Source organism: Patella vulgata, chromosome 4 (genome assembly GCF_932274485.2).
Source record: "Patella vulgata chromosome 4, xgPatVulg1.2, whole genome shotgun sequence".
Lineage (NCBI taxonomy): Eukaryota > Metazoa > Mollusca > Gastropoda > Patellidae > Patella > Patella vulgata.
In genome coordinates this window covers 45431562-45487043 of record NC_065882.2, presented here as the reverse complement: position 1 = coordinate 45487043, position 55482 = coordinate 45431562, and the positions used below count along the sequence as shown (strand labels likewise).

Below are 55482 nucleotides of genomic sequence, written 5' to 3'. Positions count from 1 at the left end.
TTTTCTACCCACAAGATAGCTTTCTAAAAGATTTAATGCAGAGTCACAAATACCGAATTTAAAGTGAAGTCTACGTAAAGGAATAGTAGCCCCTTATCAAGTACATCACTTAAATTTGAATCAGCCTGGCGGATAAATGTAAACTCGTTGTAGAATCAAGCCAAGTTCCTACTGGCGGCTGTCTTGGTTAGAAAAACTGGGCATCTAAACACTAATCAACTAACTCCATGCAATTAGATAAGCAGCTTAGAAGTAATGCACAGTTTAACCCTATCAACCCATCTCTTCTTAAAATCGATCGCTGGCGAACGATAAATTCACCACGTCATATCCAAAAATTTATTAATAGTAAACGAATATAATTTATATCTTTCGAGAGCCACAAAAATTCCCTTTGAATTGAGACTAAGAACGGGAGACTATTCAACATAGAAGTCTACGTAAAGGAATAGTAGCCCCTTATCAATATAAAACGATGCCATAGTAGTAGTATACTGGTTGCTCCTGGTTTAATTCCGGTTTCCTCCCACTGCTAAAGACCCCTATGCGCAAGCGAATTATTGAAATAAAATTAAACCATATGTTAGTCCCGAAATGACCTAGTTTGTGTCGAGTGGACGTTAAACCCCATCTCTCTCTCTCTCTCTCTCTCTCTCTCTCTCTCTCTCTCTCTCTCCTGGTTTAACGTCTGCTTCCACGGTAGTGATATTACAGACATTTCCGATTACTTAACAATAACAATGAAAAAATAGGGAGTTGCTTACCAAATAAACAATATAAGGCCCGTTTTCCATGTGCGCGTTTTCGCGACGTTTCCGCACTCGTTTTCGCCGATGAAAAATTCGGTCTAATGGAAATGTAATGAGACCGTATCCATGTATCCCGCTTAAACGCGTATATGGAAAACGGGCTTAATAGAGACTCCCAAGAGTAGGAAGCATAATAGCATGGTTACTGCATATCTGGTTGACTGGGGCGAAGTTAGTATTATAATACACGACTAACTTCAAAGGAAATACAGAAAATAAGTCATGTCCAATAATGTTACTTATAGAAATGTGAAGTCCTATATCTCTATTTAACTCTAGTAAATGCTCCCTAATCTTGATAGCTTCAAGGATGTTGATTAATTGTAAGTATTGTATTCATTGTATATTTATAAAGATGTCTATTTACTTAACAACACTTAAATTTGAATAAGCCTGGTGGATATTTGTAAATTTAAAGTCGTTGTAGAATCAAGCCAATGGCTGGTGTCTTGGTTAGATAAACCGGGCATCTAAACACTATTCCACTAACTCCATGCAATTAGATAAGCAGATTAGAAGTAATGCTTAGCAACGACGCCAGAATAAGGATGCTTGCAATGCAATCTTAAATGCTTTCTCTAAGATCCACACTAATTGAGCCAACTCGATTAGTTGTGCCCATTATGTTTTTTTTATAAATAAAGGGAAAATTTGTACACAATAACCAACCCTTAGTGATAGGTTGCATATATGGAAAGATTGCGATATCATCTTCTAATTGTGGAAGCAGAGTGACGTTAAATCATAAAAAGACATGCAGTCAATATGCCGAAGGTCTGTGTGATCTTGATGCGGCTTAAATCATGCATACCTATTAGTGTGGTATGACATGTCATCAAAACAGCTCCCGTAGGATTTGTATGCTAAAATTTATTTTTTGGTTGTTTTTGGTTGATGGTGGACCAAGCTATCCAAAACTGTTGGGGTTCAAATTTTCTGCCCCCTTGACCCCTCTGGGAGGGTCATTTTAGTAAACGGGGCCCCTCTGAACGAGAACATGGCTATCTCCGCCAATAACGGTTGGATTTTCATGATCTGGAGTCCATTGTCGTGATTTTTCATCATGCCGATCCCATCTATGATACACTTAAAGCGATTGGGAATAGTTTTCATTGACTTCCGGTGGTGGGGAATACCAATTTCCGGTGTCAAACTCGGATTGATTTCAGCCAATAATCTTTGGATTTTCATGATCAGAAGTTCATTCTGGGTGTTTTTCTTCATCGTGCCAACCCCGTGTATGATACACTTCAAGCGAATGGACGTAATTTTTTTTATCGACTTCCGGTTGGAAATAGCAATTTCCAGTGTCAAACTCGGATTGAGTTCAGTTTAAAGAAATCTATCACGCAGTACGACTTTTTGTGGCTTCTGAATCGATTCGCATGGTGAATGCCACTTGTAGGCCAGGGAGTCTCTGCATGTTTGATGTTTTCTTCATACTCTGACGTACAGCCATAGCATAAATGATGATAAGTTTGGGTGGTGTGACCTGTGCTGTATCAACCAGACTATTATATGACACTGGCTGAGCCTTTGCTCCCTCAACAGCATATCCTAGCCTGTTTGATACAGCAAAAGCTACACTACACAGGGTTCTCATCATCGAGAAACTCTTAGATCTTGCATCTGTAACTGAGAGTTACTGGCGGGAAGCACGTGTTTGGTCACGTGACGCCGATGACCTCACAATGCTCATGGACCTTGTCTCCCGGGGTCGTCTCGGTATTCGCAGTCATCTCAGGTTTGTAACAGAGAAGGCCGCAAAACACAGATCTAGAGATAGATGTGATCGAACAAGTGCGTGTCATTGGAAGTCATAAGTCTCAAGGTCTGACTGGACTACGTAGCTTCTCTTGTGCTGACTGGAGAGGTAAACTTGTGGGCATCACAAAGAAAACAAGGGCTGGTGCATACATAAAGCTTGATGGTGATGACCCTGTTATCATCTGTTTCAAGAAGTTTTGAGAAGGGTGACTTGCCTTCGCAGGCCAAGGAATCGGAGAGATTTGCCTACCAAGTCTACTCTTCATCTGTTCCATTAAACCTACCGGCACTTAGATGGCAATTGTTCAGTTCAGAAAACTTGAAAGAGATAGAGATGCTTCCACTGACTCGTGCTGCATTGTCGCCCCATATCACAGGAACAAAGTACACCGTGATACGCGACATGTCGTACCTAACCCGATCCCTGAACCATCCTGCCATTTAACGACAGCGGCTGGGAGTTGGACAAGGGCATTTATGTTCCTGTGCCGAATCTTGATCTGCCGCCCATCGTGCTGTAATTGAACTCACAAAATGTGGTTGTATCATAGATGAGATCGGCATGAACTTCAGATTATGAATATTCAACTATTGTTGGCAGAGATTGCCATGGACTCGGTCAGAGGGGTCCGGGTTTCAAAAATGCCCCTCCCAGAGGGGTCAATGGTCGAAAAATTGGAACCCTAGAATAGCTTTCTCAGTCGCCTCTCCCAAACTCTGGAATAAACTCCCATACACTATGCGTAGTTATCAGTCCTTACCCCATTCTAAACGTCTGCTTAAGACCCATCTTTTCAAAAGTACAGTGGCTGATTTAGGACACGCAAAAAAAAAAAAAATATCTCGAGCGCTCGAGATATTAAGGCGAGCGCTCGGGATAGTTTAAGTCGAGCGCTCGAGATAGTTATGTCGAGCGCTCGAGATAGTTAAGTCGAGCGCTCGAGATAATTAAGTCGAGAGCTCGAGATACTAAGTCGACCGCTCGAGATAATACAATCGAACACGTCTCAACCGATCTTTTAAGCTGTATAATTTTGTGCATTATTTAATGATAAACTTGCAGAATAAAGATTGAATGTATAAGCCCGGCACTATCGCGCAACTTGCGCCAGGGTAAATTAGGCAATGATCAGTTCCTACATATGAAATAAATAAACTTTGATCAGACCCGAGCTTCTAGATAAGAGGAAATGTCAGTCTCTCCTAGCAAAACTCTGTAACCTAGATATATACAATTATTGATTCGTATAATAACATGCGATATACTCCCCACTTGGAAGGGGGGGGGGGTAAATATAACGGGAATTATTTAGTGGGGGTGATGAGCATGCAATGAAGTGTGTGTGTGTGTGGGGGGGGGGGGGCTCGGGCTGGTCGGGGCGGGTGGCCTCCGCTCCATCACTGCAGCTTTGGATGGCGCTGTAAAAACGAACAAATGAATATCTTTATTCTGCAAGTTTATCATTAAATAATGCACAAAATTATATAGCTTAAAACATAACTATATCTTAGTATCTCGAGCGCTTGACTTAGTATCTCAAGCGCTCGACTTAGTATCTCGAGCGCTCGTGATATTATTTTTTTTTTTGCGTGTCCTAAATCAGCCACCGTACAAAAGAGCATTTAATTAGCTAATTAGAAAACTTTGGAGAGCACCATTATCTCTGTCTGTAATATATATTATTACTGTAAAAAAATATATTCAAATGTTCATTTTTATTATTTTATTTGTCATTTTATTCGTTTGTTACTTTATATTTTATTTGTTTGTCACTTTATATTTTATTTGTTTGTCATTTTATATCAGTTTTGTTTGTCATTTTATATTTTATTTGCTTGTCATTTTATTTTTTATTTGACTTGTTGCAATTATTGTAAAGCGCTTCTGAACACCTCTATAATATGTATAATGATAATAGTAATAATAATGATTTAATTTGAAAATGGAGCAGCGAGTCTAAGCCTCGGATATAACCGTGGTTACGATAGTAAACAATCAATGGACACATTCTGTCAAAACTGCAAACAGTGATAACTTGGCTCAAAATAAAGTAATTTAATTGAAATTTTCAATGTAGTCATTTTGCATATCTATGATTGAACTATTCTAGCAAAAACGGGGGATCACGTGGCTAAGTGGGTAAGACGCTGGCTCGCTAGCCTGGAGGTCGTGTGTTCGATCCCTGCATTGGCCGAGAAAGTTCATCCAGATTTTCCGGCGTGGTTTCCCCCTTGTCAGTGATGCAGGACGGAGGGCCCGACAAGGACAGCTGTCTAGTCCTTCAGATGATACGAAAAAACGAGGTCCCATGTATATATTAGAATGCAGTTGGAATTCGATATAAGAGTAAGCGATAGTGCCGCTGCCCGGGCAAAATTTCCCTCATAGCACACTGTATGGCGTTTGCCCGTCTTCATTAGCCCATTATAGGAGCAGAACAGTAGGACGTTAAACCCCATTTCGTTTCATTTCATTTCTAGCAAAAACGACCAGCTCTTTATATCTAAATCTTACATAAGGTATCTTTAACTTTCCATTTTGATAGGAACCACTTCCTCCAAATACATTATTGCAAAAATCTATATTTACTAACATTTCAGCTTCTAAAATCACGTAGGATCGCAATCTTGGTGTCTAAACCTACATTTTCTGTATCAAGGAATGCAATTATCTAGAAAAGACATCATTTTCTCATTTCTGAAAACTTCCCACAACTTATTCCATTTATCGTCAGGTGCAATGTCGACATACTACGGCGAAATAGAATATGTTGACAATGCAATTTAAGCGAAACAGACAACATGACGCGTTGATTCAATTAACTCAGAAAATTACCCCAACGATCACAATAATATGTTGACATATTTCCTTATAAATATCTGCCATTGACCCCTATACACGCTTCCACAATCGTTTATTATGGTATCTTGTCAAGATACACTCCATTATCCCAATTATCATATGTTTCATGATAAATCAAATTATGGCGATAAAATGTATACTACGGAAGCTCAAATCCGAACTATTTTTTGTTTACTTTCGATTTCCCATTTCTATTTCTAAATTTTAATTTTGAAAAATAATTTCTAATTTCTATTTTTAATTTTGTAAATTAATTTTTAATTTTGCAAATTAATTTTTAATTTTGCAAATTAATATTTTTAATATTGTAAGATTAATTTTTATAATTTATAATTTTAAACTTTTGTTTCTAATTTTTAACTTATAATTCTATATTTTGTACATTTTAATTTCCATATTGTTATTTATCGCGATAATTCTAAAATCCGCTATATATTATTATATATCTCAATAAATTTAATTATCGCGATAGAAGAAAATAAAACATATAATTGAAATACTGTTATTTTTGCGATAATTCAAAAAATCGTTATCTCGATTACACATGATAAAGTAACTTGATATCGTTGCAACTATACAAGTAGGTTATAAATGCAATATTTAACTAGACTTATATAGAGAGCTACAATCTATATTGTTGTTATTTAATCTTCTTTCAACACTGTTAAATCGTTGTGTGCGCGTAAGCTTTTCGTTACTTATTAAATTACAACATTCACATTAACTTTAAATCAGAATGAAGGAGCAATTTGATCTGGAGGTAAGCTATAATCATTTCTGATTTCAAAGACAGCCAGGCCGGTTCGTTGAAAAGACTACAGCGAAGAATTCCCACTATATAATATGCTACATATGAAGATGTAGCTCATTTACGCATTCCGATTATATGTAAGAATTTTCGTAGGCTGGGGCGGAGATTTATGAGGTAGTGTGGGGGCTACAAATGAGTAGCTGATGATTTAAGGCTATGGCTACTAAGTCACTTGTTAACTTTCTGGCCACTTCTCAGTTAGATAACTTTAATTCACTTTTAGTTGGTTTACCTTTAAAGCTTATAGAAACTTTACAATAAGTACAGAATACTGCCGCAAGAAATGCGACCACATAACTCCTGTTTTATATAATTTACACTGGTTACCTGTTAAATATCGAACTGATTTTAAGATTTTATTACTTACTTTTAAATGTTTAAATAATTTAGCTCCTGTTTACCACTCAGATCTTTTAGAACTTTATACACCTGGCCGAACATTACGTACATCAGATAACCTACTAGTCTCTTATGGTCAGGACTCTTTTAGTTACCAAACACCTGTTTTATGGGATAATCTACAATTTCATTTAAGATGTTGTACATCTCTATATTCTTTTTAAAACAGCTATAAACACATTTATTTAATCAGACTTTTATCTTGTTGTTTATTTATGATTACATTGTCACTTTGTTAAGTGCCCATGAACATGTTATATTAAAGGGCGCACTATAAATATGCTATAATAATACTAATAATAATAATAATTTCGAATTCCATGTGTCAAGGGTTCTGCAGCCGGTAACCCCCACTAAGTTGACATGTGCTTAATAAGAGGATACTTATTCAGACGTCATGTTTAATAAACCAGTGATTGTTTCCCATTAATATATTGTTTCGTTAAGTAGTAGGCTATATAACTGTAGATCTACCCGATTACCTCATTAATACCCGGATCTGACTTTGCTCCTGATTATAATGACACATCTTTTAAAGATATATTTCCTATAAAAGTATGGCAAATTTGGTATATATATATATAGAAAGTATAGACGTCGAATCGTACTAGAAAAATACTGGATTGCCTAATAAAACACCCATGGGCAAGCACTGGGCAAAAATGTCAGGGTATCACTAACTGACGACCCGACGGCTTATTGTCAGCTTCTACGAAACGAAATAGTTTCAAACATCGGTCATTTCGTGGTGTTAATTCTGGTTACTACGAATCCAGAGATTGATGTTGTCACAGTGTTTTTTTCTAAGTGCCACCAATTTTGTTTTCAAAACTGGAAGAAACAGTAATAATTCTAATGTTATAATAAACATCCAAGATATAGTCGAACATTACAGCCTACTTTTTGATAGGCAATGGTATTTTTATGATGATCCAAACTCTATCAAGCTACAATTAAAACAAATTTGCCTTTCGCTTTTTGCTAGACATCGAAGAAGTGCTTTGTATTCACTAGGTTTTCGCGGATCCATATACTGATTTGAGTAGCCAACTATATATTATATTCCTGTGGGCATAGAAATGCGCGAATGAGACCGCCCTTCTCCGTGTGGATGGGGGACTCGACTTCATTACTCTAAAATAGACCGTAAAAAAATGAAATAGAAAAAAAATATCGTACTACGTTAGAATTAACAGTACAACTAAATTTGGGCTATTTAATATTGTTGGTAACCAAATAAATTGAATAACAGATTGTTGTTTGAGAAGAATCATCTGACTATATTTGTGTATTAATTTGGCAAGTATCGCTAACATCTCTCATTAATCAATCCGACTAAATGTTGTACAGATATGCATGGAATCATAAATTAATTAACACCTCGGGGTTAGGACATGGTGCTCTCGAGATTTAAGAACGCCGATTGGGTAATTTGGTATACCTGCTAGATCAAAGACATAGGTTTACGTAAAGCCTTGTACAGTGTAATATCCTTTAATTGAATTTGGAACGTGATAAATACAAATTAAGACTTACCAGGACTAACTGTGTATCAAATACAACAGATTTCTCTGTGTCCCAGCATGGTATAGGAGCCAAACTTAGCGTTGTGGTCAGGTGCATCTGCCCTACCGTCTCCTCCCACCGTTATACCTGTTTCATTTAATCTGACATCGGCAATGTAATTGGCTTGGAATTCTTTCCATTCTAAGTTGATAGTTGAGTGCAATATAGTTCGTTGGTGGTTCATGTTTGTTGCCCTGGTTGTATGGGGTATGTTCATGATCGAGAATGTCTTTACTTTTGACGGAATTATTTCAATTTTCTTTTTTGGAATTTCTCAACAACACAACATTGTTATAATTACCACCAGATCATTCGAGCACACAAGCCGGCATGGTGTTAGTTACATTTTCGTCGACCTGTATTCACCTCCGTTGTGTTTTTCAGGAAATCAATCGTTTTTCTAGGAAGATTGGATGTCACTCGTAATATACCAAATTTGCCATACCCTTTACTTTTATTGGAAAAGACTATTCTAAAAATAATTTCGTGGAAATGCATCTTTAAGGCTCGCAAAACGGTATTTCCTATTTTCTAACCTCGTGCTCTATCATTGATCATAACAGGCGAGAGATGGACTAAATAGATTGTTAAATTGGGTTGACTAGTTGTCCTAATTGCATTATTGATGGAGAAAGCTTCACACGGCTGAATTTGTTGTATTTTTACGAATTTTAGCTTTCGAATTAAATCATCGACTGTTGAACAAAGCTGATTATCCCAACACTGACTATCTTTCAAAACCAATAATTACTTCACATTTTATAAATCGACTATTATTTTGCTTCAAAGTTACGAAATAAGACGTACGGATATGTCGTAAGTCACCCCCCACACTTTGTCGCCCGCAAACCTTGAACTCTGAATCAGATAAACGATATCTCTTTGATAGACACTTTCGTTTTTTTTGTCTTTTCAGAACGAATCGCAGTTTAAGCACAGATTTTTTTCACGTGAGGTAAGTCTATGGCGTGTAAAAATTATGAGAAATTTTGACCAATATATTTGACTATTCTCTTATGGCCCTTATTGTTAATATTCAGATGCTTACTCATAAATTAGCTAAAGATTTTTATTAGAGACCTCTTGTAACAAAATCCTCAACTTATAACGTTAAAAGAGGCTCTAATGTACGACAATACATAATTTCATCTATTCAAAATGATGTGGTCATGAAGCCAAATAAAAGAATACCGGTGGTTAGGGTTACCCGACCGATGTTTTTTATACGCCCACATTTTCATGTGGACGTATATTGTCGTCGCCCCTGTTTGTCCGTCCGTCCGGACGTCCGTCCACAATTTGTTTGTGGACACTCTACAGGTCACAATTTTTATCCGATTTCAACGAAACTTAAATTATATCTTTATCTCCCTGAGATCTCGGTCCCTTTCAATATTGACATGTATCGAACCATAACTTCATGAATTATGGCCCCTGATTGTACGAAAAATCACGTTTTTACCTTGTGGACACTCTAGAGGTCACAATTTTGATCCGACATTGATGAAACTTGAAATGCATGTTTATAATTAACCCAAAGATCTTGGTTCCTTTCGATATTCGCGCACATCGGATTGTACCTTCCTGAATTATGGTCCCTGATTGTACGAAAAATCGCGTTTTTGGCTTGTGGTTCCTCCAGAGGTCACAATTTGTATCCAATTTCGTGAAAATCGGACCAAAACTGACGGACAAAATGGACGCCGCTTGTACGCGAATAGTGTAAAAATATGGTATATCAAGGTTGTGGACTCTGTAGAGGTCACAATTTTAATCCGATTTTGATGAAACTTGAAATGCATGTTTATAACCCAAAGATCTTGCTTCCTTTGATATTTGCGCCTATCGAATCTTAACTTCCTGAATTATGGCCCCTGATTGTACGAAAAATCACCCTTTTTAGCTTGTGCGTCCCTCTGGAGGTTACAATTATTATCCGATTTAAAAAAAAAACCGTTTGATTATATCACTGTTACATCGTTATAAAGGTTGAGTTCGAATGTCATGAAAATCGGACCAAAACTGCCGGATAAAATGGCCGCCGCTTGTACGCGAATAGTGTAAAAATATGGTGTATCAAGGTTGTGGACCCTGTTGAGGTAACAATTTGAATCCGATTTTGATGAAACTTGAAATGCATGTTTACAACCCAAAGATCTTGGTTCCTTTCAATATTTGCGCATATCGGATCGTAACTTTCTGAATTATGGCCCCTGATTGTACGAAAAGTCGCCTTTTTTCGCTTGTGGTCCCTCTGAAGGTCAAAATTATTATCCGATTTCAAAAAACGTTTGATTATATCACCGTTACACCGTATTGAAGGTTGAGTTCGAATTTCGTAAAAATCGGACCATAATGTAAGTTTCTGGTATATCAAGGTTGTGGACCCTTTGGAGGTCACAATTTTGTGCCGATTTTGATGAAACTTGAAATGCATGTTTATAACCAAAGATCTTGGTTGTTTTTGACATTCGCGCATGTTGGATCGCAACTTCATGAATTATGGCCCTTGATTGTACGAAAAATCACATTTTTAGCTTGTGGACACTCTAGAGGTTACAATTTTGATCCGATTTTGATCAAACTTGAAATGCATGTTTATAACCCAAAGATCTTGATTCCTTTCGATATTTGCGCATATCGGATCGTAACTTCCTGGATTATGGTCCTTGATTGGTCGAAAAATCACATTTTTAGCTTGTGGATTCTCTAGAGGTCACAATGAAGGTTGAATTGGAATTTTGGGAAAATCGAAATGAAACTGCCGACAAAATGGCCGCTCTTTGTATGCAAATTGTATATAAGTATGTAATTCAAAGGTTATGGACCCTCTAGAGGTCACAGTTTTTATCCAATTTTGATGGAACTTAAAACATATCTTTATATTCCAAAAATCTCAGTCCCTTTTGATATTTGCGCATTTCAGACCATAACTTTCTGGATTATGACCCCTGATTGTACAAAAACTCGTTTTTGTTTTTAGCTTGTTTTCTATCCATCTCTTGCAAAATGTGGGCGTATCCTGACTGGCAGCCGCTGGTCTTTTACTACACAGGATTCTTTTGGAGACAAATACCCGTAAACACAGGTATTATTTCGGTGGGGGTACCCATACCAATTTTTCCTTTGTCTAATTACAGGTTTTGTATGGAGACGGAGGATCTAAAACAGCTGTTCGTAAACGGAAATTAATCATAGTAATAGCGGTTAGTTTATTCAAAACAAACATTTCCTTTACACTTTATTAAGTATGATATTTATTGATATTAAATTCTAATTCGAGTTTATAATATCGAAGATTATGAATAATGTTGAGTTTGAGGTTTAGCTTCATTAATGAAGGATTGGCGATTATCGTTAAGTAGAAGAACTTAATTAAAAAATGATAATTATGAAATTAGTTCTTTGGTCAACGCGATAATGGCCCCATTTTTTAATGCATTAGATTTCATTTATAAACTGTTGATATTCTCAAATGTCAAATACATTACATCCACAAGTATAAATAGTTCTTTTGTAGTTTGTAATGTTTATTTTTTAATGAGTAGATGAACTTAATTTTAAATATGATAATTATCAAATTAGTTCCTTGGTGAACGTGATAATGCCCCCATTTTTAATGCATTAGATTGCATTTATAAACTATCGATATTCTCAATCGTCATATGGATTATATCCACAAGTATAAATAGTTCTTTTATATCTTGTAATGTTTATTTTAAAAGGAGTTTATATATGCCATATGTAAATCACCTTTCATCAGCTCACAGAGCTTTTTGTTATTATAATCCTAAATAAAAGGGTTAATACACACGTGAAAATATGCCCAGACACATGTGTTCCATTTCCAGGTAGGTTCTTATAGAAATGATCGATCGTATCATCCTTAAGGGGCATTTAGGGATTGAGCACATTAAAGGCACAACGAACAGCTCATCTAATTATGAGCGGACACTCAACAACCATTATTGAAAAGTATTTTGGAAATAATTCATTTACAAATTTCAGACGATATGTCTGCAAAACAAACTCAAAAATGTGAAGAATAGTCTGAAATCACCAAATAAAGAATAAAAAACCATTTCGAAAGTGTGTAGAAATATTGTCGTTGCGACATTGTTTTCAGATTTATAGACAAGGAATAGAGAAAAATGATGGCATTATATTTCATTAATTAATATCTTTGGCAAGTTATTAGATTCACATATATGTACTTAAATCAAGTTAGCGAATGAGTGACAGATGGTTACATAAAAAAGGGTCATAATGTGGTAAACATTTAATTCTAGGTTGATAACAGATATCTCATGGGAAGTTTCTCCAGTAAATTTCCATTAACCATATAAGGGTGGGTTTCGACGTCATTTGGCTCAATTAACCAATCTCTCTAATTATTTACTTCATGTTTGACCAATTAGATTAATCATAATTGAAGGTCCAAAACCCAAAGCCACAAAACTATCATACTTGTGAGAATTCGCTAGACAGCAGCTTGATTCTGGAAGGGAAAAGATGTAGAAATTTCTATCAGCAGACTCGCTTGGATGGGGTTTGAGAGAATGACTTTTCTGTTATTGTACTATACATGTACTTGTATCTACATGTACATGTATGTATCCGGCTATGATATATAAAATGTAAAAACAAACTGTTGCAATGTTATTCCTGGAAAGACAAACGCCTTAACTAACTGAGATGAATAGTAAGAAGTAAATACACAACGTGAAGGGTGTGGCGGCAGGATTTGGTTCCTCCGCTCTCCACGTCTGACAGAAGACCCATGGTACTCCAAGCGATCGCTACAATACCTTACAACTGTAACTTCGGTAAATAAAGATGGATAGCATGGATAGTTTGTAATTAGTTCAATAGAGTAAAGATTTCTTCCACACAGAATTAACCAGTTTTATTCACTAGATCATTCATTCTTGGAGAACTGCCGAAGCTATACATGTCCCCTATCGACACCAAATGCATGCATTTATAAGCGGCTGATCCTGTAGTATAGCAGCCTTCAATCAAAGACCTCAAAGTTTAATCCAATATAATTCCGAAGGGTCATAATTCGATGAAAAGTAGTTGTAAGGAATCACACGAAACGCGAACCTGATCTGTAACGGACGGACAAACGAAGACAAAACTAGTAATACTATATCGGAGACTACCCCTTTAAACATACATTATGCAAGAGCTAAATCTGCCTATTGCAGGTTTTTCTTTAGGGCTGAAATGTTATCTAAATTATTAATTAGACATTAATTAACTTATCCAGACCATAATCAACGTTCAATGGCATCGCTAGCCTGCGATGTTTATTGGATTAGGTTCCGATTTGCTGTTCGACTTCCATTCATAATTTAATCAGGAATTGGATAATCGAGACTATGTTTTTTATCCTACCGACTTTAGTAATGATGATCGAGGCTAGGCCGAAAATTCAATCGCTAAAATGTCGGTTCATAGTGGATCAGTTTGACTGAAATTTTCAGCAAATTCCCTTTACAGTATCTAGTTTTTAACTATTATAGTGAGAACTGTCAGCTCTTTATCTAATCTCCCATAATGTATCTTTAAGTAATTCTAGAATATAAGTATGTAAGAGTCATATTGCTATAGCATATTGATGAAACCAGTTTAATTATTACAAAATGAGATATATGTAAATATTTGCTAATTTTATTATCAAGATTATTGTTGAATATAAGTATGTAAGAGTCATATTGCTATAGCATATTGATGAAACCAGTTTAATTATTCCAAAATGAGATATATGTAAATATTTGCTAATTTTATTATCAAGATGATGGTTGAATACATTTAAATATTATACAGGTTGGTGTTGTCATCACACTAGCTCTTATCATAGGATTATCTGTTGGCCTTAGAAAGCCAGAGAAGGGCGGGACAAAAAACACTGGGCAAACAGATGAATCTAAAAGAACAATAACTACAACACCAATACCAATAAAAACAACCACCACATACATGTAAGTTGATTCAGGCTAAGGTTTTTCTCCCAAAAAATACCAGGATAAATTTAGGTCTGCAAAATAAATAATCGCTGTTGGATTTGTGTTCCCCTGATATATGAAGCCAGAAAGTAAACAAAAATTAGTAAACAAACTAACTTCCGCTTAATATTTTGAAACTAATATTTAGATTTTGTCTCATGACTAATCTCAAATAGCACGTCAGATCAACTCAATTCAACACTTTATTTTAACCCAAATCAAAGAGATTAAGCTTCTTTTAAAAGGATATTTTCCGCGAATGGGTGAAACCGGAAGTATATTTGTTGAGTGTAGGCTATTACCCGGTCATAAGAAAGCAAAACAAAGCTAATTCGTAGCTGTGTACAGTGCTGAAAAATATTATACATGAAACCTGAAACTTGCATTGTAAATTGAACCAGGGCTACCAGTAGCATGATCTCTTTGTAGCCGAACTTTTGAAATTGTGAATACATTGCAGGCTGGCTACGAGAACGTAGCTAAAACGTTGAGATATACTGATGTGTTTGTTTTTAGTTACGATTGGATGCCTTTGGTTTCACCTGGTAAACTTAATTTCTTTATTAATGGATGCAACATGTTATAAAATAAGTTAAATTAAATACTATTATGACAAAATAAACAGGTTCTATCTGCAAATATATTGTCAGTAAAGTTAATCAAGCGGTGTTTTATCAAAATTGATATGGCCATTCATAATTACGGTGCATTAGTCATGTCCGACTCGTAAAGTCATGTCCGACTTGTAAACTTCGCTCCTCCTCGCGTATTTACACGACATATATTTAGCCCCACTTTCAAGACATAAAATACGTCAAACCGATTCCATTTTAAAATGTTGGAGAAAACAAGATATTATCGCTTCAATTGCAAAGACATAATATGTACCTGTGTCAGGTAGGATTATATGCTAAAATGTTATTGAATGTGGCAGAAATGTAATAAATAACAATAACCAATCGTTGTTTTGAAGAACAAATTGACAGTTTTGCTTTTAAGTACGATGTGATCCACATCGTATACTTTGCCAGATGGAACTATAGTAGTATCATCGCTTATCTCGAGACACGCATTGTCGAGAGATGATGTTTCTGATCTTATTTCAGGCCAATAATAGTTGTTTCACTTGGAGCAGTAGATTTCAACTCCATTGACTCTCTTACAAATCTGAATAATTTGAAGAAAACTGGTGTGTATGCTAAATTTCTGAGACCAGTCTATCCCACGAAACAGTATCCAAATACACATTCTATAGTTACCGTAAGTAAGAGTTTTCAACAATGGCCAAAAATGATTGATGTCTTAAACATATTAAAAAAAGTAATTTTTTATTTAAGCAATAAACGACATTTCCACTCTGCAAGCTGAAGAATATTTTTTTTTTGTTTATTCGTATCAAGAAATAAAAGTAGATTCTGTGCCACATAATAGACCCATAAAAAGTTATTCCTTTTGTTTTATTTAAAAGGGCTTGTATCCAGAAAGTCATGGTATGATAGATGATCTCTTTTATGACTTGAAATTGGATTTGAAATTATACTCCGATCCTCGTAAGACGGCGGGATTCTGGACTGAAGCAGAACCGGTGGGTAATTATTTACGCCAAATTGATATGATTATACTGAACGCCACCCTCGTTCAAATTAGATGACAATTTCGATTCTTAAAATCTTTTTTTTTTTTACCTTTTTTTATCACCCTTGTGCTCTGCTTGTAAGGTTGCTATTTATATAAGTCAATCGTACGCACATGGTTTACAACTAAATCAATTTTGAGTTTTATTATTCTCATGATTTCTCGTAAAGCGCAATATAGACTACTTGATTGGTCTGCCACTACAATGACCGAAATACAGTCTTCAAAGACACCAGGTCAGATATCATTGGTGTAGTCCTCCATGAAAACAAAATAGGAGCCAATGTGACTCAGTGATTAAGGCACTGGCTCGTTGAGCTGGATTACCAGGGTATGGCCCTGTTGTATAGGTCAATAAGGTTTAGGGCAATAGATAACGGATTTTGTAATTGTCTGAAACACAATAAAAAATGTCATATGATCATAAAGACTCCATGGCTATTGAAAATCGCATATCGTTCAATAAATTTCCAAAGCAGCTTTCAGGCGTGTGAATTTTAAGTTTGTAATTGAAAAAAAAAGTTTTAAATTTCGTCCGATTTTCATGAATAAACAATTCATTCATTATTTCCAGATATGGAACACTGCCATGAAACAGGGAAAAAATACAGCAGCATATGCATGGCCAGGTTCGAACGTACTTATTCAAGGTACATATTTCATTTTTTAAGAAAAATACAATGCAAAAACACTGACGCTATGTTTCGTGTAAACTATTTAATTTTAAGAATTATTATAGTCTGGGTGTAACACGTAACAAGGATTCATAAGAAACAAGTTTAGTGATCCCAATCGATATTGTGTAGCACCATGAGTCTTTCTGTCTGACGTGGAGAGCGTCTATGGGAAACCGGTCGCCACATCCTACGTACGACCCATGCATCTTTTCTTACTACATATTTCTGTAGCCTTGTGATCGTCTAGGATTTGTCTCTAGCTGTCTTTACTTCTGCTTCACGTTGTGTATTTACTTCTTAATGGTTTTCTTAAGACGTTGTCTTACCAGGAATAACAATGCAACAGTTTGCTTCTACATTTTATATATATATAGCTGAATACAGGTATACAAGCATAATAGATAACAATACTAGTTAAAACCATTTCTCTACCCTAGCCAGCCTCGCGGCTGTCTAGGAACTCAGATGTACCTTCGATCTCTGGAATCTAATGCAAGTCTGACTTACAGGGTTCCCCGGTTTCTTTTAAAGGTAAATGAATATCATGCACCATAAAGCGTGATCATGGCCCTGAACTTGTGTAATTAACGATATGATTGGTTACTTTAAGCTAAATGATGCAATTAGAATAATTCCACTCACGTGTAATCCTGGTGGTAAATGAGTGACATATGTTTTCGATAAAGAGCTCTTTTTTATATGTCAACTGTCAATTACAGACTAAGTTGATTTAGTGCACACTATATATGGGAATATGTTTGAAATTACTAACTTGCCAAAGATATTAATTAATGAAATATAAAGGCATCTTATTTCAAGAGCAAAAATTCTAGCAATATTATTACAATTGACCCTCGTTATCCCCCGATACTAATCTGAAAGTATAAGAAAGTGGGGGTGGGGGTGGAGTGGCCTAGTGATCTAGAGTGTTTCGACCTCTAACCGGTCGGTCACTTCTGGCTTGCGGTTGTGGTTTCGATCCCTGGTGTGAGCGTATGTGGCTTGGAGATAGGGGCGCCTTCTCGACCTCGTGGGTTTACAAGACCCCTGGGCGTGCGCTGAGATTATAAAAATGAAAATAAAAGTGTAGGCAGACTGTATTCCCACCAATCGAGATCTTCAATACACGTATACGGATAATATAATAATAATAATAATCTTCTAGCACGATAATACTAAAACAGAAGTTTCTATTGCGCTTCTCAAGTTTTCTCTTTTGAACAATGGAAACGCTTCTGTAAATATGAGCGTCAACGTGGTTCTAATGTTATAAGGCAATGAATTCCATAAGAGAGGTGCAGAGAAGTAAAAAGATCTTTTTGCGATTTCAAGATTCATTGATGGTTAATGCAGAAATTGTCTGTCTGTGCATCTACATGTAAAAGTTCTTGTGGTTTTTATATAGAGTGATCAGATCTTGATATATTTTGGTGATTGGACATGTAAACGCCTTGAAAGTCAAAAGTGATATTTTGAACTTGATTCGCTGTTGAACTGGAAGCCAATACAGATTTTTCGGGGTCGGTGTGATGTGTTCTGATATTTTTGTACTTGTAAAAACTCTGGCGGCAGAATTTTGGATTCGTTGAATTTGGTAATTTGGAAGGCCAAATCAGTGATTGCGGTATTTGAGCCTATTGATACTTTTAAAGATTGGAACAAAATGGATGTTTTATAAACGTGCTCTGTTGGATATTAGATCTTTCCCGAAAGATATGAAATGAAATGGGTTTTAACGTCTTACTGTTCTGCTTCCACTGGGATAATGAGGACGGGTGCCCGGAAGACATTGCTAATGGTGGGTGTATACGACTACTTGACAAACTCCGTCAATGTTTCGTTATTTTTTTTTTTAGGTATGAAGCCGAATATGACGAGTACAGGTTCAAAGTAAGTGTGCATATCCTTCCCAGTTGAAATAGCTTTATTTAACGTTCGCTTCCACCAAAGTGTTGTTAAAGAAAGGTCCTCAGTAGTTCAGGACAAAGTAACGGCATCTAGTCATTCGGATGGTACGATAAATCGAAGTCCTGTGTACACGCTGGCGTGTACGTATAAGAAGAGCAAATTGCTCCGAAAGTTATGACTGGCTCTGATCATCGAATTTTGGATGCGCCCATGCACGTATAATATGTTAATATCAAGATTTGACATTTATTTGTCTTGTCCATGCACTCGGGAAAGTATGAATGAACAATGGGAAAACATAAAACGAATGTGAGTTGCCACTTCCGATTTATTCGCTCAGAATCGTTTTTGTTTTCTTTCTTCTTTTCAGCAAGAAAAATATCAATCTACCTATTAAAACCGTATCCGAATGGCTAAAGTTATCTGAAAAAGAAAGACCTGATCTTGTATTTGTTTATCTGGAATCACAAACAATTACACGGGTATGTATTAACAAGTTATGTATAAAAATATTTCCCTCATGTTTCCTTATTCTAACAAAAGATATATAGCATACACGGATCAACGTTATACAGTTATCACCGTTAAAGTGACAATTTATATTTTGTGTATCAAAATTAACTGCTTCTATCCTCTGCAATGAACTATTGCTAGTTCTAAATGCACAACGAATCCATGCATTTTAAGAATTTTTTTTATTGCACACATGTGTTACAGATAAAATTTATTCCTGAATTTTTATCAATACACGATTCGTCATAAGGATGAACTGTATCAAAATCAACGCATTATTTGATAATTTTTAGATTTATTGCATTTACTTATAACTATCACTATTTTCAAAACATGATTGTTTTAAATATATCCACTTAAGGATGGACACTGTGAACAATTAATGAGTTTCTGAAAAGAAGTTATTGCCCTTATCATGAATACTTTGGAACCGCTTTACAATAAGCTGTTATTTAAACTGGGTTCATTTGTGGCTACATAATTAATTTAATCATTGATTGATCCCCAGAAAACTTTTATCAGGCGACTGTCCCGATTTAATTTTGCGGACCTTTTGGCGTATACATGAAATGTCTTGCCAAGGAAGTGATTTCAGTTTTTTTCTGATGACATAATATTAAAAATCAGACATCGTTTCTGTTTGTACAGGAGTGTGTATTGTGAACACATCAAGATGAACTGGAATTTCAAGGGCGTTAGTAATAGCTTTTGTTGTTGGGTTAAAGTTGCTGGGTTCCGTTCTTGGGCGTGGTAGTCCATTTAGTCAACTCCTAGAACATGAAGAGTCCCCGGTATGTCTAGGCAAAGTGATATGAAACGTATTAGTTATGTTTACAGTGTTCTTTTTGCAGGATTCACATAAAATGATCAATTTCAGTTCCTTGCGAAATTTACTCCCTACAAAGCAATAGATAAATATATTGAGGCAACTATTTAGAACAACGAGCACATTAGCTACTGCCGAACCAATGACGTATGGTTTAGATAAGTCTGGGTTGGTTATCTCCCTTGTCTCATAAAGGCACTGTGAACTAGTCGTGGTGAATAATTTGTAAAGAGCTATGGAGCACATAGGAAAATTACAAACCATATAGACCAACACCACCAATATTACCAATACAGATAAATTTCGGTTTGGGTTGACAACATTTGGTATCCCAACTCTGATGCGGGATGATTTCCGCACCTGTCTCGTTAGCAGAATATTTACAATTGTCAAAACTATCCATGGGTGAACGTACCACACAAACGGTATGACGTAATGGTTGAATGCACACGGGTAGTTGTGATCTTTGCCAAATTTCGTCAAAACTGCGACAGCTACGGTCTGGTCTTGAAATTTAATGATCGTTATCCCATAACTAAGAAACATTGGAATGGTGAGGATAATGACAGTCACTATGCATGCTGCAATAAAAACACAGACAAGACCAGCACTGCACATCTTTTTGACGGCCAATGGATAACAGACAGCTAGATATCTCTCAAGAGACAATAGCAATGTAGACAAGCTGGAAGAACCAAGAGCTATCCAGAAAAGTGGCTCCACGTAAGCCTCTATATAGGCGTCTGTATGGAAAACAGAAGAAATATCCTCAGCATTCGACATAAACAATTTGTATGTCTTATAACGGAAAAACGATGTCACACACACGAGGGTGTCTGCCATGGCCATAACCCGTAGGGTAATCCCGGTTGTTGAAGAACGTAGCGCTTTTCGTGTCAAAACGAAAATGACTAGTAAATTACCAAATATTCCAATGATACATATAATGAAAAGTATATATCCATACATAATGTTATTCACATGTATCTGAAACGTAGCGAGTTCCATGGTATGATTGTTTGTGTTGCTATCCGTTATATTCAGAGTTTTAATAATGTGGATTTCTTGTTTGGATTGATTCACTAATTTCTCATGAATATCTTGTTCAATTTCTTCAGTTGCATAAGAAGGTACGAGTCCTATTTCCATATTACAAACACCATTGATTCAAACTGCAAACTTTTTGGGCCCAATGCAACTATAAAAATTAATATCTTTAATTCGCGTGTCTAATGAAATTATGATGCCAGTGATAAACTACTTTCGTTTTATACAATTTCCAGTTGACACAATCCTCGTTATGTATTTAATAACCGAGTTCTGATCAAGTAGTTGAGCTATAAATCTATCACACGAAATATAGATTGATTCTAGAATAGCTGTTATTAAATAAAGCCATCAGTATCCTGGAATTATAAATGCTAAGATAGATAAGATAGTTATCTTCTTGGTAACACCATCTGCTTGCTAATTGAGTTAAGCGAAGCAATGATAAATACATGAAATGCGTTTAAAGGCTCAATACCATGTATTGTCCCAATCTTTATTCTGGTCATCAAATTGTACTATCTTACAATATTCCAATTAATTGGTGATACAAAATTCATCTTAACACACCTAATTTTAAAAATTGAAAAAATTCAACTAAATGTGACTTGGATTTAAAAATATTTTCGAACCCTCTGGACAAGTAAAATAGGATGTAATGGATAATTTACACAACAGGTAGGACACTTAAACATCTAGTACTTAGAATAAGGCTATTATTTATTTTCTGGAGCTGTCAGGCCAGCAAGAGTGTTATTGTCCCTTTAAGAGACACGTAACTATTGATATAAATTTGAAAAAATTCGATGTGGGCAACTCGACTCTTTGAATCTTGAATAACATATTAATTATTAGAAATTATAACAGTATATTTTGTTCAATTTATCTCATGAGAATCGGCGGAAGGTGGGGGGATTGTTAGCACGTGCGCGTTCTATCATAAGGTCTGTCTTACAGTGTCTTTGAGTCAACTAACGTGGTTTCGATTCCCCGGTTGTCCGTGAAAAGGAGTAGGGTCGCCTGTCCCACCTTGTGGGTTTTCTCCGTGTCCTCCGGTTTCCTCCCACTGCTAAAGACCCCTACGCGCAAGCGAATTAAAAACATTAAATTGAACCGTGTGTTAGTCCCAAGTGGCCTGGTTTGTGTCGAGTGGACGTTACCCCCCCCCCCCCCTCTGTCTCTGTCTCTCTCTCTCTCGTGAGAATCATTATAATTGTCAATTAATATCTAATTATATATGTAATGTCCGATTGGCGTGGAGTTGGTGTTGATTTTATTGGGTTATGATATTACTTTGATATATTTATAGAATTTAGTAGAAGTTGATGATATGATAGGTCAGTTTATACAGATGTTGAAGGATGAAGGTGTATTTAACACTGCCAATATTATTTTTGTTAGTGATCATGGTAAGGTTTACAAGAAATATCATTTTTATACCCTAATAAATTATGTTGTGCTCATTTCTTTAGCAGGCATCAATATTTTCTTTTTAAACATGTTATGGAGTTGTTAAAGTCACTGAAAGTTTGTGCACCAGGAAATATACCAGACGACAAAGCTGTGGAAGGGTTGAATTTTCCTTAATATACAATACAAAATGTAACTCCCTATTTAAAGTCCTATCATGTGTTGATTAGCACAGCGAGGGTTCTTAGTCCCCACCCCCTCCAAAACACACACACACACACACCCACACCCACACACATTTTGTCCTAAACATTGTTAAACTGCATAATCAGGAAGCCGAATAAAGTAATGAAATAAAATATATTGAAATAATTGTACTGTCACAACCACGACCACAACACAAATACACTCCCGTCCACACTAACCCGGTGTCTTTTATTGTGTACTCTCTTTTTTGCAGGTTTGACACAAAAATCCTGTGAAAATATGGTTGTTCTAAATGGGTTTCTGTCATCTGATGAATTAAGAAAGGTTTATGTTTACGATGGTACATTTGGTAGAATAAGTAATAAATATAGATATTCTTCCTATACAAAAAACAGCCCATTAAACCCCACACAGAGTAAGTATAAATATACTCCCCTTCTTCTTTATGTGATTTGGATTCACTGCAGTGCGATATTCGTGTTTGGTGACTAAATACTTATTATTCATTTTACAACGTAGACCTACTTTTGGGACCCTCTTGCAATTGCTACTACCCATTATTTTCGTCTAAAAGTAATGCTAGTTTTTTCCAGAAACAATTGATTAATTGTAATAAACATTGGACTAAAATATTTGTTAGATAAAGGCACTTTGGGTTGTATTTGGTGTTCAATTCTATATATTACCTTTAGTGTGGTTTAACAGTTTCAAACTTTATCTTATATCAGTTTCACTTGAGGAGGTAATGAGTCGAGTTGAGTGTAGAAGCAAACACGTGAGAATTAGCAGAAAGACAAATTTACCTAAACGTCTTCACTATAGTAATAATCCGAGAATAGATGATATTATTGTAGATGTTGATGAGGGCTGGTGGTTCTCAAGGTAGGTCCTTCAATAGAAAAACTAATGTAAATTAGACCGGCCTTTTTACGTTCACGCTGCTATCTAGAATTGATAAAAGCAAAGAGAAATGCGAAAAAACCCAACCCATATAACTATTAAGCTTCTATTCGAACTCCCACATTTAGCAAATACAAGAATGTATCTAATAGATATCACTCTTATTTCAGAACTGGTTCTCAGAGGTCATGTTCTGGTAACGATTCTGGTTATGATAATATGCTTGATAGTATGTCTGTAAGTTTCAGAGTAAACATATTTTACAACTTATTGGCGAAACCCACACCGATCCCACAAAAAAACCCCACTGATATATAATTATTTGAAATGTTCAGTATACCATATTGAAAATTCCCTTTTACAATCAGGTGTTAAAATAATTTGTGTTTTCTTTTACAGGCATTTTTCGTTGCCCATGGGCCAACTTTTAAAGAAGGGGTTGAAGTTGAGGGGTTTGACAATATTGAACTTGTTAATCTGATCTCAGGTTAGTCTAAACACAGTTTATACAATACTTAATGTATTTCTTTTGTTTTAAAATCATGAATTTATTAAACATTTAAAACATATTTTTGGATAGTTGAGCTTATGTTATTGTTTATACAATTATTAAAGAAGTCAGATTTTCAGAGGTCTAGAAGAAAGAAATCGTCCCTGAAAAGTTCGTTTTGTTTAAAGTAAACGTTTTTTTTATCAGTTGCTACATGAGCAATTAATATTTTTGAGGATCGTCTTGTAGATATTATGAATATTACTGCTGCACCAAATAATGGAACACGCGGAAGATTGTTTGATCTGATGAAAACTCCTCCAATACAAGAATCAGATACACATACAACCACCAATCGGATTTGTATTATTGAACCTATCTGCAGTACTGATCACGTGAGAATTGAAAAAAAATATATAGATAGATTTCTTATTTTATTTTACAAAAACACATTGTCCCCTTTTCAATCAATCGGTGAAAAGACGTGGTGCATCGAAGCTACCAAAGGTCATGGGTAATCATGACATTGCAATTTAATATAAACAGATACACTAAAATGTGTCAGCAATGTGAACTTCCCAAATAATTATTGTCAAGTGATATCAGGTGTTTTAGAAAGTAACACGTTTATAGCTATATAACTACTTGGATGCAATGGCAACTACCCGAGTCACTGGTCAAGTTCTTTAAATATAAATACAACAAAAATTGGTGAGCTACGGGATCAATATTGAGAAGCTACGCACTGAACATTCGCACTAAAGGAAATGAATGATGTGAGGTTTTTTTACCCGCACTTTAAAATATTTCAGTGAAATTTCTAAAGGGTTAATCAATGATTTTTCTTTTTCTTAAATGCAGATTAATGACAGGCGACCTGCTTTACCGGCGTTTGATTCTGTCGCATGTGCTGTATGGTACAGCGATAGTCAAGTCCATGCATACAGTCAAACATCTAAGCGATTTTTATGGACATCATATGTACCAACTTTGGTAAATATTTTATTACGTCAAGACTATTTTACGACACTGTAATCTTATACATGTCGTAACTGAAGTATATCCTTCGGTTTTGGTTCGAATTACAAAATAATCGATCTAACCTGAACAATCGATCTTACTGACAAACTGGTTATGACGTTCAAAATTTACTGCTGACTAATAATAATTTTCGTAAAAGAAAAAAAAACCCCAAAAAACAGGTCTACTTTTATGAAATTTACCTTTTCAGAATGTTACATCAATTTACCAAGACCCAGGTACGCTTGTATTTTATTTGAAAGTGTTATAAATATATTTAATTTTATTTCTTATGGAGATCGAACTAGAAGTGTGTTCCTCTTTAACAATGTACAGTAGTATACAAATATGTGATATTGTTGTGTAAATGTTAATTATCACTCAGATACGTATACAAATCAAAATATTTCATTGAGCATCCAAATAAAAACATTATGTTTAGATATTCTAATTTGTGGTCAGAGATTTTGTTATTTCATCACTTTTAGTAAAATATTTTTTTCTTTTATAATTACATTAGATAATACATCATGTAATACTAATAGTCGAGGATATCTATCGCCACCAACTATAAGCAATAATGGTAAGATATATATTAGGTATTTTTGTAATAAAAAAGAACAAATAAGACAAAATTTATATGTTGCGAATCTACTCCACAGCACTATCTACTTTTGATATGCTCAAGGGGAAGGCTGGAATCAGAGAATCGATTAAAGGGTATCCTAGCAGACAATCATATGGACTGAAAAAAAGCCACGCTAGCTGCTAAAAAAACTATAAAAGGGATTGTTATTAATATTTCAGAAGTGTTTGATTATCTCAGTCAGATTATTGGTGAATATCAAGTAAAATATGGACAGATCACAGTGACAGCAGGACCTTTATATGATTATAATTCTAATGGTCTGTTGGATGATAACGAAAATTACGATATGTAAGAAACTGAATGTTCTTAGAGTTATATAAATATTCTTAACTACATGTAATTGTATCGTTGCATGTAAATATTATATATCATCTATACATAATAATAATCAATATCATACGCTACCTAACAGCTGGAAAATCATAATAAATTATAGCATAATAATTATTTTTTACAAACGTTTAGGTATGAAAATACAGACAATCTGGTTCCTACTCATCATTTTGTTATATTAAGTAAATGTAAAAACAACCAGATTAATAACTGCACAGAAGATCCAGATGTTCTTTCCTTTATATTACCTCATGAAAATAATGACAGCAACTGTTTGGTAGGTTTTAAAATTGTATATTTATAACAGGGTGTTTTCTCACATTTTTCTTATTCGAAAATAAAAACCCTGAAATTATTTTGTTTATTAAAGATATACAGTTTAGAGAAATTAACAATAATACAACTGTTTTAAATACGAAATAAATAAAACTGTAATTCACATATTCAAGATTTATTCCATGGAATTCTTGAACTCAATAATATATATTTATTTAATTAAATTTTAGCTGGAATTGGAATTTCTGAAAAGGAATGTAGCACGAATAAAAGATATTGAACTTTTAACAAACTTCAAATTCTATTCGAATTTAGAATTAAACAAACGAGCGTGGTTACAGACATATCTACCGGTAGTTTTATGGCCATCACTTTCAACAGAAATAAAGAGAAAACCTGGAACATGGATGGATGAACCATGTCCTTCTCATAATACGTGTCAATCAGAGTAAGTCTTGTTTTCCTTTTGTTATCCCTATCATATAGATTAATAAACCGGTGTTCCTGTCTGTGATATAGGAGTGTATGCAATGGCGGCAAATTGCTCAGCAACGCCAGCACTTATCCACCCATTGTCTTGGACATGTACAAGATTTGAAGATTGTAAAAGGGATGATGTTTGTGTGAAGACTTTCCCAAGATGTGTTTTCGACGTTCGGATTAAATTTCACATTTCATTTGCATTACTAAACATGTTCGTTACAGACGTGGTTGATAACAAGAATGATGTGTAACAAAATTTAACGTAGTTATAACTTATATCCCAACGTCAAGGAGTATGTCAATTATCATCATTTTGGAAATACAGTTGAAGATACCGACACAATTTATATTTCATTTATTTGTACGACAAAAGAATTATTCAGTCTAGTATTATAGCATATTGTCATTTATTTTTAAGTTGCTATTCAAAGACTAAAGTATTGAAAGATGTTTTAAAATTATGTTTTAGTTATAAACCCCTGATAGTAATTTCGGTGGATGGCTTTAGAGGCGATTATTTGTTGCGGAATATGACACCGGTATTTGAAAGATTAGCTGACTGTGGTGTTAAAGTACCATACATGAGATCAGCTTATCCCACTAAAACATTCCCCAATCATTATACTATAGTCACTGTAAGTATTCTGGCATTTTATTGTTGTCTTATATAATGCATTTTGATACTGTTGAAATAGAGTGTGGTTTCAGAGCTTTAGAAATATATCGCTCATATATTGGCACTATGAAAATGTAGCGTTGCAAACTTTACTTACTATTCAGAATGGGGGTGTTTTAATTAATTTATGGTTTTATTTCTTATTGTTATTTATTAGGGTGTTTGCTATTTGTTGAGAACTAGTATGATATTTTTTTAGTGCATGCATAATATTGTATATAAAATTTTGGGTTTTGTATCATTAACCCCACAATACAGAACTCTAGGCATGATTATGATATTTTAGGGTTTATATCCAGAATCTCATGGTATAGTAGATAATTCTATGTATGATTATAATATAAAAGAAAAGTTTAGTATTGGTAGTTCTAGTGGTAAAGATAGTAGATGGTGGGGCGGAGAACCTGTGAGTATACAGACTCAATACCACTTTTATTTCTGTCTAAATAGATTAAATGTATATTTATTGTTATTATAAAATATTTCTAGTACTTCCATGCGCATACATATAAATGTAAGAAAATATCTGAATGATAACATTATTTAAAACAAAATAAATCATTTTAAACAATAAATAATAATAATAGATTTACACACTAAAAAATTGTCGTATGGTTACTGTGTTGGTTATCACTGCACGGGCGTTATCTTCTATCATGTGACTTCATTTGGTTGGGGTCTTGCAAGAACCATTGTTTGCTTACTCTATCTAGAACATCTGATAACACCATTTTTAATATATATATTTGGGAACTTCACACAATTTTTGAAATACTTTTGTCAGTGAGGTAAAGATCCCTTGTCCCAAAACTAAGGTGATATAATTTTATGCATTATATTCATTTGATTCTTAAGTTTAATTCTTAAGGGTCTATTACGTATTGTAGCTTAAATCTGTCAATGGACGCAATATAATATACATTGTTTATAGATTTGGTTGACAGCTAAAAGGCAAGGTAAAAAATCGGCAACTTTCTTCTGGGTCGGGTCAGATGTTAAAATTCAAGGTAAATCCTTTAATATTTCTATATATTAACGTTATGCAAATTGGTCAGATAGCCTGAACAGAATAGCATTTATAAAAAAAGGAATGGGCCAATTGTAATTTAAATCCTATCAAAGATCGACTTCTGTAAGTGTAGTGGTTGTCGGCAAAATCACTCTCAGGACGGGCTTGGGAAAATAACGTTTTATATTACATTTTAACACAAACATCGAATTAGTTTAAACTAATTCACTGTCACATTTTGATATTTTTATTTTTAGGAGAATATCCAAACATATACAGAAACTTCAGTTCGTAAGTACACTGTGAAAAAACGTACAAAAATTCCGGAAACAAAAATTACTAGGAAAATTTCATCCGTATTTGTTTTTCCTGTAATTTACAGAAATTCCTTCAATTAACATAAATTCCATTTTCAAATACAGAAAAAAAAATCCTGGTAATTTTTGTTTCCTGAGCATGAAAGTGATAAAAATTTCATTGAATTAACCATTGACTTTTTAAGCTTTATTTAACATCCGCTTCCACCGAAGTGATATCGCAGACAATCTTTATACGCAACCTCTTTCCCCCAATATCAGAACACGGAATATCGTAATCGAGAGACGAGCGCGAGGTATCACAAACCGCTACTCGTGAGTGACCTGTTAGAAGCTTTCAGATGTAAACTTGTAGTACTGTCAATTTGCAGGTATGTAAACTCTGCCATAGATATAAACCGGCTTACACTGGCTGAACGGGTTTACTATCCGGGTTTATGCGTGCTTGATTTCCAGATAATCCAACCTATAGACACGTAGTGTTAAAACATAATTTTATACATTTATGAAAATACTTACAATATGATTAACGGATGATGAATAACAATACACTTTATAGATCTTATAGATAATGGAAATTAGATATACATGACATGTATTATACCAAAATTTACTAAATATGATTATTCATATTATGGTTAATATATTTAAATGAATACTATAACATGATAATTATTATATATGATTATATATGTATACGATTACTTATCGTTGCATTTGCAAACAGAAATAATCCGTAAATTCCTGGTCTTTCCACCGTTTATCCCGTAATATAACAGAATTCAGTCCATTATAGAATAGAATAAAACATTTTATCCCTAAATTTCACGGAAATTTCCGGTCATTCCATCATTTATTCAGTAAAATAACAGAATTAAGTCCATTATAGAAGGGAATAAAACATTTTATCCCTAAATTTCACGGAAATTTCCTGTTTTATACTGAATACCGGTATTACAAAGAAATACATAAAACACGAAATTTGAAGAAATAATTCACACTTTTAACACAATTTCTCCGAAAAAAGCCATCGATTAACAGGAAAAAAGTGTTAAACTACGGAATTCGGCCACATAAAAAATGGATATTTTTTACAGTGTAGCTTGTTTTGATTTGTCTTGGTATACGACAATCTTGGAATTTTGTTTAGTTTTAGTTTTAGAATTGTATATCTAAACCTGCTTTTGGTGTCACCAGAGATGATCAAGTTATTTGTCTGTCTTTCTTCGCACTACTTTTTAGGCCTGCTATATAATTGGTAAGGTCATCGTCACGAACTAACAATTTCTCATTCTCTGCATTATTATTGTTGTCAATAAGGCTGTAGGAAATTATAGATATTGTTCTGTATGTTTATAGGGGTACATCGTTTATAGATATTGTTCTGTATGTTTATAGGGGTACATCGTTTATAGATAGAGTAGAAACTGCTGTAAGATGGTTAAAAGATCCCACTAACAGACCAGACATATTGACATTATATTTTAATGAGCCGGATCATGCTGGTCATCAATATGGACCAGATTCAGAAAAGGTTAGTTATAATATAGGCTGTAGCCCAAAGTACCGGATGATTTTTATAATTATTATGCCGGTGAATTAACCAAGTTGGCAAAAGATTAGTAATTCAAATTGAGAGCTTGTCCTAGATCCCTCTCTTTTCGCTCCCAAGCTTTCTAGGACCGAAATACTTCGTGATTAACTTTTTCATTTGCTTGAATTGTGAAAATGGATTAAATCTTTGTTTGGGTTTTAGTAACAAAGCCCTAACCAGATCTCGTGGTACCGGTATTCCTACATAAATTTGATAAATTTAAAGTTACTGAAGGTTATTTTAAAGGTCTTTTTGAAAATGCATTTTAGTAAATACATGTCTTGTATTAGAATATAATGTAGGAATGTTGATTTCTTTATATAATTTCAGATAGATGAAGTATTGAGAAAGATGGATAATGTTATTGAAGTGTTGATGGATGAACTTTATCAGAATGATTTACATCATTGTGTTAATATCATGCTGTTGGCTGATCACGGTATATAGTTGTGTATTCTATTTGAGAATTGGTTGTAGATGGGTAAAATAACGTATCATAATAAGCTAACGCTGTCCGGTGGTGGGTATACTTATACACCTTACACCATTTCTCTCTTTTCTTGTTAAAAGTCTGCCTGAAAATCAATTTGTGTTTCTACTGTTGTATTTAATATTTTTGTCAATAAATAATGACGTTTCCATTGGACACTGAATAAATAACTATCCTGAATTTTTCAGACTTTCCCCGTCTTTTATTTACGTCCATATTACAAACACAAGTTACTTCTATGTTTATCTGAATATTAATAGTATGCATTTCTGGATGGTTTTAACTGTTCACAGATCTAAGAAAACGGGCAATATTTACATCGAACATGTTGCGTTTCTACAGAATAATATATGTTTATCATGTATCTGATTCCCAGGTTGTATATTATACAGGTATGGCACCTATAAGCTGTGATAAAGTAAACGACTTAAGCACAGTTTTTAACTCTACAGAATTAAAAGAGTTTTATGTTTATCAAGGAGGATTTGGTCGCATAGCAGCAAATTATATTAGAGGACCGAAGAGTACTATACAGGAACTTAGTAATCCAACTTGTAAGTTCGTTAATGAAAAGCAACGAAAGATTTTAATTTTTAATTTTACAAATAAATTGTAACTTTGCATTTTCGAATTTGGTAATATATAGAGAATCTCCTTTTGATATCAAAAAAGACGAGTAGGATATTTTATTTATCACCCAATCCCTTCTTACATGCACAAATAGATAAATATAATTCTTTGCTGTAGATTTCACTTTTACTGAACATTACGTCGTAGTGATACATTATTTTTTGACAGCAATTCAACCATTGCAAAGTCCTTTATATTGACCCAGTGTTTCCATCAAGGTCAATTATATAACAAAAGTTCATTTTGAAAAAAAAAAAAAAGATACTTTTAATAAGAAATGAACTGTTCTTTGAAAATAAAAAAAAGTAGTTCCTTTTCAACTGACCAATCAAATTCATGTAAAGCGATATCGATATCGCAGTAGATTATGAAATATTATATCACACAAGCGATATCTACTGTAGAATGTATTATTGGGTGATAAATACTATTACATGGTTACGTGTTTAAACCACAATAATAACTATATCTATGGGAGAAGGTAGGTTTGGGGTCACATAAACTGCAAAATATTTGCTGAAAGCGCGATAATTTTTTTTACTGTTTTTACTGTTGTGAAATTTATTTGATTTTTAAAGACTGTATACAGGCCACTAAAAAGACCCGGTGGTTTTGTAAATGATGCACAGGCTCAGTAACCAGGAGGTCCGAGGTTCGATCCCTGTGTTTTACGGAAAAGTTCCCCTATAGATTTTCCAACGGTTGTGCAGGACGGAGGACCTGGCAAGGAACAGTGTCTAGCCACTCGTTCGCAAGGGGACATAAAATTGGTCCCATGTACACTGCAAAATTTCCGTCATGGCACACTGCATGTCGTATGCCTATCTTCACAGGCGCCCGATTCGGGCAGAAAATTAGGACGTTAAACCCCATTTCATTCATTCATTCATTCATTCATTCATTCTAAAAAGACCTGTAACAATGCCTTTTTTTCGCTTCTAGTTACTGTTGATGAACTGAAATCTCGAATGAAGTGTCATTTTAATATGTCTGTTTACGAGAGGAGTGAGCTACCTAAAAGGTTTCATTACGCCAGAAATGATAGAATAGATTCTCTTATATTAGATAATCATCTGGAATACACATTAACTAGGTCTGTATTTTCATCTTAAGTATATTGTCTGAAATCAAAGGTAAGGTGAACCATATCAGAGATTCGTTGGTTGTATTCGTAGAGCATTTAGAGCTTAGGCATTATGAAGTTTTTGTTCGGCTTCATTGTGCAAAGACGCAATTATCAATACGGGCCAGACTTACAGAAATCCTAGAAGTTTTTAAGAAGTCATGTCTTGAGACGCTATCCAGTTGACCTTTTGGAAGCACCACTGTTCACCAAATTGGTACTATGTGGGTGTTTTTACTTCGTCATGGGACAACGTGATGAATTTTTGTTTTAAATCGGCCAGTCGTAAGAAATCCAGTAATTTCGCGAACACTGTTTTTGATAGTTAAAAAGTGATGAATCTTTCCCAAACCTATTAATTGCTATTTTGATGAGTTTTTGATACTTTTTTTTTTTTTTTTTTTTTTTTTTTTGAAATTTGATTTTGAACAATTTTTCATGGGCACGGGTTATACTGTGATATTTGTTACAGGAAATTTAACAGAGGATTTTGTTCTGGGGGAACACATGGTTATGATAATGCTTACAGAAGTATGGGGGTAAATAGCAACTTAATTTAATTCTGAATTACCACAAAGTTATGTATAGAAGTAATATCTATAAATACATTTGAATTTTAAATATTTTAGGTATTGTACTTAAAAACATGAAAAAGGTCTGTTCAAAGTTTTGTTGGTGCTATGATGGATTCAACCAATCCGACGGTTTTAGCTTCATTTTACACATTAGTTATAGGAGGTGTTGGTATAGCATAACTGTAACTCTCCTTTTGACCAGGGATTACAAATGGAAATTCGACTAGGACTCTAAAACGTTTTTTTAAAAAAATCCAAAAAACCCAGACATTACCAAATTTTGTATTAAACATCCCTTCCAACATTCACCAACATATCTTTCAAATACCTTACCGACATCAAGCGTTACCTTTTGGAAGCATTGGTCAAAATATCGAGCAAATATCCCTCTGAAATATAAACAAGTATCACAGTTTTAAAAAAGATTATATTATTTTGGATTGAAAGTCAATATAAATTCAATTTTTTTGGATAAGATTAGTAAGTGCAAAATGATATATGTGCTATTGAGTGGGCTAAATATAAGAATGGTGATATGTGGAAATAGGAACATACATTATAAAAGGTATTTTATATTACAGGCAGTGTTTATCGCACATGGACCATATTTTAAAGTGGGGCATGAGTCGGAAACGTTTGAAAATATAGAATTGTATAATCTTATGTGTGGTAGGTACTAACATTGCTTTTTTAACACCAGACGTGTTGCATTATATCCTCGATTATCTGTAGTATCCAATACACCATTGATGAAGATTTTTCGATTGACTGCCTATTTTACAGGTTTGAAACCTCTTCAACGTGTTAATTAAATGTGTTCGATTCGTGTCCGTTTTTTATAAACCAAGTTTTGTTTTAATTGGTTCATGTAGATATTATTGGTGTTAAGCCAGCACCAAATAATGGAACGGCTGGAAGTTTAAATGACCTCCTGACTACTCCTAAAAACCTCACCAAATCTCAACCAGCGTCAGTATATAAAGAAGCCAGAAGACTTGTGGGGTCCTCTCGTAGTGTAAATAGCATGTGTGGACAGTGTGATAAAAACACTTTCAATGTAAGAGATTTTCTTTGTATTTAAGGTATCACGATGATAGTCGCTGCTATAATTGAATTAAAAGGGAAATCTTGTTTAAACTTCAATAGTCTCATGTTCATAGGCGAAGGGAACACTTTATTTTACCCGAATGTATCCAAAAATTGAAATGAAATGAAATGGAGTCTAGTGTCTCACTGGATTGCACCAACCGGTATAATGAATACGGACATGTGCTATGCTGTGGTGTACGTGTTTCCAAATGAAAAGCCAAAGTCGAAGGCAAACCATCTGGAAACACGTTACATCTGTTACATCGGGAAACACGACATTCTAAAGTGAGTCTTCCAGACACCATATCAAATGGGGGAAATGCAGCGTTTCCAACTATTCTTCATCGAATTCTAACTATCAATTATTTTTTTTAAAAGTGCATGCCACGAATTTATCAGTGAATATTGCCCAAATATCTTACCTTTGCCTATAAAAATCACAGATTAATGCCTTAGAATAGCACGTGGTTCGACACTCGACACAAAACAAGACATTTGGGAGTATATCTTTATTTCAATTATTCGCTTGTGCGCAGGGTCATTGGAGGAAACCAAAAGGTTACGCAGGCGACCTTACTTTTTATTATTAATTTTGTTACCTTGTTTACGTGATCTGTGTCACGTGTGCATTGTTTATTTAAACAGATGACGGATATTTGGATTAAATTAGATGACAACTTGAATCAGAAAGATAGTTTAGATCAAATCCATTTACCATTTGGAGCAGCCATAGCAACGCAGTCCAATGTTAATGTAACTATTCTCTACCAAGATTCTCATATTACAGCTTACAATACTGATATACAGTCCATACACTGGATATCAGCGACTATTAATTCATCACAGGTAAAATAATTCAGGCTACTTATCTTAAAAGGATTCACTTTAATACCATAATTATGAGACATGCTTTGATGTACTGTTTGTTCAGTTTGGTATTCAAAAACTGCTAGAAGTTTAGTTTATGTTGTTTTATTTTATTTTATTTTTTTTTGGTGGGGGGGAGGCGATGTGCAGATATTAATTAATCGTCTGTGGTATCAGGATATATGTTTTCGGGGTCGCAGATTCTATTTCTGCCGTTTACAACTGTGTAAAATGATAGAATGATCGCATATTCACATATTTAGGGCCAAAATGGCCGCCATCTTGGAAATATGCAAAATAGGTGAACTTGCGATTATTTTACACAGTTGTAACTGGTAAAAATGGAATCTGTGCACCTGAAAACATAAATATTGAAACCAAAGACGCCATCTTAATCAATATCAGCACATTGTCCCATTTTCCCGCCAAAAATGGACGCCATCTTGGAAATATGCAAACTAAGTGAACATGTGAGCTCCTGAAATCCTATATTGACACCAAACACTACTACTTTTATAAAAATCAGCACATCGGCCGACTTTCCCGCCAAAAATGGTCGCCATCTTGGAAATATCTTCATGTAGTGATGGAAAAAAATCTGAAATATAGTCACGACCCCTTCCAATATTAATACATTGCTAAATCAAAGTTGATATGTCGATAACATTATAAATAAGGTGAAAATAAAAAAAAATAAGGTGGAATCTTATCGCAAAATGGCTGCCTCAAGTAATGGCCTTTCCATACTATGAAGACCTACTCAGAAAAAAAGTCAACATTGGTTTTTTGTCATTAAACATCAAAACCTTCAAAATAAAACTTGTTCCACGATTTCTACCAGAAAAACCGACGGATTCACATTGAAGATCGGACTAATACACGTCCTATAACTGCCTCAACTCGATCACACTAATGTTGTTTTGGGAGTATTTAAGTCCACAACTTGCCTTCGTTATCAATTATGTGCACTTATACCCACCCCTTTTGAAATCCTGCATAGGCCACTGACGTAAACTATATTCAAAAAGGTTTTTTTTTTAAAATGAAATCTCGACGTTTGTAAGAGACCAGATTTGCACAGTTTATTACCTATAATACGATTGGACAAATAGACAAGCTTGTTTATATTTATTATCAGTGGTCAACAGTTAATATATATATTGTTTATGTTTATTATCAGTGATCGTCAGTTAATACACCTTTGTTTATATTTACTTTCAGTTTTCGTCAGTTAATGTATCTATTGAAAATTGTATATATGCTGATGATCGGGTTGATTATCTATATGACATATGTTATAACATATCTTCTACTAAACAATCAAAACTCTTAGGTAAAATGGAAAATTTATAATGCTTATCAATATAATAGACATCCTAAATACATTTTAAAAAAAGGCCCACTTAAATGCTAAATGGGTTGGCTTGCAAAGGGTGCACTACTATGGTAGTGATCGTTAAAAATCTTTGATGAGAAATTAGAACGAGTGAATATGGAGATGTGCAAAATATTGCCACATTAAAATTTTGTCCACATAGATGGAAATGATATATTAGAATAAAAAAAATTATTGGCACGAAATAAATTTTTGATTGATTGGGGTTTTTTTTCTTTGTTACTGATAGATGTTGTGAATTCTGAAGAATTTGTTCCTGCCCTTTCAACTGATAGCCTGCCATTAATAGATAGCTTTAGATTGGGTAGGTATACAAGAATGATACAAGTCACTGTTCACCCAGTGATATCCGTACAAGTAAAAGGGAATTGTTATGTTGCTTCCCAAATAAATTAGAGGTGGTACGGGGTGTTGTAAGAGGGTAATCGTTCCATGTTTGGTATACAAAACCCACCACAAGTTATATACCGAATTGGAGCGGGGGTTAGAATTGTGCTTTTAGAAGTCGGCCCTACTCTGAAGCCTACTGCTTTAGGCTGATACAGTGGGCGGGGGGGGGGGGGGCGCACTTTCGGACTTGACATAGCGTATGAATGTGAATGATTGAATTTGTTGTTTGTCTGACCTTTCGGAGTTAACAAATTGTCTCTTTATGTCAGGTATTTGGAAGAATCTACAGCAGTTGGTATTGAATTGGACACAGATTTTTGGAGGTATCAATATTGTTAGTGGACCGATATATGATTTTAATTTAGATGGAATTGGTGATTCGCCAGGCGAACTTTACAGGTTTAGTATATATTTAAAAGATTTGCCGCGAAAAAGAATACTTTTCTCATAAAACGTAAATTCTTCCCGTTAAAACGGTCCACCCCTCTCATTTTTTAAAAAAAAATGACCTGAGGAGTGCGTCCCTAATTCGGCGTTGAGATTCAAAATGTCCTCTTTGAGGTACAAACCGAGAAGATAATGATATAATAATTCACCCATATCCAAAAAATATTTTAGCTCTCTTTATTTTCAATAAGGACAAAACTTCAAGATATGTTAAAAACCAGACTGGTATCACAAAAATACGCAATGGAATTTAAAACTCGTTTAGCGATTTGTATCTACTTTTACATAGTCTAAATAAATGCTTTGGAAATAACATTTTAATGTTTATTTTTCACAGTCGATTTAATGGAAGTGTACCGGTGGCATCTCATATATTTCTACTAGTAACAAGATGTAATATATCATCAAGTAACCTAGCAACGTGTCAACAATTACATACCATAGCATTTATGTTACCACAGACATCTACTTATAGTAATAACTGTCAGGTAGGCCACTCTACTTATTGTATAAGGATCTAGAGCACAGTTATTTCCCCTCAATCAATGTATTCCCAGCTATTTATTAGTTATTTCCCCTCAATCAATGTATTCCCAGCTATTTATTACCCCCCCCCCCCCGCTTTCTCCCACATTGCTAGTTCAGCTCTGACTGAACGTTGGTCTCATTACACTCGCCCTGTACCGTCCTATTGAATCCTTGTCGAAAAAGAATCGGCCAACAGTCAATTTTACTGGGCAACATTTACTGCTAAACGACCGTGGGTCTGTCTCTGTGAACGCCTGAACAATGTAAGGGAACATTTTAGTGAGAAAGAAAAATAATTGAAGTCATAAATGAGATCAGAATACTCATTACAGCAAAGTACAGCGAATTACTGGGTCTGTTTTCATTTAATACTCAATAACTCTCGTCATAAAATCATTGTATAAAGAGTGATTAATGTCGCCCAACCCCTTACCGTCTACAAACTGTAGTTCAGAAAATAATTCTATAGCGCTAAATTCTGCCTCTACAGAACGGAAATTTACTGTTACGTGCATAACCCGAACATGGCTCCCATACTTCAAGGTGCACTAAAATGTTTCGTGTTTCTAGTTGTCTGAGTAGCATTCTGATCTGGTGGTGTATATGGTAACCGTCCAAAAGAATTTCAAAAACAATCTCGACTGAGAACCCTGGGACCCCCTCAAACCAGGTGAGAGATAGAACCCCAAAGCCCCCAAACCCCCCACCTTTGCCCCGCCATCCGGACGTTCCGGCGCCCCTGTCAACGTAGAGTAGATATGGGAGAACGGAAAAATAATTTGCAGTCACCATTCCCATCCTGCTCTGTGGGAGCTGGAAAATTAAAAGACAATGCTTTTCTTAAGAAATTATACTTTCTGTTTCAATAGTGAGTATAGCCTATGTCTACTTGTTACGTTTAGAGCTTTATGTTTGCTACATAAACGTTAACTGCACTGTTGTATTTATATATAGAAATGGAGAGATTATCTAATAGAACACGAAGGAAGGACAAGAGATATAGAATGGTTAACACATCTACAGTTCTTCCCAGATATACAAGATAGTTATAAACTCAGAATGTATTTACCGCATGGTTTATGGACTAACTAATCCGCTTTTTATCAATAATTTCGTTTTAACTTGTTCAATAAATAATCAAGAAACTAAATTATTCCCTCAGTACAGAAGCTTTTGAGTCATACTTAGGTTTCTAATGAGCAATTTAACAGCTTATCAAATATTATTATATAATTATTTTAATCCTAAGTTTGTATATATGTTCTAAATTCTACTGTAATTTTGGTCTTGTAATTTATCTCGTTATTGTGACCTTTAACCAGTTTTGGACACTCGTTATTACAAGTAGAAGCTTAACTATTTTGAGTTATCGTCGTCAGTGTTGGAATAAGCTACAGACCCCAGAAAACAGAAATGGTATTACTACAGAAGCAGTTTCGGCAGAAACCAAATGAACACTTTTATAATCATCACCCCTCCCCCAGCAAAACCACCATACACAATCCCTGAATCATGTGATGACTTTAAATACCCATATTTATTTCTAGTTGATTTCATTGATTAAGCTATAGTTACTAAGGCAATATCAGCAGGTTTAATGGATGTAGGTGATGCTATGATTAAGCTATAGTTACTAAGGCAATATCAGCACGTTTAATGAATGTACGTGATGCTATATGCTGTATAATGTTAATTCAATTAGCGTAATTTTTGTTCTTTTTAAAAAATATACTGTTTTTATATTATCTTATGTATTCATTTTTACATGTATTGTATATTTTTATACATTTTGAAATTAATGATAAAATTGGTTATGGTTATGTTTATGTATACCAGTATTTTTGTAGACATATAACAATGGGTAGACATCTGCATGTATAAGTGTTTTAAGATCCATTTTTATACACCCAGTTTTGAAGGAGAAGAAATAAAGTTAACTAGATCTACAAACCATAATTTTCAACATTTTCAAAAAAAGATAATTCTTGATAACCTAATCTCAAGGCGATTGTATATCAAATCATAGCAAAATACACACACACAGGTTACATGGTCCCAGCGCCTAAAAAATAGGGTTTACACTCGTTCGTTAGTTGGGGTTGACGTTGGTTCCACCAATGCATCCAAAGAAACTTGTCGTGACCAAGAGACAGCTTCAAAACAAAACAACACTTTCCGACATCCCTCTACGTTGGTATTTCCGACCGGTGTATAAGCCCCTGGCCCCTGACCGCGGACCGAGCCTATTGGACAGACGATGTAATCTTCAACTACTCGTCCGTCACATTGGATTAACCATCATATATTTGATCCCAACGTCACAGGCAAAGTCGAGTTTGGTGTTTGGGTTAATCCATCCCTAAAACCGCATGGAACTGGAGTCAGTTGAAGACAACTAACCAGAAGCCTCACTTTATCACAATAAGTATATAACTATGGTTGATAAATATGCTTCTATGGGACACCAATGTGGATGGACTGAGAAGGATCTTGTGATGTAGGCTCGGGGTCCCTAAATAATGTGGTTCTCGCGCAGTTTGTGTGCCTTTTTAAGTCGTTTTTGATGAAGCACCATTTACAAACAGTTTTTTTTTTTAATTTTTCATGCCAAGAGCGAGGGAAAGGCCTATGGGTCTCCAACCGCCAGTCTGTCCCATCGTCACCAAATACACGATTTTATGTGGTAAAACCTAAAAACGATGACAAATCTGTTCGTGTTGAACTTGTCAGACTCCCTATAATGATAATGTTGATAAGAGTACACCGCGGTGATCATGGGAACATGCTTGCACCACAAAACTTGAGTCTTACATAATGAGTTATATTATGTTATCTTGCGTAAGTAATCTGTGCGTGCCATTTCGTTATAAAACCACAGAAAATCACGTCTTAAAGAATGTCAGTAAATTTAATGACCTAGCCAATTTAAATATGGTTATACATTGCAGACAAATCTTGTTATAGCAGTCTTGTATGTAGTCAAATTGTGCATAGGTTGTCTAGCTTATTACGATGGAGAGCTTTGTAATAGGGTTTAGACGATTAGGTTGGTACCCGACAAAAGCCCCCACCCCCCCACCCCATGCAGATATTTAAGATCCACCCAAGTAATTTCTAGTGGCTGAAACTGGATGCGACTGATACCCAAAGTTTCACATCGGAAAAGCTTGGAGGATAAAGGAAAAGGAATAAATTAACGCTAAAAATAAATGGGTTGTAAAGAAAACTGAATTGATATCACATGATTCTGTTCGATTATGGTTTCTTTATTTGCTTTGAAGTGACATGACCCATTCACCATTACTGGTGTGTACTTTATATTAGGTGAATACTGAGTCCCGGTCACATAATAAATAGCCAACATTATATACACATTAGCCAATAAACTGTTGAAAACTCAGATCATATATCTTATACAACTAAACTTTCTTTTGATATTATTGGGGGGAAATACAATGGGCTAAGTTTAACTACTGACATATATATCAGTAAACAAAAGAAGGTTACTAAAGTGTTTATAGTTTTACAATAACTTACATATGTTTGTCCATGTTGAATATCAACATAACAATAAAGTCGTTCTTCTTCAATTTTATCGAACTTGGTCAAATAGTTGGTATTATTATTATACTAAATGGAATACCCGGGTCGATGACTTTTGAATATAACAAATGAAAACAACTAATGCTATAATAATACAAAGACAGATACTGAAGTTGAGCGTCATTGAAAGTATAGTATAATACAAAAAAATCGAGAAACTTGAATTATCATGATCTTTTCTCATGAGATAACCAGCATCTGATGTTATACAGTAGTTAACTTATCCATCAGATAACTCGCAGATAGTTATTTTCTCTCATCAGATAACCGGTTTTGATGTAGAACTATACATGCAGTCTAATAAACCTGTTTTATATGAGATAACCAACTTCATAAATAAGATAACTAATATCTGGTTCTAGACAATTCATAATTTTTTATCATAAGATAACTTATATCTGATGCTATACAATAAGTAAAATTCTACCATAACATCACCAATATCTGATGCTTTACAACTATATTTAGTAAAATTCTAACATATGATAAATAATATCTGATGCTACACAATAGTAAAATTCTAACATAAGATAACTAATATCTGATGCTATATAATATAATAGCACCCCCACATCCACCCCTGATCGTATTCGACATACTACTGATATTATTCTCTATCTCTCTATCAAATACAAATGGGATCTGAAGTTTCTGCTCCACTGTCATTCTGGGCCAGATTTCAAAGAAATGTCCACAGTATATGAAACATATCAGCGCAATTGGATACATATTTCTTCCATTGGCGCTATATACTGTAGCACGAAACAGGTACTGTTATAGGAAAAGTCGTGTCGGTCTAAACTTGTTTCTGTCTTTCTGCTTGATCGATCTTGTGTGTACCTGACGAATTAAGTATTTGGATTGTTGTTGGTTCAATATATAATGGTATAAGTTCCATAGTACGTGACTTAAGCTAGATGAAAACATAAGGTTTTGTTACACACTTAACATAGATAATTTAACTAAACAACGGTATCAAACTCAGGTGGCCGGTAAGCGAACAGTCCTATATACACATATTTAAAGATAGTGGTCTTTCATAGTTTGGCACATGTAAGTGGATTTTCTTGTAAGTATATATTGGCAATTTAATGACCACTCCGGTCAAATGTATAATGTATTATCTATAACTATTTTTGTTTAATAATTGTCGTGTATAATAGTTACCTGCGGCTGTGTGTCGCGACACAGAGGGTCATGTCTGGTCAGTATATACTTAGTTGGCTTTCCATTCAAAAAAGTATGTCATTATTTTCGTCGAATTTCCAAATGTGATTGGCATGCCGCCGAGTTTGCACCATATGGAGATATGGATTTGATTTGTGTGATGAAATTGTTAAGGTGTCCTAGGCTAGGGGCATCAGGGGATCACGTGGCTAAGTGGGTAAGACGCTAGCTCGCTAGCCTGGAGGTCGGGTGTTCGATCCCTGCATTGGCCGAGAAAGTTCATCCAGATTTTCCGGCGTGGTTTCCCCCTTGTCAGTGATGCAGGACGGAGAGCCTGACAAGGACAGCTGTCTTGTCGTCCGGATGGGACGAAAACCCGAGGTCCCGTGTACAAATTGGCGTGTAAAAGAGTAGGCCGTAGCGCTGCTGCCCGGGCAAAATTTCCAGCATAGCACACTGTATGGCGTATGCCCGTCTTCATTAACCGTGTTTAGGAAGTAGGACGTTAAACCCCATTTCATTTCCTAGGGGTATCGAATGATATAAAATTACGCCTTGAATCAAATTGCTTCTCATTATACTGCATGTCGATTTTTGTGTATTTTGTTATGTATATATACTTCGTTGTCCTGAAAGTCCATTCATCTCCCTATCTGTTATGAGTGAAAGTTCGTGATTTGGTGATCGAATAAAACTTTCGGTCTAGAGGTGGTTCCGAAATTGTCACATTCTATGTAATGGGTTTTAACGTCCAACTTCTCTTAACTAACCTGGCTAATGAAGACGGACACATCCCATGCACTGTGCTATAATATATGAGGTAAAGTTTACCTGGACAGGGCCGCTACGGTCTACTTGTATCCATGTCCAACTGTCAAGGGATTTATAACGTACTGTCAAGGGAACTTATGAGACCTTGGCTTTTTTTTCACTCAGAAGGTGAAACCGGCAAGAAAATTCCGAACAGCTTTCTCGGCCAACACCAGGATTGAATCCGGGACATTCTGGTTAGTGAAACAACGCCTACCGAATCATATCTACTAATGCTGCTAAACTATTTGAAACCTGTTGATATTTTGGTATTCAGTTTCATTGTTGTTGAGAATTATGTTTAAAATTAATAAAATAACTTTCTGGATTCGGCTACACGAAGCAGAAAAAACCCAGAATGATTAATTTAAAATCAATGGTCGGGATAAACACCAAATTACCAGATTTATCAATGGGCCGACTTTTGTTGCATTCAGTTTCTTGTTTGATTTAATGAGGACCAGTGTAGAGAGGTGGTTCTGGGTTTATTAAAGCGAATTTTATGTATGTCTTCTATAATGACTCTGCATTTGCTAAACATGTTAATCACGCCATATGATAATTTGTCACGATTGCCCAATTATACATTTCCTTTGGATGTGTTTCCCACCAAAGATATACAATATTTGAAATGGATACAGCAGCTATGACCAAATCCTTCTTTCGAAGTCAAAATGATTGCCGGTTCTTCTTGTGGAATTTATGAAGATCAACATGTTTAGTAGCCCATCTGGCCATCTGCATGCTTTAAGCCATCGTTCGTTCATCCATTCGACGTAAACAATTAGTCAATCATTTTCGGCTTCTCACTGTAAACCGTACAACGTTTTTTTTTAACGAAATTGGTAGATATGATTCTACGGTAGGGTTTATTCAGATACAAAAGCCGTTGCTTACCTAACGTGATCTGGGCATGGACATCTTTAAAAGGGTGCATTAAGATAATCCTTTAAAATCTTCTTCAGAGTGGCTAAATGTATTTCTTTAAAATGTTCAAGATGAAAGATTCTTAAAATTAATGGGAGAGAGAGGGAGAGAAAAATGGGGTTTAACGTCCACTCGACACAAACCAGGTCATTTCGGGACTAACATAAGGTTCAATTTTATTTCAATAATTCGCTTGCGCGTAGGGGTCTTTAGAAGTGGGAGGAAACCGGAGGACCCTGAGAAAACCCACGAGGTTGGACAGGCGACCCTACTCCTTGTCACGTACGCTATTTAACTCAATGACAGACCTTATGATAAAACGCGTAGGCGCTAACCATTCGTCCCCCCCCCCTCTAAAAAATTTTGGGACTTATGGCACAAATGTTTCTTGGCTTATTAAAGTTTGTTCACTAAAATTGGTTGAACCCTTTGGTTTGGGTCAAATGTACTAGATATATTTCCACCAAATTTCGTAGACGTGTCGAATTGGTTGGTTCGAATAACTTACATGTCATTGTATAACTGACTCATAATTTTAAATTTTTCAGCAAAATTATGTTAAGACCACAATGAGCTTTTAGGGCGAAATGCTTAATTGCTCTCTGTTTTAATCAGGGCGTCGACAAGGGAGAGAGAGAGAGAAATGGGGTTTAACGTCCACTCGACACAAACTAGGTCATTTCGGGACTAACATATGGTTTAATTTTATTTACATAATTCGCTTGCGCGTAGGGGTCTTTAGCAGTTGGAGGAAACCGGAGGACCCGGAGAAAACCCACGAGGTTGGACAGGCGACCCTACTCCTTATCACGTACAACCGGGGAATCGAAACCACGCCAGTTGACTCAATGACAGACTTTATGACACAGCGCGCGCACGCTAACCATTCAGCCATCCACCCCCCCCCACCCCCCCGTCGACAAGGGAATATGGCCTTATATTATAGGCATTCATATCCTCACAAAGCGAAATCTCAGGCCTCTTGTTTTGGAATTTATTTTATTTCAGTATTTGAAACCTAAAATAAAAATAAAACGGCCTAGTTCTGAATAATTGCACAATTATTCTTATATATAGATAAGTTAACCACTTGTATGATTTTCATAAAGTATATAAATATGACAGTTATAAACTAATGGGAAGGTAGACTGTTTTCTTGTTTAAATATATATTCAATTATATATCTATACTACATGCGATAATAAATATTACTGACAGCACTTATAAACCTATTTTAAGTTAAGTGTATGTAAGTTACGAGACATATACGTGATTCATGTATATAAGTAAGTAAAAATGCAACTAAAATTTTATGTATTAAGATATGCATAGTCATGCTTTGTCCTGTCTTGGGGACATTTTAATTTCATTCTATAGAATGTGTGTCCGTTAATATTTTGTCATATTATGATAGAACAATAGCGACTATTATGAGACTTATTACCTACCCGACGTTTCACGGCTGAGTCTCATAGATTTGAGTTAATAATTTACCAGAAAAATAAAGGGCTTTCCTGGAGTAGCCTCCTGCTGTCGCTCATTAAATCCCTGAGAACTCTTCGAGTGTCGATTTACACTTTTTTCATTAAAGTCTTGCTATGATGTCATCCTTTGTGTAGTTAATTCAGTATATTGTAGAATGTATTAGTGATCATTAATATACCACTCACTAATTCTCCCCTATTAAGACAAATACTATCCATGATCTTATACTTTTTCGGACGGGTTCTATTAATAATGGACCTTTTTTAAATAATGTATTTTTTTTATTAGCAAGGAGAGAAAACGAACAACAGAGAAATCTGTAAATCAAAATTTTAATGTAATATCGTAAACATTTTATTCACCATGAAAATTACTAATCAAAATTTTAGATGGATTGATAGGTCGTTCGCTTGAATAGTTATACCTGACTTATGTATCTCCATGGCAGACTTTTTAATAGATTCCGATTCCTACGAAATATCCGAAAATAAATCAGTTTTAAGAAGAAAATTTGGCTGTTCCATTTCCATATGTAACACTTCACTTAATACGAGATCGGTATCTTGGTCCTTAGAAGTTTTTCTGTAAGTTGACTGTGTCAAAAACATTTCATTTCCACTAGAGGAAGACATGTTGACGTCATGGGGCAAAGTAAAAATGTGTTATTTTGATCATGGTTACCTACTAAGGGCTATCTATGAAGTAAGCTTAGCTCACTATTAATTAGATGAGATGTTGTTCAATACAGAACAGGTGTGCAAGACTTTAAGTAAGAACTTTCTCCATTACATAAAGCAACCGATAAAATGAACAAATAAAATAGGCTTTAACGCCCCACCTTTCTGTGGCAACTGGGTTATTGAAGAAGAACATGCACCATACGGTGTGCTATGAGAGAAATTGAATTTCAACTGTCAAGGGTTATTTTACGTGCGCACTAACTGCAGCACTGACAAGGTGAACTTTCTCGGCCAATGCCGAGATCCAACCCGGTACCTCCAGGTTAGAGAGGCACCGCCTTACTCTGTAAGCCACCGCAGCTCCAATGAAAGAGAAGGGGGGGGGGGGAATACTATATTATTTTACGCTCAAATAACAATAGCCATCGCATATAACATAGTTGTTTCATTTCTTGTCTTCGAAATATTTAAAAAAAACTTGAAATCCAGCATTAGAACATTAATTTTATTCCCTTGCGGTATATTTAACCCAGATTGTGAACTCTTGTTCTGTAGTGACAATCTGAAATAATGATTGATCTAAGTGTTGATCTTAAATGTCAATCAATTCTTCCCATTGGTCTTTTTTACTCTTAGTAAGAAGTAATCCGATTATCGCGAGACCAGGTTTTCTTTAAAAAAAAAACCAAGTGTGTGTGTCTTATTTGATATTATCTTTGGTTGAAATATATCCATGAAATCTCTTATACGTATTATTGTTGAAAGATATAATACGATAATCTTTAACTTCTCTAGTCTTTCCTAGTTTAACTCACAAGAGAGAACTGGATTTGAAACCATCACCAGGCCTTCTGGGACATTCTGATGGTTAACTTAGACTATCCCTATCCGTTATCCGTTAATACGAAGGGGTTTGAACGCAAGTCAAATGCCAAATTGGCCTAGCTAGTATGTCTGTAAGTTCCAATGGAAAATATTGACGCACTGTTCGGAAATCCTTAATTGGTGAACTTTGATGAGCCTCTCACGTAGACTTTCACTGAAATATACCTAGGATGGCAACTATATATTCCAGATGTAGATCATGCCATATTATGGATTTTTATTTACAACCCTGTTGAGTTTAGACTTGCTATTGTTCAAAAGATATTAATTTATCCAGGCATTATCAGTTATTAACACAATGTGTCAGAAACTCTTTATTATAGACAGCTTCAGTCGGTTGTATTAACTTCGTCTGATCTATTGATTTATTGACTATTATATATCCCCGTCAACGATCTATTGTCATCAATACCGGTTGTTATAATTTCTTTCTTATCGATAAAATGATTGGTTCAATGAATGGATCTGTTTTATGTGTTATGAAGAAAGTATGAAGTATTATGGTAATTGATTGATCGAATCGATCACTGATTCGAACAATTTAGATAAAATTTGCCAATAATCAAAATAGTATATTATAAAAAGGGGTGTGGTAATGACTCCGATAGCGAGGGGTGAGGGCTAGTGATCTAGAGTGTCACGCTTCGAGCTCTATCTATAGCTGGCCGGTCACCACTGCTTGCGGTCGTGGTTTAATTGATCCCTGGTGTGAGCGTCTTGGAGATGGTTACTTTCTTCTGGTTTCAGAGAGCGGGTGCAATTAAATTTTAATTAAATTTGTATTACTTTTAATCCAAATAAGACTTTTAATATAATGAATATAAAGCTGTGTATATCGGTATTATAGGAACATTTCGGCTTGGTTGGTCATATTAGCGATTAACGCAGGTATGACGAACTTTGTCTAATCCACTCAATATCTAAACCACCATATGACCCAGAGAATCGATTATGGGCTTGTCATGTGAATTAATGTCTAAATAATAATGTATACAACATTTTTAAACTAGAAAAACGACCTGCAATATAGACAAATTTAGATTTCGGATAAGTCTTTTGGATGCAATTTGTAAGCCTATTTTAAATTCAAAGGTTGCAGAAATTAACTGCAGAATTTTTACTAGTTAAGAAGATCCAGTGTTTGGGGCTCGAAAAGAATACCCCTATACAATTTGCCGTTTATTGCCCTTGATAGAAATCATTTGCCATCGCATCGTTAAAAACAAAACTTTGGACGTTTGTTATGATACAACTATTTACACATGATTATTACTAGCATGGTTTATAAACGAAATGAAATGGGGTTTAACGTCCTACTTCTCTGCACCGACTTGGCTAATGAAGACGGACATCACATACGCTATACAGTATGCTATTAGGGAGATTTGCCCGGACAGCGACGCTACGGCCTTCTACGGGGTTCTATTACGTGCACGCCAACGTGTACACAGGATCTCGGCTTTTCGTCCCATCCGAAAAATCCTTGGAACTTTCTCGAACAATACCGGGATCGAACCCCGGGCCGCCTGGTTATTGAACCACTGCCTTAGACAGACTGAGCCACCGCGGCTCCAAGGCATGGTTTATAATTATGCAGATACATGCGTATGATGTGCATTGTTTTGGACGTAAGACTGGATAATTCTGGTAATTGTTTGCTACAATACTAGGTTAATTGGACTTTCTAAATTACTATGTAGATTATTACACGCTTCATTAAAAGAATAGGATTTATTAACAGTTATTATAACAGTTAATGTAATGGATATGTTCATTATCACTGTAAAATAAACTTATAAATCTTATGATCTTCATGAACCTCAATTGCAATTTAAACCCCCACTTGGTTTGATCGGATTATTGTATAAGATACGTATATGCTAGAAACTTATACAATTAGGGTGGTATAAAACTGCAAATCTGGAAAATCACTGAGTCCACTGAACAAGTAGAACAATATAGCCACCATTTAGCTATAAGTTTCAACGGGTGTCGTTCACGTGACAGGGAACACTTACTGTTTCTAAAACACCCGATACCACTCCAGGAGTTCACATAGCTTATAGACTTTTTAATATACATTTGTATTTGCTGTGGTGTCCACCATAAGCCAGTTTATGTATCATACTATAGTCTATAATTGGGTTTTAATATTTACCTTAAGACTTAAAGCCGTCCAAATATTATTCTTTACATGCCAAGAACAAACAGTTTGTTTATTGTGGGTATGTTGATTGTTGACATAGACCTATATATTAAGTATCAAGTCTAACATATCAGTAATAATATTGATTCTAGTTGAGGTGGTTGTTATAGAACAGTAGAAGTGGTTTATAAAGTCCAATATGCAATAAACCAAACATAATCGATAATATTAATATAGTTAATTATATACAGATATTACGAAAGGGAATGTTATAACGACGTATATTATCTAACGTGTTTGAGTTGCTTAACTCCACAGAAGTCAAAGATAATCAACAACAAAAAAAAGTGACATCGCCTTTTTTAATGGCAACATTATTGAAAGAAATCAATATAGTTAGTAACATACAGGGACTACAAAAGAGAAAATAAAGTGACAAATACTTGTATCACGTTTTCACGTTGCCTAACACCACAGAAATCTAAGGAAAATAAAAAATCATTTGACTTACTTACACAGTTTTATTTACAAATGCTACACGAGAAAGGTGGACTTTATGTAAGTTACCATAACAAATTCTGCATGATGAAAAGTTCCTAAAGTATGAACGCCGATGATAAAATTCAAAAACAAAAGCTGCCTGTTAAAGACAAACATTTTTATAGTATTATTATTAGTATTAAAACAATTGCTATAACAAACGTTGATATAAATTAAACAAACGTAAATTACTTGCTCAGACATTTAATTAAATGCTGATTACTAAAATGTTGTATGAGATGATAGATTACAAGTACACAGGTATTGATTTACAATAACAAACGTTTCATTTAAGTACATGATGCTGTTGATGGCTGATTCTGTTAATCATCTGATTAATACCTTTTCTTTAGTTAATTATATATATTTTATATATTCCATTTCTTTGCAAATGCTGGGGGGGGGGGGTGGATGGCTGAGAATGATTAGCGTGTGCACGCTGTATCATAAAGTCTGCCATTGAGTCAACTGGTGTGGTTTCGAATCCCCGGTTGTACGTGACAAGGAGTAGGGTCGCCTGTCCAACCTCGTGGGTTTTCTCCGGGTCCTCCGGTTTCCTCCCACTGCTAAAGACCCCTACGCGCAAGCGAATTATTGAAATTAAATTAAACCATATGTTAGTCCCGAAATGACCTAGTTTGTGTCGAGTGGACGTTAAACTCTCTCTCTCTCTCTCTCTCTCTCTCTCTCTCTCTCTTTGCAAATGACTCAAGATCAAGACGTGAAATGTATTTAATATGTTCAGTTGTAAAATAAAAAAAAAACGCTTTGATGTACATTGACAGAACTTCTATGTGTCAAAATTGACATAGACTCCTGTGTATAATAAGCAAAATATACATAGTGATAATAACAAATCAACCTGTTAGTTATATTTCTATATATCGAAATCTGTGTATAATATCAATAGACCGACTTCTATTATAGTCGGCTTACGTCGGGATTGAATTGTTATAATGCATGGCACGGTTAATCCTAGGTGTCCGCAACACTAAACTCTGATTTTAAAAGGTTAAGCGTTAGGAACAAATCCCTATTATTGAACACGCGGCTAAGGGACATGTGTAATATCGCCATTACACTGCTTAGTAACAGTCAAACATTGCACACTGTCTGATGAAACGAAGGGTGTCGTGAGTGTGATCGACTCGTCTATTCGTTCAGTATTCATATTTAGTATAAAATATATTGGTTATATTATTTGAAGGATTATATAGTATAGTATCTACTTGTCAGAATTTAGGTGAGTGTCATTAACAAATATTTTTTGTTTAATTGAGTGTATATTTACATGATCTAGATAATCCAGTAACTTAACTTTTCTGAAATTTAATTATAGCATTAAATTAAAGTACCTCCCACAACAACCAAACGAAATAAGAAACTAGAAGGTCCACAATAATCAAATGGGGCATTTACTGCTGTTTGTTTTTAATCGCAATGAAATGGCCTGTATAGATATTTTAAATTTTCAATTATTTAATGAATAAGGACCGTTAAAGGCGATGATGTGAAGTTTAACAGATACTATCACAGACTACAAACTAGTCATAACATAAATAATTCGATAGACTGTAATATATAAATGCTTTGGGTGGTTTTTTTTGGGGGGGGGGGGCAGGTGGTAACCAAATATGATTTGTATTCAGGTATATTCGGCTTCAATATCAAACGGACGATTTTTGTTTCCGTTTTAATCGATGTACCTCATTGTAAATTTCAATAATTGAACAGCTAAAACATTCTGATTTTCTTTATTAATATAAAGTCATTGATGAGCAGATAATGACTACAGATGCATTATGTAAGATTTAGATAAAACGCTGATCGGTAAATAGTTAAAAAATAGACGATGAGAAATAAATAAATTTCAGTCAAATTTCTTTATTCTGAGCGACGTTGTAAGTGTTTGAAGTTTTTACAATATAGACTAGATTGTCAAGTATTATTGCTATGATAATAAACAAAGTCTCCATTATTCATTTTTACGTTAAGTTACTAAATGGCAATTGTGTTTTATTCCATTCTATATCAAGGCCGTCCGATGGTCTGAGAGCTGATTATAGGCTTGTCATATGAATAAATGTCTAATTAATATTTATTTAATATTTGAAGCAAAAGACCTGCAATTGGCAGATTTAGCTCTCATATAGTGCATCTTTAATTGTATTCTGTATATGATATGTGTATGCATGGGCGTGTAAACTGTTGGTTCTAGAAGTGGTAATTAATAATGGTGATATTATTGACTATTGATACCCCGGTTACACTGATACCCCCACAACCGTGGACAATACTGGTTATAATTAGTTATGATAATAGGTAAGGCGTAGTCGTCTATATTTCTGTTATAATTTGATACATGTGGGTTAATAACAATTCTTATATTATCCCATAATTTTCTAATATCATATTTCAAATATTGTTATATTACAATACCGATAGTCACTATACCTATATTTGTGTACTTATATATACTCTAAACGTATTAATATGGCACGTGATATTTTGTTATTTGGTAATTTTAACTGAACCGAAATAACCGTATTTTTATGTTACATTGACCCCTGTAGACCCAACTAACACATTTTGTATGAATGGACTGAGTTTATAAATTATTGAGTATGTTCATACGAATTGAAAACGTACTGAATAATGAGGAATTTAACCTTGGTTTAAAAAATATATTATTTCGAGTGCAATATGAGTTTTTACAACACTATAATATAATGGATTTGAAAATAAGCCGACAAAAAAACTTGGATAAAAATGTTTCCGTTGTATGAGTTTGTGGGAATGCCGCAAAGTAAAGCTTTCCTATGTATTCTTGATACCGTTAGAGACAGGGAAGTGTACTATGTATTCTTGATACCGTTATAGAAGGGGACGTATACTATGTATTCTTGATACCGTTAGAGATAGGGAAGTATATACTATGTATTCTTGATACAAATACAGATAGGCAGGTATACTATGTATTCTTGATACCATTAGAGATAGGGACGTTATTCTTGATACCATTAGAGATAGGGAAGTTATTCTTGATACCATTAGAGATAGGGAAGTATACTACGGTACATGTATTATACTATGTATTCTTGATACTGTTGGAGGGAAGTATGCTATGCTATATCTCGTTTTCAACATTTAACAAACTAAACGCAGTTAGTTACATCTTACATTAATCGAAAACTTATTCATTTACCTTTCAAAATGTGAATCCCTGGCTCCTCTGGAAATGATTTGTGGAACGTTGTGTAAAAATGGGTCTACTATATTTCAAACTTTTTTGCCACATGCGATATTGACAGGTGGTGGTTAGGGGTACAACTTCAAACAGTCACAGAAAGATCCGGGGTGCATGTGAAGTGTAAACATTTAAAATGGCCAGACTTCTTTGATTTGAGTTAAAAAAAAATATAATTAGCGATATCATAGGATTTATTTTGTGGGATTGCAAGCTGACTTTGTTGAAAATTGTATGTTTATAAATAAAGCCAGGAGTCCACAAAATGAAACTAAATTAGTACACAAACCCACTTCCGCTTATTCTGTCACAACAAAAAATTCAGCCGTACACAATCAAAACATGACACCAGATCAACCAAATTCATTTGATTTTTACATAAATAGAAGAGGTTTTGCTATCTTTTAGCGTTTTTGTAAATATTGTGTTATATTTTTCTCACATTTTTGTATATTGCCAGGAATTGATGAGTGAATTGGAGCAAGTTTGAAGAAAAGGGGTTAAATCAGAAACAAAGCTATTAAAGAACACATATTATTACCATGGAAACGGTTGATCATCCAGATGGCCACGCTGTACCAAAACGGCGGATGTCTATCATGAATAGAGAAACCATGGAAGGTTTGACAACGCAACCAAATATAAGACGCATGTCAAGAATGGACCCGCGCCCCAGCGTCCAGTATGGAATGAGTGGGCGTCGAATGTCACATGTATCGCGTAGCAGTATATCAGGTGCCTCATTTGGCGCAAAAAACCTCTTCACTCAAGTCAAAGTTCAGAATACATACAGATTGGGACCGGACCCCGGCGAAAAGTTCAACTCCAGCCAAGCGGAAAAAGTCATTAAAAGTGTACTGGATTCCTATTTGGGTGGTGAAACGTATGATAGCAAATTATGTTCTAATCTAGTTCAAGATTTATCGGACGTTATCAAAAATCGAATGAAAGACATCGGATTCAGTCCAAGATATAAATTTATTTGTGATGTTATTATAGGCGAAAATAAAAACCAAGGCATATCAGTTGCTAGTAGAAGTGTGTGGGGTATCGATACAGACAATTACGCTAGTGCGTCCTATACGAAAGGAAATCTTCTTGCAGTAGCTAGCGTTTTCGCTACCTATTTCGAATAAGATACATTTTAATGCTAAATATTTTATTGTTTTAAGCTCGTTTTATGTGCGGTATATGGGAACTATTAGCTGACATACAGACATAACATTTTCATCTAGGTCTATCATTGAAACTGTGTACATGTTTAATTATTATGTATTATTAAATGGTTGCTGAAATTTCTCTGTCCGATTTCTATGAATTTAAAGTACTGTGAACCAATACAGAAACGCATATACTCTTTAATTCACGTGTGCCGTAAAGCTTGGTTCCATATTATATAATCAGGGTGAGGCTCCTGTCATTGATTCCATATTATATAACCAGGGTGTGACTGCTTTGATAGAGCAAGTATAGCGTCTCCCTTGCGAGGTCCGCGTGTCAAAGAGCCAAATGTCTACATTTCTGGACTTGTTCATGCACTTTGAGCGCGGGTTGTGAGTAGTGAATAAACAAAAGATAAATACAGATCGTGCTTACGTTTAAATTTGGTCGTATATTGACGTCCGTCCTACAATTCCCGTTAGAGGTCAGAATTATCATCCGATAGATTTTAATTTTCTAGTTTCCCGGGTTTGAATCCTCGCTTAGTCGGGGACACTCTAGGTAAACTGTTGTTGCCTAATCAGATAGGACGAAAACATGAGGTCCAACAAAATACATATTGCCGTGCACGACGCCAGCAACAAAGTCGTGGGTTTGCGTAACGCCAATAAGACTGGGTTTTAAAAGATACGATCTTATGAATAAAACAAGTTTTAAAAACATTTCCAACTCTATCCTATATGTCTTATTTACAGTTTTAATCAGCGACTGCCACATTTTGCAAGAGACGGATAGAGAACAAGCTAAAAACAAAAACGATTTTTTTGTACAATCAGGGCCCATAATCCAGAAAGTTATGGTCTGAAATGCGCAAAAGGGGCTGACATTTTGTCGGGCAGTTTCATTTCGATTTTCCCGAAATTCCAATTCAACCTTCATTATGGTGGAATGGGGATATATTATTATCTAAAAAGTTTTTAAAATCGGAAAAAAATGTGACCTCTAGAGAATCCACAAGCTAAAAATGCGATTTTTCGACTAATCAGTGGCAATAATCCAGGAAGTTATGATCGGATATGTATGATTATCAAAAGGAACCA

At 34.9% G+C, this 55482-nt stretch overlaps 2 protein-coding genes and 1 long non-coding RNA gene across 5 annotated transcripts; all 3 read left to right on the top strand.

Annotated features, from left to right (window-relative positions):
• Window positions 1-14060: 14060 nt before the first annotated feature.
• On the top strand, window positions 14061-15786 carry LOC126818214 (uncharacterized). Its single transcript, XR_007679166.2, has 3 exons — window positions 14061-14202; window positions 15333-15486; window positions 15695-15786. It is a non-coding gene; the product is annotated as an uncharacterized LOC126818214 (long non-coding RNA).
• A 2623-nt stretch (window positions 15787-18409) lies between these two features.
• LOC126818213 (ectonucleotide pyrophosphatase/phosphodiesterase family member 2) lies at window positions 18410-39551 on the top strand. Its single transcript, XM_050545483.2, has 31 exons — window positions 18410-18428; window positions 18817-18928; window positions 22142-22241; window positions 22703-22864; window positions 23178-23331; window positions 23520-23586; window positions 23749-23836; window positions 24089-24234; window positions 24701-24832; window positions 25071-25098; window positions 25380-25442; window positions 25667-25796; window positions 25974-26118; window positions 26433-26565; window positions 27070-27235; window positions 27563-27682; window positions 28208-28283; window positions 28543-28576; window positions 30001-30136; window positions 30527-30635; window positions 31079-31240; window positions 32259-32409; window positions 32912-32978; window positions 33596-33683; window positions 33887-34071; window positions 34749-34949; window positions 36192-36303; window positions 36596-36670; window positions 37026-37155; window positions 37541-37691; window positions 38686-39551. Exons 3-14 carry the CDS (start codon window positions 22163-22165, stop codon window positions 26436-26438), a joined length of 1200 nt encoding a protein of 399 aa, XP_050401440.2. The 5' UTR covers window positions 18410-18428; window positions 18817-18928; window positions 22142-22162; the 3' UTR covers window positions 26439-26565; window positions 27070-27235; window positions 27563-27682; window positions 28208-28283; window positions 28543-28576; window positions 30001-30136; window positions 30527-30635; window positions 31079-31240; window positions 32259-32409; window positions 32912-32978; window positions 33596-33683; window positions 33887-34071; window positions 34749-34949; window positions 36192-36303; window positions 36596-36670; window positions 37026-37155; window positions 37541-37691; window positions 38686-39551.
• A 2692-nt stretch (window positions 39552-42243) lies between these two features.
• Window positions 42244-54522, top strand: LOC126818212 (dynein light chain Tctex-type protein 2B). Of its 3 annotated transcripts, none has more exons than XM_050545482.2 (2): window positions 42244-42387; window positions 53682-54522. In XM_050545482.2, exon 2 carries the CDS (start codon window positions 53764-53766, stop codon window positions 54355-54357), a length of 594 nt encoding a protein of 197 aa, XP_050401439.1. In that variant the 5' UTR covers window positions 42244-42387; window positions 53682-53763; the 3' UTR covers window positions 54358-54522. The 3 variants fall into 3 exon arrangements, with proteins under 3 accessions (XP_050401439.1, XP_050401438.1, XP_050401437.1); XM_050545481.2 differs by having other exon boundaries at window positions 42251-42403; XM_050545480.2 differs by lacking the exon at window positions 42244-42387 and adding an exon at window positions 51060-51217.
• The last annotated feature ends 960 nt before the right edge of the window (window positions 54523-55482 follow it).

Excerpts from the sequence above, each read along its gene's own strand:
- LOC126818213 (XM_050545483.2), top strand. The coding sequence starts at position 22,163 with ATGATAGGTCAGTTTATACAGATGTTGAAGGATGAAGGTGTATTTAAC. Across the intron at positions 24,235-24,700 it reads CTATCTGCAGTACTGATCAC|ATTAATGACAGGCGACCTGC; the intron begins GTGAGAATTGAA and ends TCTTAAATGCAG. Across the intron at positions 25,099-25,379 it reads ATCAATTTACCAAGACCCAG|ATAATACATCATGTAATACT; the intron begins GTACGCTTGTAT and ends TAATTACATTAG.
- LOC126818212 (XM_050545482.2), top strand. The coding sequence starts at position 53,764 with ATGGAAACGGTTGATCATCCAGATGGCCACGCTGTACCAAAACGGCGG.